Source organism: Scyliorhinus torazame, chromosome 3, assembly GCF_047496885.1.
Source record: "Scyliorhinus torazame isolate Kashiwa2021f chromosome 3, sScyTor2.1, whole genome shotgun sequence".
In the NCBI taxonomy this organism is placed as follows: domain Eukaryota; kingdom Metazoa; phylum Chordata; class Chondrichthyes; order Carcharhiniformes; family Scyliorhinidae; genus Scyliorhinus; species Scyliorhinus torazame.
This window is the reverse complement of record NC_092709.1, coordinates 20,514,344-20,586,432: the sequence shown is the minus strand read 5'-3', so window position 1 is coordinate 20,586,432 and position 72,089 is coordinate 20,514,344. Positions and strand designations below refer to the sequence as shown.

The following is a 72,089-nucleotide window of genomic DNA, read 5'->3' as shown; positions in this document are numbered from 1 at the left end:
TTGTATAAATTCGGCCATCCGACAAGAACATCACGGAGTGCACGGTTCTCACAGCCCATATTGTGAACAATCAGCATGCACCTCACTTCACTTGCCCTTGCTTTACGTGTGAATCATTTCCAGTCATACTGGTAGGAAAGAACCTATACAGACGGAAATCAGCAGAATGTGGCAACCCTGTACATCGGCAATGGTCAATAAACTATCTTCTGGGCCTCACTCAGAACACAGATGAGCTGCATGTGGCCCCGGGCCACAGGTTGCCCATCACTGGCATATATCTTCCATTCTGAGAAATGAACACGTAGCCTCATAATCCCACCTGATCCTTACGCTGTGCTTGCTGGGCCTACTTCTACAGAACTAAGGACACACACTATTGCCACGACATGCAATTGCAAGTCTCACCAGTAACTATAAAGAAACCTCACTTTATTCTGTGGCAAATTGAGCACCGTCCCACAAATGGATGTATGCCAGTCCATATAAAAATCTTTATTATTGTCACAAGTAGGCTAACATTAACACTGCAATGAAGTTACTGTGAAAAGCCCCTAGTCGCCACACTCCGGCGCCTGTTCAGGTACACAGAAGGAGAATTCAGAATGTCCAATTAATCTAACAAGCACGTCTATCGGGACTTGTGGGAGGAAACCGGAGCACTCGGAAGAAACCCAAGCAGACACGGGGAGAACGGACGGTGACCCAAGCGGGAATTGAACCTGTGATCCTGGCGCTGTGAAGCAAGAGTGCTAACCACTGTGTTACCGTGCTGCCCTATGAGCCTCTGTATTAAACTGGGCACCCACTCTAAAGGCCTAGTCAGTGTCATTGATTCTTCGAATACGTCAACAGCCCTATTGAAAATGGTGGCAGGCCACTGCAGCCAGAACAGAAATCCCCACTCCAGGGACAACCCAGCCGGACCATTTGCCCCCAAGCTGCGCCATAGTTAACCATAGGGCTCAAACCCCATCGTGTGACAAGAACATGCAAGCATGTTTGACTAATCGCTAGGCCAAGAGGTGTTTGAATTTCTGCTGGGGTCTCATGACCTTCTGTTGTAACTTCAGGGTAAGCTATGGGGAAATGTACACACACCAATTCTGCCGTTTCTTTGGGATTTCCACCAACTTCCTCCGCCGTTACAGTGAACGGTCAGGAGGACTGCCAGGGAGATTCCAGGAATAAATGTACAAATTATGGTAGTTTAGAAAGAACTATTGTTGGTATGAGTGAGTAAGTGCTTCTGCATTCAGATCGTGTTTCCCCTTTCAGTCATTTACTGAAGATCTTCACCCTTTTCAAATGAGGAGGAATTTGCATGTACTTAGTGCCTTTCACAACCTCAGGATGTGGCAAAGTTCATGAATTGCTTTTGAGGACACCTCCCACCTACCCACTTCCCAGGGCAACTAGGGAGGAGTCTTGCCAGATCTTGTCAGTGAGATCCACTGCCTGCTAACCACATAAGCACATTTGTGAGAGTGAAAAGGAAAGTTTCCCTGAGATAAATTGCCCTTAGTGTCCAAAATTGCCCTTAGTGTTGGGTGGGGTTGCTGGGTTGTGGGGATAGGGTGGAGGTGTTGATCTTGGGTAGGGTGCTCTTTCCAAGAGCCGGTGCAGACTCGATGGGCCGAATGGCCTCCTTCTGCACTGTAAATACTATGACAATCTATGATAAAGATGATGGGCTGGATTCACCGTTTTTGAAACAAAGTGCGGAGGAACCGTGGAGTTTTATGACAAAAAAATTGGCGCCCACCCTTCCCCGATCCTGCGGCCGGTAGGGGGCGAGCAGCCACGCTGAGTAAACCACCCGGCTCCCATGATAAAAACAGCTGGTGGAGAATGGCCGGCTCCATGGCCGTGCATGTGCATGCGCACAACGACGTCTGTGCGGTCGGGAACTCGGCCCTTCGGGGGCGGAGAATCGGGGGAGGGCCTTCAGGTGACGCACTAATGCCGTTCCAACGGCGTGCAGCGTGCGACGCGATGACGCCATTTCAGAGAGGGTGGAGGATACAAAACCTGCATCAAACAGGCGGCGTCCCCGAATTTGGCGTCAGAAGATATTCTCTGCCCGATCACCGATTACGAAATTGGTGTTGGGGAACGGAGAATCGCGCCTGATGTGGTGGAGGGGTGGAACAGGAAGATGTTCTTGGACTTTAAAGGAGGCAACAGACGTATCATAGAATAATAGAATTTACAGTGCAGAAGGAGGCCATTCAGCCCATCGAGTCTACACCAGCCCTTACAAAGAGCACCCCACTGAGGCGCACATCTTTACCCTATCCCCGTAACCCAGTAACCCCCATTTAACATTTTTTGGACACTAAGGGCAATTTATCATGGCCAATCCACCTAATCTGCACATCTTTGGACTGTGGGAGGAAACCGGAGCACCCGGAGGAAACCCACGCATACACGGGGGGAACGTGCAGACTCCGCACAGACAGTGACCCCAGCCGGGAATCGAACCTGCGACCCTGGAGCTGTGTAGCAACTGTGCTAACCACTATGCTACCGTGCTGCCCGTATTGTTGACAAATGTGAGGTTCTCCATTTTGGTAGGAGTAACAGCAAAAGGGATTATTATTTAAATGATAAAATATTAAAACATGCTGCTGTGCAGAGAGACCTGGGTGTGCTAGTGCATGAGTCGCAAAACGTTGGTTTACAGGTGCAACAGGTGATTAAGAAGGCAAATGGAATTTTGTCCTTCATTGCTAGAGGGATGGAGTTTAAGACGAGGGAGGTTATGCTGCAACTGTATAAGGTGTTGGTCAGGCCACACCTGGAGTATTGTGTTCAGTTTTGGTCTCCTTACCTGAGAAAGGACGTGCTGGCGCTGGAGGGTTTGCAGAGGAGGTTCACTAGGGTAATCCCAGAGCTGAAGGGGTTGGATTATGAGGAGAGGTTGAGTAGACTGGGACTGTACTCGCTGGAACTTAGAAGGATGTGGGGGGATCTTATAGAAACATATAAAATTATGAAGGGAATAGATAGGATAGATGTGGGCAGGTTGTTTCAACTGGTGGGTGAAAGCAGAACTCGGGGGCATAGCCTCAAAATAAGGGGAAGTAGATTTAGGACTGAGTTTGGGAGGAACTTCTTCACCCAAAGGGTTGTGAATCTATGGAATTCCCTGCCCAGTGAAGCAGTTGAGGCTCCTTCATTAAATGTTTTTAAGATAAAGGGAGATAGTCTTTTGAAGAATAAAGGGATTAAGGGTTATGGTGTTCGGGCCGGAAAGTGGAGCTGAGTCCACAAAAGATCAGCCATGATCTCATTGAATGGCGGAGCAGGCTCGAGGGGCCAGATTGTCTATAGAACATAGAACAGTACAGCACAGAACAGGCCGTTCGGCCCTCAATGTTGTGCCAAGCATTGAGCGAAACCAAGATCAAGCTATCCCACTCCCTGTCATTCTGGTGTGCTCCATGTGCCTATCCAATAACCGCTTGAAAGTTCCTAAAGTGTCCGACTCCATTATCACAGCAGGCTGTCCATTCCACACCCTAACCACTCTCTGAGTAAAGAACCTACCTCGGACATCCCTCCCATATCTCCCACCCTGAACCTTATAGTTATGCCCTCTTGTAACAGCTACATCCACCCGAGGAAATAGTCTCTGAACGTCCACTCTATCTATCTATCTACTCCTACTCACAGTTCTTATTATGTTATGTAACCATACCACAAGGTTCCACATTGTCATTGACATCAGAATGAAGAACTGACAAAGCAAAAAGGCCATGAACATGGATGGTAAAATAGCAGCCAATTTACATACAGTGGTAAATGTGCTCTTTACGTATGATGGTCACTCATTTAATGGTCCCTCCACTTTGGGCATGTGCATATGGCTGTAAGATGGTCATTGCTCACCCAAAATTCCTTGTTGAGCTCCAATAATTCCACTCCACTTGCTCCTTCTCCACTCTACCCTCACTGAGTTGATATCAATACTATGTTCATTTTAAAACTCTTCTTCATTCTTTTCTTGTACCTCAAGCTGTGGTGCTCCTTGGCCGGGATTCAATGAGCCCGCGCCGGGTTGGAGAATCGGCGGGGACGCGGGAAATTCCCGCCACGCCGTTACGACGCCGGGCCGCCAATTCACTGAAGAATCAGCGCCAATCACGCCTGCGCGGTCGCCGCGCTGCCGGTCGGGGGCCGCTGAAATGAGCCCTTGCGGTGATTCCCACGCTGGCGTTGAGATATAGCCTCAGAATCAGACAATCCAGCCCCTTACTGAGTTGTAACCTGGCAAGAATTTACGACTGATAGTTAGGATGCAAATAATGCTGGACATTGTGAGATTTCAATTATTATTGTGTATTTACAGCTCCAAAAGACACGCACGTCATAGTATCGAGCACCAAACTCCCCAAGCACTTAAGGCAAGGTGATATCACCATCACACGCTATCCGATAGAGATGAGCTATGATCCACTCACACTTGGTGAGACCTTTACTGATGACCAATTGCTACTGTTTGAACTTTCTGCTGAGCTGCTGTTTAAATTTTCCTGATGCGTTTGATGCTGTTTGTGAGAATCTGATACTTATGATATTTGGCCACTTCTTAACTGATACCAGACCATGTATTAGCTCATTCCCTGTGGTTTCGGAAAAAGTCACTTAAGTTCCGAGGAACAATAGTTTCCAGTTTTACCCTATGCAAAAAGAAGTAAAGCTTCACTAGAACATATGATTGCCTGTGATACATTGTCGGACCAGATATTATTTATGTAATGCAGTTAGAATTCACAAGCACTTCATGCATGAATGCGTGGCATGTAAAACGCAGCACTTAATGTTTGATTGGGTGACTTAAATTAGTACCTTGGAATCCAAAAAATCCAGAAGTAGAATGTAATCCGTTCGACACAAACCCTATTTGGCTTAATGAGCGACAGTCTGTAAATAGGGCCACCAAACCCCCCCAAGAGAACAGACACAAGGTACCTCCTGTATGCCATTAACTGATTTAAAACCTTGGACACGGTGGTAAATTGCTCTTTCGCCGCATGCTTTTAAATAGCCCATAAAAGACGGCAGTATTTTTTAATTGAGACACAGCTCAGATTCACCGACAAGGGCCAAAAATGAGGAATTCCATAAGACCGTTGTCCTGCGCGCTGTTAAAGCAGAACCAGCTTGTTCTCACCTTCTGCCAAAGAGTTATTAACGCATTCTCTTCGGTGACCCCAGGAGGTGATTAATGGGACAAACTTCAGAACATAATAATGCAAAGCCACTTATTAAATCCCTAGGGTGCATTATAGCTCAAAAAATCAGGGGGTGGAGGAATTCTTTGTGGCGATTGAGCAATACTGAGGCATTAGGACCAGCAGCAATTCCTACACAACTGACTTACAGCATTTCTACTTCACTGCATGGACCGGCAGAATGGTGGTAGCCAATATATGGAGACCATACCATGCTGCTGTCCCTGGTTTCTCTATCATTTTAGCAATGGGAGCATGGGAATTCATGTACAGAAAAATAAATTTTCATATGTGCCCAATTCTTTTGGTAAAACATTCAGTGTAGAATCATAGAAATTGCCGTACAGAATGAGGCCATCCAACCCGACAGAGGATTCGAGTACAGGAGCAGGGATGTCTTGCTGCAATTATACAGGGCCTTGGTGAGGCCACACCTGGAGTATTATGTGCATCTTTGGTCTCCTTATCTGAGGAAGGGTGTTCTTGCTATTGAGGGAGTGCAGCGAAGGTTTGCCAGACTGATTCCTGGGATGGTGGGACTGACGTACGAGGAGAGGTTGTGTCAGTTAGGATTATATTCGCTGGAGTTTAGAAGAATGAGGGGGGAACTCATTGAAACCTATAAAATTCTAACAGGACTACACAGGGTCGATGCAGGAAAGATGTTCCCGATGGTGGGTGTGTCCAGAACCAGGGGTCACAGTCTGAGGGTACGGAGTAGACCATTTAGGACAGCGATGAGGAGAATTTTCTTCACTCAGAGAGAGATCGGCCTGTGGAATTCCACAGAAAGTAGTTGAAGCCAAAACATTGCATGTTTTAAAGAAGGTATTGGGGCTAAAGGGATCAAAGGATATGGGGGGAAAGCGGGAACAGTGTACTGAGTTGGATGATCATAATGAATAGTGGAGCAGGCTTGAAGGGACAAATGGCCTCCTCCTGCTCCTATTTTTCAATGTTTCATGCCAATGCTAGAATTAGTGCTCAATTTGAGCCTGTGTTGAGACCATAGATTCCCTGCAGTGCAGAAGGAGGCCATTCAGCCCATTGAACCTGCAGTGGCCCTCTGAAACAGGATTCCGCCCAGGCCCATTTCAACGCACCATCCCCTCAATCCCACCTAGACATCATTGGACACTAAGGGGCAATGTAGCATTGCCAATCCACCTAACCTGCACACCTTTGGATTGTGGGTGGAAACTGGAGCACCCGGAGGAGCACCCAAGAACTTGCATACTCCACACAAACAGTCACCCTAGGCCGGAATCGAACCCACGTCCTGGCGATGTGAGGCACCAGTGCTAACCCACTGCGCCACCGTGCTGCCCTGGAGCTGGAAACTTAACACAAAACCATTTCAAAAGAATAAAGTGGATGCTTTCTTCTTACTTGCACAGTTATGTGCAACATAAATATCAGTTAAGTGCACTGTTTCTGAGCTGTAAATTCTTTATAGACAGTGAAACTGAGTGTGGGAAATGGGCAGAAAGGCATTCTATTTGGATTTAAATCATAGGTTTTCCTTGTTCCATTGCTCAATTGCGCAATGTGTGTGTGCCAGTGGCAAGGCGGCTGGCATTGATTGCCCACTTACATCTACATCTGAGCCAACTGAGAGGCCTGTTATAGGTCGTCACAGCAGGTATTTAGTAGACATTTCCTTCCTTGAAGCATATTAGTGAATCAGTTGAGCTTTCATGACAATCTGAAAGATTCACAGTCGCTTTTACAGTAATCAGGAGCGAAATTCTCCGGTATCGGCGCGATGTCCGCCGACTGGCGCCCAAAACGGCGCAAATCAGTCTGGCATCGCGCCGCCCCAAAGGTGCGGAAGGCTCTGCACCTTTGGGGGCCGAGCCCCAACCTTAAGGGGCTAGGCCCGCGCCAGACGAATTTCCGCCCCGCCAGCTGGCGGAAAAGATCTTTGGTGCCCCCCCAGCTGGCGCGGAAATAACATCTCCGGGCGGCGCATGCGCGGGAGCGTTAGCGGCCGCTGACGGCATTCCCGTGCATGCGCAGTGGAGGGAGTCTCTTCCGCCTCCGCCATGGTGGAGACCGTGGCGAAGGTGGAAGGAAAAGAGTGCCCCCACGCCACAGGCCCGCCCGCGGATCGGTGGGCCCCGATCGCGGGCCAGGCCACTGTGGGGGCACCCCCCGGGCCAGATCACCCCGCGCCCCCCCCCAGGACCCCAGAGCCCACCCGCGCCGCCTTGTCCCGCCGGTAAGGTAGGTGGTTTAATCTACGCCGGCGGGACAGGCATTTTAGCAGCGGGACTTCGGCCCATCCGGACCGGAGAATCGCGGGGGGGGGCCCCGCCAACCGGCGCGGCACGATTCCCGCCCCCGCCGAATATCCGGTGCCGGAGAATTTGGCAACCGGCGGGGGCGGGATTCACGCCAGCCCCCGGCGATTCTCCGACCCGGCGGGGAGTCGGAGAATCTCGCCCCAGAATCTTTCATTTTCAATTTTGAAAAGAGGTGAGAATTGAACTCATTCTCTGAAGCAGGATTTTTTTGGATGGCAGGGTTTCCTACCCAAGCAAGCAAAGAGTCAGTGGGGAATGTATCTCCTCTGATCAAGGCAACCCTGCAGCCGTTTAATTCTTGGAGTGGCTTAACTGGCTGGAGCACAGGAACATAGGAATTAGGGGCAGAGGTAGGCAATACAGCCAGAAGACATAGGAGCAGAATCAAGCCACTCGGCCCATCGAGTCTGTTCCGCCATCCCTTCGAGCCTGCTTTGCCATTCAACCAGATCATGGCTGATCTCTTCCTGGTCTCAAATCAACCTCCCCACCTGTTGTCCATATCCTTTTAACCTGTTTTTTAAAATCAGAAATATATCTGGCAGCACGGTAGCATCGTGGATAGCACAATTGCTTCACAGCTGCAGGGTCCCAGGTTCGATTCCGGCTTGGGTCACTGTCTGTGCGGAGTCTGCACATCCTCCCCGTGTGTGCGTGGGTTTCCTCCGGGTGCTCCGGTTTCCTCCCACAGTCCAAAGACGTGCAGGGTTAGGTGGATTGGCCATGCTAAATTGCCCTTAGTGTCCAAAAATTGTCCTTAGCGTTGGGTGGGGTTACTGGATTATGGGGATAGGGTGGAGGTGTTGACCTTGGGTAGGGTGCTCTTTCCAAGAGCTGGTGCAGACTCGATGGGCCGAATGGCCTCCTTCTGCACTGTAAATTCTATGATAATCTATGATATCCATCTCCTTCTTGAAACCATTTAATGACTCTGACTCCACCGCACTATGGGGCAGCGAGTTCCACAAATTCACCACCCTCTGCGAGTAGTTCCTCCTCATCTCAGTTCTAAATCTACCGCCTCTCAACCTATATCCGTGACCTCTTGTTCTAGATTCCTTACAAGGAGTAACATTTGGTCTACGTTTCCTTTATCAATCCCTTTTAATATTTGATACACCTCGATCAGATCCCCTCTCATCCTTCTAAACTCCAGCGGTTATAAGCCCAAACTGATCACTCTCTCCTCATTCATCAACTCTTTCATCCCCAGAATCAATCTGGTAAATCAACCAGGCTGCCCCTCACTCAGGAAGAATATGATTGGCTGGCAGCTCTGTAGACTCAACAGCGCCAGCTGCTGCAGTGGTCAGATTTGGGACTCCGTCACTGAATTCAGGACCAGTTAAGTGCGGGGTATCTCAGGACTGGAAGGGGAGGTAAAGCCTGGGTGGGGGTTCTGAGTGGGGAGAGAGGGGTGGCCATCTTGATGAAGATGACAGGATGGGGAAGGCGTATCTATGGGGGGGGGGGGGGGGGAGGAGGGAGGGTAGGGGTGGTGGGGGGAAAGCAGACGTTGGGGAAGGCTGCACGGTAGCACAGTGGTTAGCACTGTTGCTTCACAGCTCCAGGGTCCCAGGTTCGATACCCGGCTTGGGTCACTGTCTGCGCAGAGTCTGCACATTCTCCCTGTATCTCCGTGGGTTTCCTCCGGGTGCTCCGGTTTCCTCCCACAAGTCCCGAAAGATGTGCTGTTAGGTAATTTGGACATTCTGAATTCTCCCTCTGTGTACCCAAACAGGTGCTGGAATGTGGTGACTAGAGGCTTTTCACAGTAACTTCATATGCCTACTTGTGACAATAAAGATTATTACTATTATCATTACCCCCTGCCATCATTACCACCAGCAAAGCCACTGACACGAGACCATAAAATTCTGCCTCTGCATTATTATTCCAGGACTCCAGATTAGTAGTTGAGTGACATAAACACGATATAACCAGCTTCAATTTTTGAGGGAGATCAAAGCACTTCAAGGATCATTAGAATCATCTGAGTGGAAAGTTAGCATCTCGGTACTGTTTGTGAAGAAGCATCTAAATCCTACCTTCCAATGAAAGCAGCAATTACAATGTGCCAGCTATTAGTCCATCTCAATCTCCGCTGATCGCAATCTTGGTTGAAGCCAGGAGAGCGCAGATAGTCACCTGCTGTGACAGCGAAACCTGAAAATAAATTACAGAACAAAATACAGGTGTTTTCAATTACAATTCCAGTACCTCATGGGAAAATAAAGCTGCTTGAAGTCGGTCAATGTGCAGTTGCCTCTATAAACTGCAGAGGCTGCAAGAACTCAGTTCCTGTGTCACCTGACTACTAGTCGCAACAAGGGACATAACACAGTGAACACAATCCTTTGTCCAGGGAGACATTATAGCATAAAAGTAAAATTCTGCAGATGCTGGAAATCTGAAGTAAAAAAAGAAAGTGCTGGATAAACTCAGCAGGTTTGGCAGAACCTGTGGAGAGAGGAACAGAGTCAACATTTCCAGTCCAGTATGATTTTTCTTCAGGGTTAAAGAGAGTGAGGGGCAGCATGGTGGCGCAGTGGTTAGCATTGCTGCCTACAGCGCTGAGGACCCGGTTCGAATCCTGGCCCTGGGTCACTGTGGAGTTTGCACATTCTCCCCGTGTCTGTGTGGGTTTCACCCCCACAACCCAAAAGATGTGCAGGATAGCTGGATCGGCCACGCTAAATTGCCCTCTAATTGGAAAAAATAATTGGGTACTCTAAATGCGATGGATTTTATACTGTGGACTTGGGGCAGGTGGAGCAAAATAGAATTTTGGGATAGATGCGAGCTAGGAGAGATCGAACAAAGATGTTTTGGGCACACGACAAAGGAAGTTTAATGGTAACGCGAAGGACTAAAGAGGGTGCTGATAGTGACATTATAAGGGGCACGGTAGCATGGTGGTTAGCACTGTTGCTTCAGATCCGATTCCGAGCTTGGGTCACTGATGTGCGGAGTCTGCACGTTTTTCCCGTGTCTGCGTGGGTTGCCTCCGGATGCTCCGGTTTCCTCCCACAAGTCCCGAAAGACGTGCTGTCAGGTGAATTGGACATTCTGAATTCTCCCTCAGTGTACCCAAACAGGCGCCAGAATGTGGTGACTAGGGGATTTTCAAAGTAACTTCATTGCCTGCTTGCGACACGAATAGAGATTATTATTAGAATATGTTTTGTGTGGAAGTGTCCCAGTAATCAGCCACCTAATTCATAAGAGAGCGAGCATTATTAAGAAAGTCCCATGAAAGAATCCCTCAAGTTAAGCTGCATCTTTCACTATGTAATGTTTTCATTGCTATTCAATTCGACACAATGGTAAATGAATAGCATTCCTCGCTCGCAATCTGTATGACTGATGAAGTTAATATTTCCTGAGACGCATCATAGAATCATAAAATCGTAGAATCCCTACAGTGCAGAAGGAGTCCATTCGGCCCATCGGGTCTGAGCTGACCCTTTGAAAGACCACCCTACCGAGTCCCAATCCCCCACCCTTTCACAGTAACCCCCACTCAACCTTTGGATGTGTAGGGGCAATTTAGCATGGCCAATCCACCCACTCTGCACAGCTTTGGACTGTACCTTTGGATACGATCTTTGGATCATATTCTGTTATTTAGTATGGTCCAATAGAAATCTCAGGTGTGGCCACAGTGAACTGGTTTTAACCATGGGCACTAAATTTAACAAAAAACGTTTTACAGGCTGTTACTTTTACTTGGCGAGTAATGGAATGATCTGGGGGCTGACCCACAGGCTCACAGACATGGATACTCCTTCCGGGGACAGATCCACCTGTACACCAGCAAATAGTTTCACAGGCGGGAGTGTGTGATGGACTCCCGCTGGCTGCCAACCTTGAATTCAGCGCCACTCTCTCCTCGCCAACATTGGATGGAGTGGGATTCGGCTCTTGGCTTTTCAGCCTCAGACACAGGGGGCGGGATTCTCCGTTCCCCGACGCCGATTTCCTAATTGGCAATCCGGCGGATGATCCCTTCTTACGACTGAACCGGGGGTGGTGCCTGTTTTCGGATCCACCACCCCTTCCAAATCAGTGACATTGAGGAGTACGCCACACTCGTTGGGGCGGCCTCAGGACGTCACCTGAAGGCCCTCTCCCGATGCTCCGCCCCCGATGGGCCGAGATCCCGACGGCGCGGGACACGTGTGCTCTCAGTTTTCGTGAACCCGGCATGGTGGCTGCGGACTGTGTCCAGAATCGCCACAGTCGGGGGGGGGGGGGGGGGGGCATGCTGCTAGCCGGGGGGGGGCCACTATCTGGCAGGTCAGGTCCGCGTGCGGACGGCACCATGTTTTGCATTGAGCAGGTCGCTGCTGTGCAGATGCCGCGGCCACGGACCCGGCAATTCTCTGCCCGTTTATTTCGTAAAGGCCGTGTGTTTTACGGGGCACGGCTGCCAGCCCTTCACCGGTCGGAGGGTCGGTGCTGGTGCCTCGCCGATTTTTCATCGTAGAACTAGACACTTCCTCCGGACATAGCCTCAAAATCGGAGAATCCAGCCCCTGCAGTCTGCCACCAAAGCCAGAGTACATTAAGGTAAAATGGACTTCATGTGCACAGCAGCAAACATCCCCCGCAGTTTGATTAAAAAAAACACTCGTGCACTTTTATTCCCCCCCCCCCCCCCCCACTTATCATTTCACTGACATGTACGAAAAGGGTTAACGCTCATTTGCAGGTGCCAATGTGGGCATTGAGTGCGTCAGACCGTTGCCCATTTTCCTTACTAAACAGAAACGCAGTTATTCCCGACTTGCCTTCCCAATTTTGCACGAGGTGGGCCATGTTCTGGACAGCACACACCACCGCCAGACACAACAACGACAATACTGCCCATTCTAGAAATCTGACATCAAAACAAACAGAAAAACACTGGGACTATCCAGCAGGTCTGGCAGCATCTGTGCAGAGAGAGAGAGAAAGCAGAGTTCAGGTGGTGAAGGGAAGAGGGGAGGGAGTGGAAAAGGTGTATTTTATTGTCCGCCTCTCCCCTGCCTCCTCCCCGGGGTTGCGAGGCGGAGCGAACAACGTTCATCCAACACTCCCCAACAGAGCCGGGTTTCTTCCTCTGGTCGCCCCGCTCTGCTCCTTCCACCGTCAAAGATGTCTCTGGGGTTTTCACTCTTGTTTTTGGGGGGGCAGAGGGATGTTTTTCGGGGGGAGGGGGTGGCACTCAAACTCTGGGACCAGGGCTGGAGGAAATGCTGGCTGACCTTGGCAGTTTAAGATGAGAATAAAGAGGGAGAAGGTGATGTGAGAGAGACAGAGAGAGAGTGTGGAAATGACAAGTTTGTCAATATCGTTGATATTGATCAGCCCTCCCGGGACAATTCATTTCCCGTCCAGGCTCTACCTGCAGTCTTTGAAGGGATTGGAGTTGGCAGACCGTTAACAGGAAAGTTCAATTACAGTTTTAATCAAGCGCCCGACCACCGAAAGAGGCAAAGCCACAGAGCAGAGGACACACAGAGTGGGGAGTTCGGGGCTGGGCTCCCCCTCCCCACAGAGCAGAGGACACACAGAGTGGGGAGTTCGGGGCTGGGCTCCCCCTCCCCACAGAGCAGAGGACACACAGAGTGGGGAGTTCGGGGCCTCGCACCCCCTCCCCACAGAGCAGAGGACACACAGAGTGGGAAGTTCGGGGCTGGGCTCCCCCTCCCCACAGAGCAGAGGACACACAGAGTGGGGAGTTCGGGGCTGGGCTCCCCCTCCCCACAGAGCAGAGGACACACAGAATGGGGAGTTCGGGGCTGGGCTCCCCCTCCCCACAGAGCAGAGGACACACAGAATGGGGAGTTCGGGGCCTCGCACCCCCTCCCCACAGAACAGCACAGTGACAGCCGGAGGAGAAGATTATTATTAACCCGCAGTAAAGCGAGATCAATCTCCATCTCTCTCTCTCTCTCTCTCTCACACACACACAACAGGGATGGGGAGGCAGGCAGTTTGGGGAGGGTAGACCCGCCTTGATCCTGCCCCCCACCCCTCCCTCCTCTCCTGAACTGGGGAGGGAAATGGGTTTGTATAAATAGAGGGGCTGTGAGCAGGAGGGACAGCAGACGCCGCTCTCCGAAAGGGCGAACACTTTCAGACGAACTTCACTGAAGATTGTCACATATTCCCGAAATCAGCTGCACTGGAATATCCTCTAAATCCAACTGACTGAGCCCCCGCCCTGTCCAGTTTGTAGTTTAACGTTTTTAATTTTGAAGTCTGTAATTTTTATCCCCCCCCCCCCCCCCTCCTCTTTCTGTCCGGCTGAGGATGTCTCCCGCGGGCTGTTTTTTAATCTGGGCTGCCTTGCTCATTCTGAGCTCCCCGAGGACTCACAGCGCCAGGTCCAAAGTCAACTCCATCAAGCCGCCGGCGGGCGGGCAACTCGCCGACGCCATCCCCGCCAACCGGTCCGCCGGCAGCCAGCAGGGGAAGGTCAGCAGGAAGTACCCCATGGCCAAGCAGGTGAGTGAGAGAGACCCACTGGGGTTGTGGAGGGGGTCCCGTCAGGCTGTCCCCCCCCCCCCCCCCAACACACACACACTCTTCCTTTGGGGGTTTTGCTCTCGCCCCGCAGACAGGCCACCGGGGACCGGAGGGGGGGGGGAGGGGAGCTGAGATTGTGTCAGTGAAATGTTCCAGGGCTGGGAGTGGGGTCTGGTCTCCCCACCCTGTGGGTGGCAGCTACCCTGGGTGGGACCATCACCTCTAACAGGCAGGAGGAGACCGCATGTGACCCAGTCAAGGAAAAGTGTGAGGGGGATAGGATCCATAGAATCCCCACACTGCAGAAGGAGGCCATTCAGCCCATCGAGTCCGCACTGACCCCACTCTATCTAGCTCACCCCCACCTCCCACCCTATCCCCGAAACCTGGAGGGTGGCGCAGTGGTTGACCCGGGTTCAATTCCAGCATCGGGTGACTGTGGAGTTTGCACATTCTCCCCGTGTGTGCGTGGGTTTCCTCCGGGTGCTCAGGTTTCCTCCCACAGTCCAAAGATGTGCAGGTTAGGTGGATTGACTTTGATATGTTGCCCTTTAGTGTCCAAGGATGTGAAGGTTAGGTGGGGATGTGAGGCTATGGAGATAGGGCGGGGGAGGTAGGATGCTCTTTCAGAGGGTCGGTACAGACTCAATAGGCCGCGTGGCCTCTTTCTGCAGTGTAACAATTCGATGGCTCTATGGGAACCCAGGCAGACGCGGGGAAGGTGCAAACTCCCATCACATTTCTGATCTAGTGGCTGTCAGCTGGAGATTGCCAAAGGGCTGTGTCCCAGCAGAGTGAATGTGATGTTAAATTGAGGGAAACGCGTTCGGGGTTGTTTTGAACAGCAGCCGCCCGGTCAACGTCCTCTGCAATGAGGCCCTTCAGTGGCATTAACATGAAGTCAAAATGTTTGCGCACTTTGGAAGGTTGGGAATGGGGAGGGTGGGTTGAGCGACAGGGTTGGAATGAGGAAGGGATGGGACAGGAGTAGAGAGAGTGGAAAGTGGAAGATTGGGTTTGGCTTCCCGCGGTTCAGGAATGACAGGTTAATCCCATATGTCAACAACAGAAGGTTAGGCTTGATAGGCGCAGAGAGGAAAAGGGGGAATGAAGAGATAGGGAAGCAGGGCAGGCTTGTGTGTGTGTGTTTGTGGAGGTTAAACCCCAGGGACGGAGTGCTTGCGCTTAGCACTCAAACTCAGCCTCTGCAATGTTGCACAACGTTCCAAAGTTTTAATTTTGCCTTTTTGCAAGTTTCATTCATTCGGTAAATGTGAACGGAAAAGCTTTGAGATGAAGGGAGTTTTAGTAGCTGAAAAATTGTGTGAGGCTGGGGAGTTTACTGTGCAAGGCGGAGATATCATTTTCTGCAGCCCGGATGATTCTGCTGTTACTGACCTGTTAGGGTGATGTTACCCGGGTGAACCCAGCCTCTGCGCTTCTCAGTATTTATTCTTTTCGGTAAACTTTGGTGCTTTTTTCGATGTTAGCTGTGATTGCGGTGGGGGTGCGGCTTTGCTACTGAATCAGGAGGCTGGATGGAGGTTTAAGTCCTCCTTGCCCGATTTGATCATTACAACCTGGGCCGGCGTTTCAGTGATTTCGTAGATTCCCTGCAGTTCAGAAGGAGGCCATTCAGCCCATTGAGTTCTGCACCGACTCTCTGAAAGAGCACCCCACCTAGTCCCACTTGTCCACACTATCCCCACTTAACCTTCTGGACACTAAGGCGCAATTTAGCATGGCCAGTCCACCTCACCCGCACATCTTTGGACAGTGGGAGGAAACCGGAGCACCCAGAGGAAACCCACGCAGACACGGGGAGAACATGCAGACTCCGCACAGATAGTGACTCGAGGCTGGAATCGAACCTGGGGCTCTGAGGCAGCAGTGCTAACCACTGGTCCACCGTGCCGCCCAATGGCTGACGGAAGACTTGTGGATGAGAAGTTAAGTTTCAGGTGGACGTGAAGATTCAACGGCACCACTGAAAAAACGGCAGAGGAGCCCCCCTGCCCACCCCCCCACCCCTCAACCTCCCCCCGCCCCCCCTACCTCCCCCCGCCCCCCTCACCCCCCTGCCCCCCCACCCCCCAGCTCTGCCTTAAAAATATTCAGAGACTGCTTCCACTGCCTTTTGAGGAAAAGAGTTCCAGAGACTCTCACGCTCTGGGAGAACTAAATTTTCCTCATCTGTGTCCTAAATGAGTGGCCCCTTATTTTGGAACAGTGACCCCCTAATTCTATTATGTAATATTCCTCCCTCGCCCACCATCACTACAGCACATTGTCCGATTGTTAGCACGTCGCTGTTCGCAAGAGCTTGCCGCGTACAAATTGATTGCCAAGTTTCCAACATTACAACAGTGACCACATTTCAAAGTACGTAATTGGCTGTAATGTGCTTTGGAGGTGTCTAGAGGTTGTGAAAGTGGCTTGCGCAATACAAATCATTCTTTTTACTAACTTACCATATCTTTTCCTTCCTTCTTACTTGCATTACTTTGGTTGTGCAGTGTTTTTATGTGCAAGGGAAGGATGTCATTGCATTTCAATGATAAAAGTTTAACATTTTATCACTGCTAACTTTAGTGTTAACTTTGTTCGAGATTGTGCTGTCATGGAGTGCTGTTATTAATAAGGGCCCCAGGGTTCGTTTCCTCTTTCTTTGTTACTTTGACTGAAATTTAGAAATATTAGCCGCCTATTACTAAAAGTAAAATTGAACAAATTATTATGTAAAATTTTCTGATTTTGCCTTTGGTGTTAACAAGTAAACATCAAGTTCATCGCACTTTAATTGTGTTTTTTTAACTCGGATCAATCTAGAGCTTGATAGACTAAATCATAGGTTTCAAAACTGGGATCCTTGGCGAGATTCCTGTGGTCTTTGAGGTCTTCAGATTTCATCACCCGAGTTCAGTGGGTTTTTTTTTTCTGTGTTTGCTCACTTTCTAACGCATTCGTAAAAGTCATTGCTTCTGTGTTGTTTTGGGTAGAAAATGCTGTGCTTCAGATGTTAGCGTTGACGTGGGTCAGGAGTGAAGCAATATTTGTGGCGGGGGAACCATGGGGAATGTGCCCATTTCCTTTCTGGGAAAGTTTTGAAATGTACTGCCCTAGACACATGGTAAGCAGCAGGTTACCACCCAGGCAGCGATGATGAGATTTACCCCTAGGTGTCAGCTACAGGATTAGTGTCAGTCATGACTCAGTTGGTAGCACACTTGACTCGGATGCTGGTATGCCTGAATCTTTGAGAATACATGGCTTGCTGTGGAAGATAACTTTTAACTTGGAAGACAACTATCAATAGTTTGCATCTTTATCACATCATTAATGTGTAAAATATTGCAACAACAGTTTACGTGGGCATAATCAAACAACAAAATAAGCCACTGAACCAAAGAAGATATTTGGATCATTCATGGAGGACTTAAAAGAATCAGAAGGAATAGAAGTAGCAGGGGGCCATACAGACACTCGAGTTTGCCCTGCCATTGCAAAAACTCAAGACTGGATGGAAGTGATCATTGATATGGATTCAGTCAATCCCTCTCTCATGTCTTATAATGCAAAATACTACAAATAGGAATGAACATTCAATAAAGTGCAAACTCAGTGGTCAAGGGTGATCTGACTGTGACATTAATTGCTCTTTCTTGACTCCCCCACTTCCCATGTTACCCCCTGTTGCCATAGCCCTTTACTCCTTTGTTGATCAAAGTGCCAAAAGCTAGCCAAAAGCGATAGGCTTTAAGGAACATTTTGAAGGTGGGGAAAGGGATGGAAAGGCAGAGAGGTTTAGGGTGAGAACTCCAGGGATTGGATGGCTGTAAACATGCCTGGCACAAGTGGGGCAAAGGGAATGGGGAATGCACAGTGTTGTGGGATTGCAGAGTTATTTTTAGGAGGATTGCAAAGCTGGAGAAGCTTCCTGAGATCGGAGGGGGTGAGGCCATGGAGAGCTTGGAACATGAGGCCGAAATGATTATATTTGGCGTGTTGGTGGATCAGAAACCAATGTAACTCAGCAAGCACGGATGATGGTTGAACAGGACACAGTGTGGGTTAGGATACAGGCTGCAAAGCTTTGGCTAGCTGTAATTTATGGGAGGTGAAGGACAGGATACTGGTTTGGAGAGCTTTGGAATAGTCGAGTCTTATAATAACAAAAGCATTGATGAGGATTTCCAGCAGCAAATAGGCTGTAGTGAAGGTGGATGTAAGTGATCTTCGACATGGATACAGACCAGTTAATCCCTCTCTTGTATTGTAATGCAAAATACTACAAATAGAAATGGATATTCAATAAAGTGCAAAGTCAATAGTCAGAGAGGTTGTCCAAATAATGCACGGTATAGTAACGATTATAGTGTTGTGGTGGAAATCTTCCTACTAACTGCAGGAGACCTAGGGATAGCTTACAATAGTTTATTCATGATTCAAGCAAGGAGGGAACTACCCCAGATAAACCTCTGGAGGAGCCCCCTCCTCATATACAGCTCGTGGCGCGAAAACAATAATCACTAGAGAGCATTCTAATTCAACTCTCTCTCCCAAATCACAGATGCAGACTGCTTATACAGTTAGCCGATAGATTGTCATGACTCCCCTGGGCTAGTGTGTGGTCAATTTCAGCTCCACTTGACCCGGAGTCGCAACACAATGAAATTAAATGTTATTTTAAAGTTTAACATAAATAACCTTTTATTACTTAATAGTAATATAATTACACTGACAAAAATGTAACTGAATACCTAATAACACTTAACAAAACCACCACCCTCACTTTCCAACTTGGGCTACTATATATTGTATACACACACACACACACAAAGACAACATAGAGGGAAAGGGTGGTGGAGAGGGCAGAACAACTATGATGGAGTAAAAAGAATAAAAGATCTCTGCTGCTCTTTGATGGTTGTCAGTTAAAGTCTTTCAGGAGTTCAAGCTTTCACTTTGATGCTTCTTCCTTATAGTTTGAGATGGTTTTATCTGCCAAGGCTGTCTACTTTCCTTATGGATTCAAGATCATTTCAACAATATAGTAAAGATGTGCCAGGTTCCCACTGGTTTGAACAATAAAGCAGTCCTTTATTTGAGCAGAAAGAGAGAGAACTCCTTCTTCGTTCAAGGTCTAATCGCTTCAGATCAGCCATCTCAGAAGCTCAGAAGCATCCCACAGGAAACAATCACTGACTGTTGTCAGCCAGAACACTGTCCCTGGCCAACCCACAGGTTGCCAGCCAGCCAACAGAACCAACTTCCTCCAAAACTGGTTCTTAAGGTTCTCTCGTTCTCTTGGCGCCGACAAGTCTGTATTCTCCTCTCCAAAAACAAATCTTGGAACACACTGTCCTGACTACCAGGCTGCTTCAGCTTGAGTCCACTGCTTAAAGGTGCATTCCAATTATGAGTCCACAGACCAAAAATAATAAAACAAAACAAAAGAAATTGGAACAAGGGGAAGCCAAACGGGAGGACTCTGACAACACAGAACATTGTTTCAAAATTCCAATCTTGCTTAAGTAAGTTTATTATTAATCCTTCACCCAAAAGCTTGTCAGTAATCGCCTAGCCAGGAAACGTATGTTTTCTAACAAGTAAATAACCTTGCTTACAGGTTCTGTTGATATTAGGACCTTGAGGTAGGACAATTGACTCACATGCACTCTTTATTCTAATGCAGGGGTATTATAACTATTTCCCCTTTTACTAAATGTATTTATTCACCCTTAAAATAGCAGGAGATAAGGTTAAAGTTGCCACATAATTAATAAGCAAATTACTTTATGCTAAAAGGATGGTCGATCTGCATTTATAATATCCAATATTATAATGGAAAGTCACTACCGTATTCCATTAAAAAAGAGAAAGAACCTACATTTATTGGGCGGCACGGTAGCACAGTGGTTAGCACTGTTACTTCACAGCGCCAGGGTCCCAGCTTCGGTTCCTGCTTGGGTCACTGTCTGCGCAGAGTCTGCACGTTCTCCCCGTGTCTGCGTGGGTTTCCTCCGGGTGCTCCGGTTCCCTCCCACAAGTCCCGAAAGACGTGCTGTTGGGTGAATTGGACATTCTGAATTCTCCCTCTGTGTACCCGAACAAGCGTCTGAGTGTGGCGACTAGGGGCTTTTCACAGTGACTTCATTGCAGTGTTAATACAAGCCTACTTGTGACAATAATAAAGATTATCATTATTATATAGCACCTTTCACAATCTATGGCTGTCCCAAAGTGCTTACCACTAATGAAATACATTTTGAAGTGCTGTCATTGTTGGCATGTAGAAATATAATAGCCCATTTTCACACAATAATGTCTCATAAACAGCAATGAAATGGATGCCCAGATAATCTTTGTTGCTTGCCAGTTGAGGGATAAACATTGGCCAGGACATGAGGGAGGACACCAATGTTCTTTCTCAAATTGTGACAGGGGATCTTCTAAAAGGGCAGAGCGGACCATGTTTTAAAACCTCAACTGAAAGACATACCTTTGACAATGCAGCACTCCCTCAGTACGCCAATGAATGTTCTGCATCATGGGCCCAAGACTCTGGAGTGGAACCTGAACCAACAGCCTTCTGATTTAGAGGCAAGAGTCCTGAGCCTGCACTGGACTGACAACTGCTGTCAAAACCTCAGCCCTGGGAGTGAATAGATTTCTTATAAACCTCCAACACGTTCCATCTATTTATGATTGTAAGGCAATAGTTTTATTCTAATACGGCTCCTCAGGAAGATGTGCTGGAAATTACAGCACAGGAGTTTCACACAAAGGGTGTAGTACTGTACTGATAATACTGGACGAGTAATCCTGGACTATTATTCCAGAGGCCCAGGCTATTGCTCTGGCGACGACTATTTCGGATGCCACCATGGCAGCTGGTATTCCATTAATGAATAAAATATGAAATTAAAAGCTAATATTAGCAATGGTGACCGCAAAACTACCGACAGATGCTGGCCTTGCCAGTGATGTCCATATCCCATTAAAGCCCTGAACCAGTCTGTGTTATTTTCTAGCCTCCACACAGGCAATTTTCTGAATCCATTCTTTCTGCTCTGTTCTCACATTACTTTTATTTCATTTTTTTATTGGTCACCTACCTACCAAACATATTTTTAAATGGGGGAGAGAAAAACAGAAAATACGGGAATACTCAGCAGATCAGAAAGCATCTGTGGAGAGAGAAACAGGGTTACAGCTCCTGATCAATGATCTGTTGTCAGAACAGGTTCTGATGAAAGATCACTGACCTGAAAGGTTAACCCTGTTTCTCCATCCTCAGCCGCCGCCTGACCTGCTGAGTATTTGTCGCACTTTCTGTTTTTATTTAAGTATTTCGCTCTTATATTCTTAAATTATCTCTGCTTCAACCGTTAATTCCTTAACTGGATTCCAGAGTCCTGCAGTGCCCTCCATGTAAAGCAAAGTCTCTCAAGCTCTGCGTCCTTAATTGCCCATAACTTCAGAACTATAATCTTTTGTTCTAGACCCGTCAAGCACTGGAAACAGTCTGCCCCATCCTTTTGTAACATTTAACATATTTATCCAAGAGTGCTCAATCTTGGCTCGAGTGAAAACGGCCCCTGTGTTTCAAGCCTTTCATTTGATTTGTATTCCCCCACACTGAACAGCACCCGAGTGCTGTGCAGGATTTGTCCAATATGTACCAGCGATTGGTACCAAGTGGTTAAAAGTAATTGCCACCATATCAATCTTGACGCTACACTGCATGCACAAGTCAGCTGTTCTATACACACAATTCGACCTAACTCACTATTTCTTTTCAAGCACGCAACTCTCACTTGGCTGTGCATGATTTATGTTGCTCAGTTCAAACGATTGGCTAAGTCAAATGTTCTAGCACCGAACTTTTACTTTGAATGAGCAGGAGCTTCCTGTGCTTCATTTGAAGCTGATAACTCGTGAATGACTTTACAAGTTAAAAAAAATGTTGGAAACCTTTTTTTTTCTCTTGCGCAGTCCCAGGACATGGTGGTTTGATGTGATGATGTTGCGGTTCATTGGGAGTTGAGTGGTACCCTGGGACCTTTCCATTTTCCCGTAGTTCTGTGAAAGGGGCTGTGGCGGTGAGGAAAGAGCACTGATGGAAGAAGCCAGGATAAAAGTGAAAAGATAGACTGCATGGGACAGACTTGGAGAGGGATAGATTGAAGAAGGGATCGACTTGGGAGGGAGTAATTTGGTTAATAGGAGTGAAGTGAATGAGCGGCCAGTGAGTGTCTGGGACAGATGTAGTTCCAAATGGTTTGAAAGTGGAATTGATGGTAAACCCCCAAACCGAACGGTGAGTCCTGTCCAACTCATAGACGGAGGGGTCCTCCTCCTCCCCCATCAACTTGGAGAACAACTCCGCAAAATACTCCGTCGGCCTCCGGCCCTCCAGCCCCTCAGCCAGTCCCACGATCCTTGAATTCTGCCTGTTCTCCACGTCCTCCACATTGGCCCTCTGCCCTCCGTTAAACTCCACCACCCTCCACAGCTCCTCACCATCAAAGTGAACTGGTCACTGTGCTGTGATAGTGACTCCTCCACTCCCTTCAACACCTCCACTTGCTCCCGCACCTCCATCGCCGTCTTTGCCAGAGTCTTGTTCATCGGGGCAAGAATCTCAGCCACCCACTCCTTGAGCGAGGCCTTCATCTCCTTCTGAGGATGCTTGTCAAAGTGCTGAGAAAACAAGTGCTCAAACTCCCTCGCCATCAACTCTGCCAGCTTATCCACGGTAATGGGCCTGGCCCCACTCGACAAGCCTGCACCCTCCATTTTTCCTCCCACTGGACTCCCCTCTGAACTTGCCGGTGAACTTTCGCTCACCTGAAGTCCCGGGATTGATGGCAAACTAATGTTAAATTAATAACCAGTGTTATAAACGGCAACGCGACTGAGAGAATGTGACTTAAAATTCTTGTTTCAATTTCAGTATGAAATGAGTGAGATAAGAGACAGACAGAGCAACAAAGAAGACTAAAAAAGCTCATAAAAACTGGAAGTGATATGATATAAGGAGGGAAGCCTAAACATCTGAAAGGCCTTCACTTTCAGAGCTGCCTCGGGCGGGTGTAAAGGTAGGGCAGAACACCATCAGTGATCTTGTATTCCTTGAGCTGGAGCTGGAATTCAGCAGATCTATATGAGTAAGGATTCCCAATCTGACCAGTGCTCCTCTACCCAAGGCCCTCCTGTTCCACTCCCCATTCAATAGAATCCCAAAGCGGCAGATGGGAGTCACTTCTCCACCTCATAGGGGTTGATGGATCACAACTTCTGTTCTCCAGCAATAACCTTATTCCCGTGTCTTGTACAGGATAGGACTTGTGCCAGACAGTCCATGTTCGTGCATTTCATACACAGCACTCCACACGGTTTGCAAATATATTACTTTTTAACGTGTGGGAGGGTGAGCATTGCATCCACAATGGTTTCCTCCGGGTGCTCCGGTTTCCTCCCACAGTCCAAAGATGTGCGGGTTAGGTGGATTGGCCATGCTAAATTGCCCATAGTGTCCAAAATTGCCCTTAGTGTTGGGTGGGGTTACTGGGTTATGGGGATAGGGTGGAGGTGTAGACCTTGGGTAGGGTGCTCTTTCCAAGAGCCGGTGCAGACTTGATGGGCCGAATGGCCTCCTTCTGCACTGTAAATTCTATGAATTGTCCAACATTGTTCAGGTGTAGGATTCTAATAAGCAAGCTACCTGGCTCCATTCTATAGAATTCTTAAAAATAATATAACACTAATTTTAGTGCAGCATGGCAGCAGAGTGGTTAGCACTGCTGCTTCACAACGCCAGAGTCCCAGGTTCGATTCCCGGCTTGGGTCACTGTCGATGCGGAGTCTGCACTTTGTTCCCGTGCCTGCGTGGGTTTCCTCCCGGCGCTCCGGATTCCTCCCGGTTTCCACCAGGGGCTGGTTTAGCACAGGGCTAAATCGCAGGCTTTGAAAGCAGACCAAGGCAGGCCAGCAGCACGGTTCAATTCCCGTACCAGCCTCCCCGAACAGGCGCCGGAATGCGTCGACTAGGGGCTTTTCACAGTAACTTCATTTGAAGCCTACTTGTGACAATAAGCGATTTTCATTGCATTTCATTTCCCACAAGTCCCGAAAGACGTGCTTGTTAGGTGAATTTGACATTCTGAATTCTCTCGCAATGTACCCGAACAGGCGTTGGAGTTTGGCGACTAGGGGGTTTTCACAGTAACTTCATTGCAGTGTTAATGTAAGCCTACTTGTGACAATAATAAAGATTATTATATAATTTTCCAGGAATTCTTATCCTTTCCTAAGGGGATAATTCACTGGCGCCCTGCCATTCCTTATCCATGTGACTGCAATTTGTGCATGAGACTATTCAGCTGCCTGGGGCCCCCTTTCCTATCCTTACCTACTTCCATTGGGGTTCAATGCAATAGTAATCAGGAGCTGATTTTATCCTGATGTATACAAGCATTTAAGTCAATTGTAGACTCAACTATTTCCATTCTGGCTGAAATAGGTTTTCCCAGTGAAGATTAAGGATTGAAGTTGAGATGTATCTGGACAAAAAGCTGTTACTCACTGAATATGTTTCCTCAGCAATGAGGGGAGCTCCTAAGCTTAATACTAAAGTATTTGTACCCAATTGAAATAACAAGTTACACAGATCAGACCCACAATACCTGTTACTTAATTGCAGAACCACCAAAAATCCGTCATGTAAAATTTGATTTTCCATGTTAAAGCATTCTTATGGAGATCAAGAGCATGGACCATCTCTTGCGAGAACAGTAACTTGCATTCATTTCGGTCTTTAACTCAAGAATTTGAATTTATATGGCGCCTTCCACAACCTCAGGATATCCCAAACTGTTGTTACAGATAATGAAGCACTCATCACGTGCAGTCTTGGCTGTACAGTAAGAAGTCTTACAACCACAGGTTTGTTTCAAATCACTAGCTTTCGGAGCACAGCTCCTTCTTCAGGTGAAAGTTGGACTTTAACCTGGTGCTGTGAGACTTCTTACCATGCTCCACCCAGTCCAACGCCGGCATCTCCACATCCTGAAGGAAGTATAGCAGCCAATTTTTACACAGCAATGAGATAAATGATCAGATAATCTGTTTTAGTGAGGTTGATTGAGGGATGGATTGGTCAGGACACCAGCAAAAAGCCAAATAGCATCACTGGATCTCTTAGGAGAGAGACTTGAACATGTAGCTCAAGGTGAGAGAGCGAACACTGAGCCGAGACTGACTCCTCGGTAGAGAAACATCCCACGTGCTTCGGAGAGGTGTAAAGACAATCATCCAAAGTCACTTGGGTATACCGTAGAAGCTAGAGTTGTAGAGCCGAGAATGTTAGGAGATTTGATAAGAGGCATTTGATAATGTAGAGATGGATTCTCTGATTCCCCAGCCCCGTCAGTCTGCAGTTTGCTGACGGTGCTCTTCCCGCCGCTTGTCAATGGGATTTCCCATTGATGCGACCATCAATTCACAGTGAGTGGAAGTGACCTGTGGCTTTAATCGACTAGAACAGTGCCTGGCTGCGACTTCTCTGCTAGTGAGAGTCGCCTACAGGGCAGCTGCTCTTTATACCTCCCCTCAAGGGGGCGGAGCCAGGGGCAGAGCCCACAAAGGCACCAACACAATACATTCCGTGTAGTACAGTACAATGGTCCATAGGTGGAGCCCACATGGGCAACAGCATGATACAATGTGATACACAATGTGATACAGTGGTGAATGGTTGGTACAATACGTTCACCACACCCATTGAAGCTGCCCACGCTACCGGGAAACCCGTGGGTGCGGGTGCGCTGCCAGCGGGAACAGAGAATCCCAGTGGCCGGAAAATTCCGGCATAGTGTTTGGATAAATAGATTGTTTTCCATGGCTGAAGAGTGAAAAACCAAAGGGCAAAAATTTAAGGTGATTGGCAAAAGAACCGGAAGCGACATGAGCAAAAACCTTAGACAATAGTTAGGATGTGGCCATAGGCAGTAGCCTTTAAAGGGGAATTGGATAAATACTTGGATAAAAATGCAAGGATATAGGGCATGAGTGTGGACAGCTCTTTGAAAGAGCTGACACAGGCATGATGGGCTGCGTAGCCTCCTTCAGTTCTTTACTCTTTTATGGTTCTAAGGAAAGATTAAGGGGGTGGGGGGGAACCAAAATTTTAGTCAAAGAGATGGAATTAATGAAGGGTCTTAAAGGAGGTGAGGTATGTGCTGATGAGGACGGATACCAATGATGGGGCGGCACGGTGGCGCAGTGGTTAGCACTGCTACCTCATGGCGCCGAGGTCCCGGGTTCGACCCAGGCCCCGGGTCACTGTCCGTGTGGAGTTTGCACAGTCTCCCCGTTCTCGCCCCCGCAACCCAAAGATGTGCAGGATAGGTGGCTTGGCCGTGTTAAATTGCCCCTTAATTAGGGAAAAAATAATTGGGTGCTCTAAATTAATTTTTTAGCAAAGTATACCAATGATACGATATTCCACAGTCATTTTAAAGCCCAGCATCAACCATCCAAAGTTTTCCACAAATATCATCAGTTGTAACTCCTGGAATATAGAAACTGATGTAATAGAATGGAAAATGAAAATGGGGAAAAAAATGATTCCTGACCAGGGTTATGAGTTCAAATCTCACCATAGCAAATTAAACTCAATAAATTGTGCAATTTGTGGGTTGGCATCAGGAAAGAATGGCCATGGAAAGCTGCCAAATTGTTGTTCAAAACCCAACCGGTTTACCAGCGTCCTCCAGGGAGGGAACATACCACCCACTACCCTGTCTGGTCTGTGAGTGACTCCAGTCCAACACCACTTGGCTGGCTCATAGTGCCTTCAGGATAATTAGGGGTGGACAGAAAAATAGCATTGTGCCAGAGTACCCCACATTACAAGCAACAATGAAAAACAAGAACGAGCGATTGCATGACAGCAACTGGTGTTTATATAAAGCCTTGAACATTCAAAAGCATCCCAAACATTGGTAAAGGAAATTTGAACGTGAACCAAAGAAAGATGAGTAGACACAGCCAAAATCTTCAGTTAAATGTAGGATTTATGGGTGGGGCAGCACGATGGCACAGTGGTTAGCACTGCTGTCTCACAGCACCAGGGAACCAGGTTCCATTCTGGCCTCGGGTGACTGTGTGGAGTTCGCACGTTCTCCCCGTGTCTGTGTGGGTTTCCTCCGGATGCTCCGGTTTCCTCCCACAGTCCAAAGATGTGCAGGTTAGATGGATTGGCCATGATAAATTGCCCCTCAAGTGTCCAAAACATTAGGTGGGGTTACGGGGATAGGGTGGGGTAATGGGCCTGGATAGAATGCTCTTTCAGAGGGTCAGTGCAGACTCGATGAGCCAAATGGCCACCTTCTTCTGCACTGCCGGGATTCTATGATTTCTATGATTTAAGGAGGATCTTAAAGGAGAAGAGGGGGGGCAGCGAGGTGAAGAGGTTTAGGGAGGGAATTCCAGAGAATGGTGGTTGAAGACTCAGTCACTAATGGAAAGCAGAAGATCAGGAGGGAAAGATTCTTCTGATAACCGAACAGGATTTTTTAAAAAATGCTCTTGGGCGGCACAGTGACGCAATGGTTAGCACTGCTGCCTACGGCGCTGAGGAGCCGGGTTCGATCCTGGCCCCGGGTCACGGTCCCTGTGGAGTTTACACATTCTCTCCGTGTCTGCGTGGGTTTAAACCCCCTCAACCCAAAGATGTGCAGGTTAGGTGGATTGGACACGCTAAATTGCCCCTTAATTGGAAAAAAGTGATTGGGTACTCTTAAATTTTTTTAAAATGCTCATCATCAATCCATGTTTTTCATTAATAATACTGATCTCGCACTCTCCACGTATTGATAGGGACAACTTTCGTCTAGCCCGCTCAGGCTATGAATTTCCCAGCATTACACGCATTCGCTCGAGTGCAGTGTCGGCCTTGATCTGTACGAATGAAGATGGAATAGGTCTAAAGGGCTGGGCGACCTGTACTTGCTCTTCTTTTCCATCACAAGTGGACAATGTGCTTTCCATTTTCCTGTGCAAAGCAGCACAGAGCTTCTCAGAATTCCACGTTGTGCGCAAATTTAATTTATCTTTAGCTTGCCCTCTGACCTTCTCCTCTCGTCTTCTGAAGCCACTCCCTGATTGTGAGGGTACAGCTTCATGGGTGATGCTGTTGCCTGGTAACTTGCCGAGTCAATCGATCTTCACGTTTGCACCGTGGGCACGAGCAGACTGCTTGCTAGCAGGTCAGCAGCAGCTAAATCTGGTCCTTGCAAATATTTCCACAGCTACATTTCTCATCTGAAGCCAGTGGCTGGGAACCTGTTGAGTAGGAAAGCCAGAAAGAGTGATTTTGTCCTTCCTGGTTCAGCTGTTGAGGCAAGTAAATCACAGTCCAGCCCAATGAGGAATTAACTTATGGAACCATCACGCTTAGCTTGCCTCGGTTTCATATTTCAGCCAATCTACAGATCTTTAAGTAAATGTTATTGTGTTGGGGGCAGTGATGGTTCCAAGTGATGGGGCATAGGTTTACGTTCTGTTCCTCTTCACCTCACCTATTCAACCATTCAATTGTGGGAAGAAATCCAATGCAGGCCATGCACTTGCCATAGAGGAGCTAGAAAATCATTCCTAAAGCATTCGGACACCACAACATGTGGCTGGCATAACGTTGCATTGGCAGTGGGGTGGGATCAGGTAAGCTGACTGCCCACTCTCTCAGCACTACTCGAAATGTGCCCTCGGGAGATGAGTAAGGGTGTGGGAGGGGTAGGAGGAGGGTGTGGGAGGGGTAGGAGGGGGGGGGGGGTGGTTTTGTAAACTCCAGAACGTAAACTTGTTGAACGTGATATAATGTATAAACTTCTCAAAGGGAAGCAAGCTTTATCAAAGCGCTGGTCAACACAGCTGAGCACGATACCACTTTAGATTATTGGGATAGAACACAGCTAATGAAAGACACTTTTTACACGTGGCACAGTTTGTCATGAATGGGAATTCGATCTCATTGAAATTAACAAGGGGATTGTGAATAAGAAACTTGGTCTTGCATGGATCGCATTGTTTCCTTGCAAGCTAATCAGTAGATCGACCTAAACAGGAAAATAACTTTCAATAGCAGCCCTGAGATACCTCACTATCAAAGCTTCAGTCCACAGTTCACTATTTCTATTGTAGTCTTCTTCTGAACTCTGAATACTTATTGCTGAGTACTATGAAATACATTGAAAAACCGCCCAGACAACTCTAACATAATTGAGGTTATTCAGTAGGTGGGGAATAATCCGAATGCTTTAGAACGTCCAGAGCTTATGAACATCAGAACTAATCTTGGTTAACTTATATTTTATGATACTTCCAAGTTTAAAAAGAAATTTGTAAATCATATCACTCTGGTTGACTTTAGAAAGAGAAAAAAACTTGCATTTATTCAGTGCCTTTCACATCCCACAGCACTTCACTCAACTTTTGAAATATCGTCACGGTTGTAATGTAGCAGCTACAACAAGGTCCCAGAAATAATGGCACCAGTTGAGCATTCATCAGTCGGTGTACTGTTAGCCAGTGCATCAGTTAAAACTCCCTTTTTCTTCTTCAAAGAGTGTCGGAAAACTTTTATATCCACCCGAAACAGTGGCCTCAGTTTTACATCCTATTTGCTTAATAACACCTCTGATGGTGCAAGTGTTAGCCTGGTATATGTGTTCAAAGTCTTTAGCAAGGGGCTTGAAGCCTTTCAACTTCGAGACAGAGGTGCAACCACTGAACCAAGCTCAATGCTATTGATAGCCAATGGGTAGAATTTCTCCCCTGCAGCACCTGAGTTACACAGTCCTTAATGCATTGGAAAGGTTCAATGCATTTTTCAGTGTATCTACAGGAGATTCACTGCACAGCCTCTGTACAAAGAATAACAGGTACACAGGAGTGATTACAAAATGATTATCTAATCATGAATGGGGAAAAAAATGATTTATGATTGCCCTTTGAATCTTTTAACCAGAATACAATATTATAGTCATTAATCATTTTTTATAACAAACTAACTAATCTCTGGTGTCATTGCTCAGGGGCAATCTAGGTTCTGGAACATGGTTTAATTGCTAAAATGGAGCCCTATTAATTTAACCTAGTTTGTCCCTTTACGGCCATTGCTTGCCGATTATGTCTGTAAGTGGGCTAAGTGGAAACATCCTTGAGACAATTGGACTCTAACGTTGAAGGACATTTCTTCAGATTGAGGTTGTCAGTAAATTCCTTAACCTGGCCTCTTCACAAGGATATCGGAGTTTGAAAGACTAGGAGAAAATGACTCTTTTTTTTTTTAATGACTTTTTGAAACGATTTACTTTCTGAAGCGCAATATTTAAAATGACACAGGCACAACGCAAGATATTTCATGTGAATTGGCATTGGGACAGAAAATCTTGGGATGTCCTACTCCGCCATTCCCCCCCCACCCCCCCGGGTGCCTGGATGGCACTGCTCAGATGGCATCGGCACTGCCAGGGTGCCAGGCTGGTAGTGCCAAGGCACCCAGGTGCCAGGTTACCCGTACCAGAGTTTGGGCCCGAGGGGCCTTGCCCAAAAGAGGTGGGGTGAGGGAGGGGTCTCAAGGACCCCGGCAGAGGTATATAGGGTGAAGTGGGGGGCTCTTGAGCCATGGAGGGGACGCAGAAGGGGGTCAAATGATCGGGGCTACCTTGAAGAATGGCGCCCCAACCCATGAGCAGTCTTCCTGCGCTGGCGAGCTGAGCTCGTCAATGCAGGAAATGACTTAAAGAGTGGCCGTGACGAGTAGGTCCTCACCGTGGCCAAAAGAAACGGCAAAATGCCGTTGATTAGCGAGGCCAAGAAACATCCTGCTAAACACGCCATTCAGCGGACTTTTACTTGAGTCCGCTGAATCGTCCCTCATAACTGTGCTAGATTGAAGATCCACATTCCCCAGGGCTACAGTGGAAATACCTGCTGATTCCTCCATTTGGTGCACACCCGGTCTTTTTGATTCTTGTCAAATTTTCTTCCCTTTCCATTGCACTCCTATGCCTGCCGTCACCCCTGCCCTGCCTCACTCTGTCCCAACCCCTCACTGCCGGGCCATGTGGACATTCAGGGCCATTTTTTCCTGGTGGCATTATTCTGCTTTCTAAAAACGCCACTGAAATAGGGGTCTCTCTGTTGGGGGGGTCTCTTTTGGGGGTCTGATGGGGCCTTCTTTGATGGGGGTCTCTGTTGGGGGCCTGATGTGGTCTCTCTGCCGGGCGTCTCTGCTGGGGGTGTCTCTGTTGGGGGGTATAAAGTGGGGGCTGGGGGTGCGCAGGATATTCCTTGTGAGGGGGGACCAGAGCCCCCCGATGGACTTTAGGAGGCATCTACGGTACCTACTTACCACCTTGACCCAGACGGGGTCTACCATCTCAGGGCTACACTTGAAAGTACTTGCACCAATCCCCACTCGCATGAATCCTGGTGAAGAAGGTTGGAGCATCACAGGGGCCTAGAGAATTGGGCTACCATCCTGTTAATCGGGTGAGAATAGTTTCAAATGATCCAGTTGCAACCTCCCACCGGCATGGGGTGTGTTGCTCCATGCCAGCGGGGAACCGGTGTGTCAGAACAGGCACCAATCCCGTTTTTAATCCGGCACTCGAGTCTCTGTCGGATCGGGAACCCTGCTGTGGGCGGCAGAGAATCCACCCCCAGATCACCATTTCTTCACTGTCGCTGGGTCAAAACCCTGGAACCCCCTTTCTAACAGCGCTGTGGATGGCTGCAGTTCAAGAAGGCAGCTCAGTAGCAAGGCTAATGAGGAATGGGCAATAAATGATGGCCTTGCCAGCAACCCTCACATCCCACAAACAAATAAAGCTAAGTAAATTCAAGTTCAGACTTATGTTGAACATTACATCCAACACTTTTGATGTAAAATCTAATGGGGTTAAAGTTAAAAGAACAAACATGCTCTGGAAATGCCAAATGAATGGTTAAACATGTATTTCTTTAGACAACTATTAGAGCTCCCATAACATTGCACAATGGGAGATCAGCAGTATGTAGGCATTGGGGGGAGATGGTGGTGCAGTGGTGATGTCACTGGACTGGCAATCCTGAGCCCCCAGGGGTCAGTTAGCTGGGTGGCCGGTTCGTGACGAGGAGTGATGCCATCAGTGTGGGTTCAATTCCCCCACCGGCTGAGGTTATTCATTAATTCTCTCAACCTTGCCCTCATCTAAGGAGTGGGACCCTCAGATTAAAATCACCACCAGTCTGCACCCCCTCGCGCCAAAGGAGGCGAGCAGCCTATGGCCCTCAGGGACTTTGGTGACTTTCAATCCTGAGCCCCACAGGCTAATATGCTGGGGAACATGGGTTCAAATCTCTGCTCGGCAGCAGTTTGAATTTAAATTCAATCAATAAATCTGGAATATAAAACTAATCTCAGTAATTGTGACCATGAAACTATCATCAGGTGTTGTAAGAAAGCAGTCTAGGCCGGGATCCTCCCCAAGCGGCGGGCGAGCCTTACCGGCACCAAAGAGCGGTGTGAACCACTCTGGCGTCGGGCCGTCCGGAAGTTGCGGAATCCTCCACGCTAGGCCGGCGCTGGAGTGGTTGGCGCCGCGCCAACTGTCGCCGAAGGGCCTCCACCAGCCGGCGCGAGTTGGCGCATGCGCGGGAGCGCCAGCGTGTTCTGGCGCATGCGCAGAACCGCTGGCGTGATCCCAGCGTATGCGCAAGGGGTTTCTTCTCCGCGCCGGCCATGGCGGAGCTTTACAGAGGCCGGCGTGGAGGGAAAGAGTGCCCCCACGGCACAGGCCCGCCCGCAGATCGGTGGGCCCCGATCGTGGGCCAGGTCACCGCCCCCCTCCCACCCCCCCGGGGCCGGATCCCCCCGCCCCCCCCCCCCCCCCCCCCCCGAGGACTTCGCAGGCCGCCTTCAGAGCCAGGTCCCGCCGGTATGGACCTTGTGCATTTCACGCCGGCGGGACTGGCCGAAAACAGGCGGCCGCTCGGCCCATCGGGGCCCGGAGAATCGCCGGGGGGGGGGGGAGGGGGGGCGCTGAGAACGGCCCCCGACCGGCGCGACATGATCCCCGCCTCCTCCAAAAAACCAGCACCGGAGAATTCGGCAGCTGGTGTCGGAGCGGCCGGGCGGGATTCACGCTGCCCCCCGGCGATTCTCCAACCCGGCGGGGGTGGGGGGGGGGGGGGGGGGGGGTCGGAGAATCCCGCCCCTGGTGTCTTTTAGGGAGGGAAATCTGGCCTCCATATAACGCCTGATCAACACCAGCATGGTTGACTCCTAACTGTATTTTGAAATTGCTGAGCAAGCCACTCCATTGAAGGGCAGTGATGGGGAATAAATGCTGGCCTTGCCAATGATGCCCTCATCCCATGATACAATTCTTAAAAAGTCTTCAGGTGGTGGGGGGGGGCGGAGGGATTAGAGGTTGGGAATGATTGGTCCAGACAGCAGAGAGCAATTGGGCTTCAGATTTCGAAGTAATATTTTGAAGTAATGTTTTGAAATCTTTCCATAGTTTAATATCTCTGTCCACATTTACAAAGTCAATTTTCTCCACAGCCTATTGCCCAAGATCACTAATATAGGTGATTTGGCCATGTATCTCAGTACTCTTGTGGTATCGTTCTGTGCGTAATGGGTGGCCACATTTCCTATTGTGTAAAAGTGACAATTAAGAAGTACTTGCCTTTTAAAAAAATAAATTTAGAGTACCCAATTATTGTTTTTCCAATTAAGGGGCAATTTAGCGTGGCCAATCCACCTACACTGCACATCTTTTTGGGTTGTGGGAGTGAGGCACACACAGACACGGGGAGAATGTGCAAACTCCAAGTTAAGAAGTACTTAATTGAAAGTAAAAGGCTTTGCAACGTCCTGAGTTCATTGTTCCATTACCAAGTTCTTTTACTACCTTGTGTCAACTCATCGCCTTGTAATTACATCTTCCCACCAGTGATGGTGCTGCAGAGCTTCCACTGAGGAACGGGTCTGAAGAGTGCAGTTTTCAGAAGAAAGTCGACGCATTTTTAATATATTGTAATAGATATTTTGTGAACTTGTAATTATTCTTTCACAGTAAAGGAGCACTTGAGTCCTCCGCTTCTGGCTCACCTTACACAAAGGTGCTCTCGTTGTAGGTGCAGCATCTTTAACCAGGCCTTTGCCCCGCTACAGAGACTACTTGTACCTGTCTGCCACGGCCCTCCCAGCTATACTGCGGCAACATTTATTATCTCCCTTTTCTCTCTGCTCTCTCTCTCACACCCAGCAGCAAGCAAAGTCTCTGGTGGTTACTGTGAAGTGGAGGGGACTTTGTTTGAGGGGGCACGATACTGTGACTGAGATAAGAAGAGGATATCTGTGTGAAAATGATTTCAGACAAAGCTAGCTTTCAGAGGCACTCGATAATGTGAGGTAGCTCCCTGAGTACAACCAACCTTTAGAACCAAAAGCACATTTAAACCTGATACTTATCTTCCTTCAGGGGACAAGTGCATTTTACATAACCGTTCCTTCCCCCTTCCCCACCCTGACACCTTCCCCTCCATCTGAAGTGTTTGTCTCACACCAACCGAGTGCATGGTAAAAAAATATATACATTGTGACTATTTTTATCCATTTCAGAATCAAGCATGCAGCAGTGATAAAGAGTGTGGGCCCAGTGGTTACTGCCACCATTCACACCACCAAGGTTACCCGTCTTGCCTATCCTGCAGGAGGAGGAAGAAACGTTGCCATAGAGACTCGATGTGTTGCCCAGGGAACTACTGCAGTAATGGTACATTGGCTTTTATTTCTCTGGAACATGGGCCTTGTAGAATGAAAGCAGAATTTAAACTTGGGGCGGGGGGTTGTTAGTGGGTGTTAGTTTCAACCTAACATGCTATGTGGGCAATTAAATATTAAACTGGTCAGTGGGGGGTATTAAATGCCCCCCCCCCCCCACCACCCCCCACCCCCACTGACCACTTGCGCTGTCACCTGTGGCACAGATGTAGCACTCTTACTGCTGAGGCAGACGGTTGAGGGTTCAACCTCCACTTAAGAGACTTGAGTGTATAATCCAGGCCAGCACTTCAGTGCAATACAGAGGGAGTGCCGCACTGCTGGAAGTGCTTTGGTTTTGGATGAGGTGTTAAACAGAGGTACCCACTTGCCCCCACTTGTAGATGCGAAGATCCCACAGCGCCAATCAAAGAAAAGCAGAGCATTTATCTCTGTTACCTTGGCCAATATTTATCCCTAAATCAATGTAGCTAACACAGACTGCCTGATCATTATTTCATAATTTTTTCTGGGGCCTTGCTGTGCAAACTGGCTGTCTGGGAAAGGAAGGGAAATGCTGGGAGGAAAAAGTGGGTGTAGCCATAAACGGTTGCAGGTTCATTGCAGAATCAGGAGGAGCATTCATGCTCCCACTGGCTCACATTCGATTTACAAAACCCATCTTTTTGATGGTAGCTTCGAGCAACCTCTTAAGGGTCACTGCTTAGGCTGCATGCAGACCTGGTAATCATGACCTGCTGCATTCAGAGTAAGCCAGTATTATGTTTCAAACCTAAAACAGGCTCTATGCCCTTTGTTGGCACGTTCAAGGAAGTCACCTGCATAGCACCTGAACCAATGTGACGTAGGAAGGCTTTCCTCACTGTTTGCAAAAGGGAGGTTTGCCTCATATATTGAATAATTTTGTGGTTGTTTCTTGCCTGCAAAATAGGCATGATGAGCTTGACTCTCACCATTATAATATTCTGGATAGCCTGTTACAAACATTACAATACATGTCTGCAGACATATGGGCTGGATTCTCCGTTGCAAATCTGCCCTGCTAACGCTGCTAGCGACAATGGAGAATTTGGCATTCGCTGTTGGTAGAATTATATACTCCTGCCACTTGTCAATGGGAATTTCCATTGAAGCCACCTCACGCCGCCGGGAAGCCCACGGGCGGGGGTGCGCTACCGGTGGGAACAGAGAATCCCGTTGCCGGCAAATGGCCGGAGAATTCCGGCCATAAAGTAAGGTGAATGTAAGGTCGCCATAGGTAGTCCCAGATGACCAGTGTCTGCTTTCCCCTTTTAGAACATAGAACATTACAGCGCAGTAAAGGCCCTTCGGCCCTCGATGTTGCGCCGACCTGTGAAACCACTCTAAAGCCCATCTACACTATTCCCTTATCGTCCATATGTCTATCCAATGACCATTTGAATGCCCTTAGTGTTGGCGAGTCCACTACTGTTGCAGGCAGGGCATTCCACGCCCTTACTACTCTGACATCTGTCCTATATCTATCTCCCCTCAATTTAAAGCTATGTCCCCTCATGCGAGACATTATCATCCGAGGAAAAAGGCTCTCACTGTCCACCCTATCTAATCCTCTGATCATCTTGTATGCCTCAATTAAGTCACCTCTTAACCTTCTTCTCTCTAACGCAAACAGCCTCAAGTCCCTCAGCCTTTCCTCATAAGATCTTCCCTCCATACCAGGCAACATTCTGGTAAATCTCCTTTGCACCCTTTCTAATGCTTCCACATCCTTCCGATAATGCGGCGACCAGAATTGCAGGCAATACTCCAAATGCGGCCGCACCAGAGTTTTGTACAGCTGCAACATGACCTCATGGCTCCGAAACTCAATCCTTCTACCAATAAAAGCTAACACACCGTACGCCTTCTTAACAACCCTCTCAACCTGGGTGGCAACTTTCAGGGATCTATGTACATGGACACCGAGATCTCTCTGCTCATCCACGCTGCCAAGAATCTTATCATTAGCCCAGTACTCTGTCTTCCTGTTATTCCTTCTGCATTAAACTCCATTTGCCACCTCTCAGCCCAGTGCTGCAGCTTATCTATGTCCCTCTGTAACTTGTAACATCCTTCCACACTGTCCACAACTCCACCGACTTTAGTGTCATCTGCAAATGTACTCACCCATCCTTCTACGCCCTCCTCCAGGTCATTTATAAAAATGACAAACAGCAGTGGCCCCAAAACAGATCCTTGTGGTACACCACTAGTAACTGGACTCCAGTCAGAACATTTCCCATCAACCACCACCCTTTGTCTTCTTCCAGCTAGCCAATTTCTGGTCCAAACTGCTCAATCACCCTGAATTAGGGGGAGAGCTGGTGATTCAACCTGAGGGCCAGCCCACCTAGGTGACGGGCAAGGTTGAGAAGGTGGAGCCTTCATGAATAACCAAACCATAAAGTATTAAACTGCAAGACCAGCATCAAAGAGATTTTTAAAAATAGATTTTTATAGTGTGAGGCAACGAGAACACAAGATCCCTGGATTGACTCGTTGAAGACTTGCTTCGGGAAAGGACAAATGGCACGTCTGCCTCAGTATAAAGAATATTAATTTCAGTGCAGCAGACCATCTAAATATTTCTCAGTTGCGCCCATTTCCAAAATCCACACTGTTCATAGGTAATTTGTTTGTTAGCATATACCGGTTCATTCCGGGAAAGGTGTGAGTTGAGACACCAGTATAACTTTCGCATGAGGAAAGGCACCAATTTATAAGGGTAATTAGAAGCAGTAATTCTATGATTCCCCATTCCGAGCGGTGAAAAGAGTTTGAAGCGCTATTGGCTGACAGCGCAAGGGCTGGCGGTCACCCACCTTGTTCAACGGAGCAGTAACGGGTATGTTCGCCTGGTAGCCAAACATGTCGGCGACTCGACAAAGGAGTGCGCAGAACGGTCCGAACACTTCCTGGCACTTTTTAAGAATAATTTGGTCGGAAACCACACTTCCCAAAGGACACCACATGAATTTGTTTTGAAGTGTCAGGCACTGCAGAAATTAACCACTTGAAATTTGTGACTTCTGAAGGTACCTGCCTTCGGGCATCAGTTTATGGTGAATGGATATTCAGCTGGCACTGTGGTGCCGAGGTAGGGGCCGCTCAGGAAATTGTGACTGGGGCGATTTTGTTCCTTTATTGTCAACAGAAAGCTGCTGGATACTATCCAAGTTTGTGATTTTTCTGTTGTCACTGATGACTTCACTCTTTACCGAATGGGGAGCACTTCATCCAAAAGACTAACATTGAATCAAACCACCGCAGGCGGATAGAAGGAGGATTAATTCATTGAATCCAGTGCCCAACAGAGAAGTTGTGTTCGAAGCAAGCACCTCAATGAGCCAGTGTTTTACCGTTACTGTCCTGCCTCCAATCCAACCCACACTCCTTCGACTTCGAAAGCCTGTTAGGAGCTGAAGATTCTATGAAGAATCACTCATTATGAAGACAAACAGACTGTTACCCTCAGCAGGATGGGGGCCCAGCCAATACCTTTGTCAGGACATGGATTATGATGTTGACCATCCATTTTCAAACCATGACAGCAGCATTATCAACTCAACTAAAAGCTTCCTGCCTCCCGAATCATATCTGATCCGTGTAAACAATTGAGAGAAACAGTCAGAAAAGCAGGTTGAACAAATACTGAAAACCCAGCCTCTTCAACTTTGGTGTTCCACAATGCCTACTCCATTTAAATGGGAATATCCTAACACTGGAAGTCACAGGGAAAAGTGATTTATTCTTGGACTGATTGCAGTTCAAAGACCAGTCAACTTAATGAGGCAGGTCTGATCCAATGTCAAAGGGCAGTCTCTACAACACAGCACAAACATAGTCTGGCTGTCTCTTGGGATGGCAGCACAAGGGTACTTAAGGCTGCCAAGGACACAGGAGCTTCTGGAATCTTCCCTCAATATTCTGTACCAAACCCATTAGGTGTGTGCAGAATACCAGTATAGGAACAGTAGACCATTCAGCCCTTCAGACCTGTTCAGCTAGTCAATTAGATGATAGCTGATTTGTACCACCTGTGTTTGTTCCATATTCCTCGATTATGCCAAATTAAAATCTATCAGCCTCAATCTTGAACATTTAAACCCTTTGCGTGGCCTTTTGGGGAACAGAATTCCAGATTTCTACCACACTTTGCGTTAAAATTGTTGACCAGGTTCTGAGTGGTCTGGTTCTAATTTTAAGATAATGTCCACTTTTTATGGACTCCTTGACTAGAGGAAAGAGTTCTTCGTATCAGTCCGATTGAATCCCTTTACTTCACTGTACACACAAATTTCGATTTTTAATTCCCTTACTGACATTTTAACAAGCTAAGGTTAAGGCCAGACCTGGTTTTCTGTATCGCAATAAGTCCTGCTTTACTCATGCTATCAGATACACCATAGTCCATATGTCTATCCTTCCAGTTTTTGATTAGGGAGACGGAATTATAAAAAGGCAGCCAAAATCTCTCTTGGTAATTAGCTGCCCTCTTTCACCCTGCAGTTAGAGTTTTTACTGGTTCCTCTTTCCACACCCATCCCTGTGACTTGTACTCTCTGATTAACTGGCCCTCATTGCACGCAAGGCGCCATCTCCAGCGGCTTCTGTTAAGGTATCGAACCTTGCTCAGGAAAACACCTGCCTATTTGAAAGTTTGTTGCATTTTAGTGTTTAAAGAATTGTACTGTGTATTTTCTCCTGTTGAGGTATTAGCCTCTTGGCCTGGTTGTTATCATAGAATCCCTGCAGTGTGGAAACAAGTTACTCAGCCCACTGAATCCACATCAGCCCTCCGCAGAAGCACCCCACCCAGGCCCACTCCCCAGCCCTAACCCCACAACCCCGACCTAACCTGCGCATCTCAGGACACTAAAGGGAATTTTTTTAGCGTGGCCAATCCACCTGACTTGCACATCTTTGGACTGTGGGAGGAAACCTGAGCACTCGGAGGAAACCCACGCACACACGGGGAGAACGTGCAAACTCCACACAGACAGTCACCCGTGGTCTGAATTGAACTAGGGTGCCTGGTGCTATGAGGCAGCAGTGCTAACCACTGTGCCGTGCCACCCTGCCCCCTCGCTGTTGTAAATGAGAATTAGTTCTCAATTTATTTACCTGGCTAAATAAAGATGAGATAAATAAAATCAATTTGATTCCATCCCCAACCTTCTAAATCAAAGGGAACAACTAAATTCTGCAGTAGAAGAGTGTTCAGCAGAGCAAGGATTAAAGTGGGATTGAGGAAACCGGGCGCATAGTGATACACAGTCACATCGTGATAGACTGTGTATAGTGGAGTCTGGAAGGAGCCAAAACCCATGCAGGGCTGTACCTTGGAGATGTATATCGTTATGTGTTGCCAATAAATGGTTTACATTCAACCGTACAAGCCTCCAGACCTCTTAATGAGACACCAAACAACTTTACAAAAAGTTACGGCATGGTAGCATAGTGGTTAGCACTGTTGCTTCACAGCGCCAGGGTCTCGGGTTCGATTCCCGCTTGGGTCACTGTCTGTGCGGAGTCTGCACGTTCTCCCCGTGTCTGTGTGGGTTTCCTCCGGGTGCTCCGGTTTCCTCCCACATGTCCCGAAAGACGTGCTGTTAGGTGAATTCGACATTCTGAATTCTCCCTCTGTGTACCCGAACAGGCGCCGGAATGTGGCAACTAGGGGATTTTCACAGTAACTTCATTGCAGTGTTAATGTAAGCCTACTTATGACACTAATAAAGATGATAAATTATAAGATTATAAATTATAAATTATATCCAACATTTTCTGATAATTCAACCCTTTAAGCCCCAGTATCAACAGTGAAGCTCCCCACTCTGCCTCTTCAACCCGTGAAACTTTCTCCTAGGTGTGTTCTTTCACAGAGTTTAAGTGATCTATCACGTTGATTACCACACCATTGTTGTTGACACATTGTCTAAGCAGTGGAAAAACTGTGTTCTGCAAATTGTTAACCTAATGAAATCTTTCGAGATCGTCTATGTCCATGCAAACCACCAGGTTTTGATTCTGTAATTCGCCTGTATTTGATACAGCTGCTGCCTCTAGTTCCACCTTGCTGTTGTTTGCCTAACACAGAAAAGAAACAAAGTGGAAACATGCCTCAAGTTAAGCAATATCATTATCAATCAAATAACAGTTATAACATTATGATAATTGGTAACACTTTGGTTCAGCTGCAAACTGTAACTCATTCCTAAGTAGTGGATGGGTTTTGACTAGAACTTGACATGTTATTTTAACCTTTGCACGTCATTCTTTCTTCATGTTAGCGTACTTGCCTCTGAGTCAGGGGGTCAAGCCCCATTGAGTGATGGGACATACATGAGGGGTCCACTTGAGATCAGAGACGATCCTGAGGCTGTAAATATAAACAGATGAAGGAAGACCTTGATTGAAACAATCAGAAACAAGAGTTGAAAGCCCTGCTGAGGCTTTGCAAGAAAGCGAATAAACCGTAGCCTTGAAGTACTGAAATAGGTTGCATTGGGCATAGAGAAGATTTAAGATCTTTCAACTACGGCCCTACGAGAAGAGTCAAGGTCATGTATACTGAAGGCATGCGATCTGAAGGAGGCTGATGAATGTTGAAAAAATAATTGGATGATGAGAGGACAGGATGATTCATGTGGGGCAGCAATAATATCCAAAAGAGAACAGGAGCCAGGGGAAATTCCTGAGTGCATTAAAAGAAAATGAGCCAGAGGATGAATTACTAAATGATAGCGCAGATGAAGCAGTTAGAGCAGAAACTAGTACTAGTACAATATAACTTTGAGAGTCCAGTGACATGGGTGACATGGTAAATTAATCACGAAAGTGCTGAGGAGTAGAGTACCATAGACTGGTGCGGCATCCATGAAGATCACCAATGGATGAACGTCAATGAAGATCACCGATGGATGAAGATCACCGATGGATGAACGTACCCACATTGAGTGCAATAATCATGAATTGGAACAGTTGCAGATCGGACAAGGTGGGTGTCTTCTCCAATTGATTGCTTTGAACACCACAATGGCCCCTTTTACTTTTCGCTCACATCTCCTCCCATCCCCCCAGAGTTAACATCAACTCAAGGTAACTGGAACGGCAACACATCTGATTCCAGGTTTGTCGAAGTCCGCCTAATTCGCACCAGATTGGAATACAGTTTCGCGATTCAGCGCAAATCCCTACACCTGGTTCAGGGTTCTCTGCATTGAGCTCAGATTGCCCAGAAACTAAAATCTACAGAAAGAGATTTATTGAGAAGATGAAAAAGAAATAGCTTCAGGCAAGGGGCTTCAGGATTGTTGGACGTTAAATATACCTTGAAGAAGTTTGGAAGCATATTAAAGTTTATTAGCATTTACTGACAGTTTCTTCTTGTCTGCACTGTGTAATATGTCAACGAATAACTTGTAAAAGAGAATTGCAGTGGAATTGGGAGTGCAAAACCTGCCATAGTAAATCAACAGTTTGCTTTACACCCTATCTCCTGCTGAATTCAGTGGGGATAGAAAATGGAGTGGGTTGTGGAACAGCCTCATTGTTATTTGTTTTAATGCTATCTCCTGAGACTAGTTCCCCCTCCAATGAGCTTGTTCGCAGACGATTTTAGAAGCTGCTCTTCAGCTTGACGTTTAATTTGTTCCTTTAATGGATTTGGGAAATCTTGATAGAACATTGAATACCTATAAGCCCTTCCAATCCATTGCAGCGGCACCCGTACCCACATTGAGTGCAAGACTCATGGACGGCATGGTAGCACAGTGGTTAGCACCGTTGCTTCACAGCTCCAGGAATCCCCAGGTTCGATTCCCGGCTTGGGTGATTGTCTGTGCGGAGTCTGCACGTTCTCCCCGTGTCTGCGTGGGTTTCCTCCGGGTGCTCCGGTTTCCTCCCACAGTCCAAAGATGTGCAGGTTAGGTGGGTTGTCCAAAAAGGGGTTACTGGGTTACGGGGGCAGGATGGAGGTGTGGGCTGAAGTAGGGTGCTCTTTCCAAGGGTCGGCGCAGACTCGATGGGCCGAGTGATTTTGTGCTCAGGAAAATCATTTAAAATTGTAGACATTCTGATACAAAATGAGACCATTTGGCCCATCGATCAGTTCCAGAGCTGAATCTTTAACCGGCATTCTCTACTCCGAGTTCCATTGAGCTGCCCTGAGTTGAACATCTGTCTGTCTTTTTATTCACAGCACTATTTCAGCAATGGTAAATTAAACAGAAGTTATTCATATGCTTTATTAAAGGGAAATGTAGTGAGTGTGGCAATCTTTTATTTTGAACTCAAGAACACATCGATGTGAGCATGAACCTGATAGCGTTAACCCACATAAAGCTGTGTTTTCGGAAGTAAATCCTTTTGGAGCAAGATCATAAAATAATGTACTTTACAACAACAATGAGCCTTTAAAAGATCAGACATTCTCAGAGAGTGGTAATTACTTTGTAATTGATGCAATGCCTTGGTCTATACTATTTAAGTGGAAAGAGTGATTGCAGAACTCGGTGGTACAGAGGGATCTGGGTGTCCTGGTACATCGATCACAAAAGGTTAGTATGCAGGTGCAGCAAGTGATAAGGCAGGTGGAATGTTGTTGTTTATTGCAAGGAAATGGAGTATAAAAGTGGAGAAGTTTTACTGCAGCTGTGCAGGGCATTGACCACATCTGGAATTCAGTGTACAGTTTTGGTCTCCTTATTTGGAAAAGGATATAATTGCTTCAGAAGCTGTTCAGATAAGGATCACTTGATTCATTCTCAGGATGAAGGAATTATCCCATAAGGGAAGGTGGGACAGGTTGGGCCTATATCCATTGGAGTTTAGAAGAAAGAGAGGTGATCTTATTGAAACAGGTAAGGCCCTGAGGGGGCTTGACATGGTGGATACGGAGAGGATGTTTCCTCTGGAGACTAGAACTAGGGGACACAGCTTAAAGATATGAGGCCACCCTTTTAAAATGGGGACGAGAATATTGGGCGGGAATCTCTGACCGCCGGGTCGGAGAATCCCCGAGGGGCGGCGCTAATCCCGCCCCGCCGCCGGCTGACGAATTCTCATTGTCAGCGCCACGCCCCCCCCGGCAATTCTCCGGGCCCCGATGGGTCGAGCGGCCGCCCGTTTTCGGCCAGTCCCGCCGGTGTGAAATAGACATGGTCCATCATGGCAGGACCTGGCTTGTAGGCCAGCTAGGTGAGGGGGGGGGGGGGGGGCGTGGGGGGGATCCAGCCCCAGGAGGGCCCCTACAGTGGCCTGGCCCCGCGATCGGGGCCCACTGATCTGCGGGCAGGCCTGTGCCCAGGGGGCATTCTTTTCTTCTGCGCCGGCCACTGTAGGGCTCCGCCACGGCCGGCGCGGATAAGAACCCCCCTGCGCATGCACAGGAACACGCTGGCCGGTCTGCGCATGCATGGAACCACACCGGCGGTTCTGCGCATGCGCCAACTCGCGCCGGCCCTTTGGCGCCAGTTGGCGCAGCACCAACACCTCCGGCGCCGGCCTAGCCCCCGGAAGTGCGGAGGATTCCGCATCTTCTGGTCGGCCAGACGCCGGAGTGGTTCGCGCCCCTCTTGGCGTCGGCGTCGGGCCATCCGGCCAGTTGTGGGAGAATCCCGCACATTTTCTCTCAGAGGGTCATTAGTTTGTGGAATTGTGGAATTCTATTCTTCAGAGAGCAGCGGTGGCTGGGTCAGTGAACCTATTCATGGCAGAGTTGGGACAGATTTTTGATAAACAAAGGAGTCAAGGTTTACGGATTGCAGGCAGGAAATTGGAGTTGGGGCAACGATAATCATATCAGCCGTGATCTTTTGAACGGCAGAGCAGGCTGAAAGGGCCGAATGGCCTACCTCTGCTCATAAATCCAAAGTTCTTCTGTTCCTATGTGATACAATCAGATTGAGAAGCTAACTCCGATCTCAGCCCAAGCACATATGGAAGAGATTGTCGTATGAGGAACGGTTGAGGACCCTGGGTCTGTACTCTTTAGAGTTTAGAAGGATGAGGGGGGATCTTATTGAAACTTACAGGATACTGCGAAGCCTGGATAGAATGGATGTGGAGAGGATGTTTCCACTTGAGGGAAAAACTAGAAGCAGAGGACACCATCTCAGATCAAAGGGACGATCCTTTAAAACAGAGATGAGGAGGAATTTCTTCAGCCAGAGGGTGGTGAATCAGTGGAACTCTTTGCCCCAGAAGGCTGTGGAGGCCAAATCACTAAGTGTCTTTAAGACAGAGTGTGGTGAATGTATTACGGCAACCATTCGCCACTGTATTACATGACATTACATTGTACTATGTTGATGCCCTTGTGGGCTCCACCTATGGACCATTGTATTACATTACGTTGCATTGTATCATGTTGGTGCACTTGTGGGCTCCGCCCCTGGCTCTGCCCCCTCGGGGAGGTATATAGATCTGCTGCCCTGTAGGCGGCACTCAGTGCAGAGCAGTCACAGGCAGGCACAGTTCTAGCTGATTAAAACCACTGTTCACGTCAACTCTCCGTCTCGTGTGAATCGATGGTCGCATCACAGAGACAGATAGGTTCTTGATTAATAAGGGGATCAGGGGTTATGGGGAGAAGGCAGGAGAATGGGGATGAGAAAAATATCAGCCATGATAGAATGGCGGAGCAGACTCAATGGGCCGAGTGGCCTAATTCAGCTCCCATATCTTATGGTCTAATTGTTAAAGCTACTGAAGTAACATATATTTGATGATGAACCTCATTACTGTTCAGACCAGTATATTGTGCAATGTGTAAGATTCAAGAGTGTGCTCTGAAATATGTCAGCTTCTGACTCCCACATACTTCCCCGTTCTAATCATGGTGTGGAAAAAGTTTCACCGTTGCTGGAACCAGACTACGAAACGTAACGCAAGAACTTGCATCGGGCTAGTGCTCGACACGCGAGCTCAAAGCCTTTACTGACAATGAAGTACATTGGAAGTGTAACCATTATTGTAATGTCAGAAATGTGACAGCCAATTTGCACACTGCAGGATTCCACCATGAACAACGTGAACTGTTTCAGTGAGATTGTTTGCAGAATAAATGTTGGTCAGGACTCCAGGGAGAACTCCTCTTCCGTTCTTCAAAGTCTTCCCCCCCCCCCCATCAAAAAAAAAACTTTGTTCATAAAATTTATAAAAGTACATTGCAAAACATTTTGACTTGAAAATTACAGACAGTGGAATAGAATTCAACTTGTCTCTGTGCAGCATGTAAGCTTCATCACAGTAATTGTCCATTGAAAAACTAGCACTCCCTCAATGCTGCACTGTAGTGTCGACTCAGATTGTGTTCATATAGTCCAGGACCAGAATTGGAGCTTACACTCCTCTGACTTTGAAGTGAATGCACAACAAGTCTGACGTTGGGACTGGGTTAGCACAGTGGGCTAAACAGCTGGCTGGTGATGAAGAACAAGACCAGCAGCGCAGGTTCAATTCCCGTACCAGCCTCCCTGAACAGGCGCTGTAATGTGGCGACGAGGGGCTTTTCACAGTAACTTCATTGAAGCCTACTTGTGACAATAAGCGATTAGTATTATTATAAGTGACACCACAGAAGAAACCTCATTTCCTTTTTGCAACCACAGGCATACAGTTACATGGAGGCATTCACGAATGAATGCACACCTATACAGACTCACCAGCACCTGCACACGGATACAAACTTCACCCACTGACTCCTCCATCCTTAGCCACCCTCACATGGACTGCAGCGGGTTGAAGAAGGCGGTTCGCCACCACCTTCTCAAGGGCAATTAGGGATGGGCAACACATGCTGGGGCTGGCCAGCGATGCCCACATCCCGTAAAAATGAATTTTAAAAATAAGCCGACTACACTGTTCCAATGAAACTCCATTGCAGTTCGAGGAACAGCACCTCTACTTTTAATGAGGCATTTTGTGCAGCCTCCCAGACTCAACACCACGGTCAGCAGCTTCAGATCGGAACCTTTCCTGTTGAGCCTGAATTTCACACCGACTCGCTAGCAGGGTTTTAGGTACAGGGGTGGGGGGTGTGGGAGTGGGGGGGGGGGGTGGGGGGGGGGGGGAAATTGAAGGACCAGGCTTCCCCCCCCCCAAAAAATATCTTGTGGCTGATGGGCCTTCCTCACTCCCATGGCCTCGCCACCAACAGCTTCTTCGCTGTTTCCCCACCCCCCCCCCCCCCCCTCCCGTCCCACCCACCCCCAGGTCTTCCTTACCCTCCCCACCCGAGAGCCTCTTAAACTTGGCTTGTTCTCTGATCCTGTGACATGGGCTCAGGCATCTTCCTGTAGTTCCTTTTCAGTCCACTGCAGCTCTTGTCACTGCAGGGGTAGGAGGACCTCTGGTCAGTCAGATTGGCCGGCAGCTCTCTAAGGGGGTACTTCCTCCTGAGTGAGAGGCGGAAATCCCGCCAGAACCAATTGATGCTCATTTGACCGTGAAATGGCTGCAGTGCTTGGGGTTAACTGGGACGTCTTACTTCCCCACCAACTCTTCGGATGGCTGGATGGGAAACCCTGCCATCCAAAATATTCAAGCCCTGGGTTTTCAAGCGGCAGCTATAGCCATCCCCATTGACAGCTCCTCTAGATGCGTCTTTTGTTTTGTTACTTCTCCCATTTCCATCTCCCTTTGCCTTGAACTATTAGCCCTTTGTCATTTACTCTATCCTGCACCTTTCACCCTATCACAGACCTTACCTTTCGTTCTTTCCTCTCCTCCACCCTTGTCACTGCAGCATGGCAGCACAGTGGTTAGCACTGTGGCTTCACAGCGCCAGGTTCCCAGGTTCGATTCCCCGCTGGGTCACTGTCTGTGGGAGTCTGCATGTTCTCCCCGTGTCTGCGTGGGTTTCCTCCGGGTGCTCCGGTTTCCTTCCACAGTCCAAAGATGTGCAGGTTAGGTGGATTGTCCATGCAAAATTGCCCTTGGTGTCCACAAAGGTTAGGAGGGGTTATTGGGTTACTAGGATGGGGTGGAGGTGAGGGCTTAAGTGGGTCGGTGCAGACTTGGTGGGCCGAATGGCCTCCTATTGCACTGTTCTATGCTCACCCATTCGCAGCCTCTTGCTCAAAAACTGTTAAGTTTGTAACTTTTTCCAGTTCTGAAAATAGACCATTGACCTGAAACATTGGGTTAAATGTCGGCATATTTTAAGGTGGGGCTGGATGGGAGGTGGGGGCCTATAGAACAGAATGGGTGGCCTGCCCACTGCTGACCTGTCTCCCATGCACCGGGTAAGGTGTCACCCACCATTAGGTCTATTAAGGCGCTTAACTGGCCAATTAATGGCCACCTCGGGCCTTATTCCACCTGACGCCCACGCAATAATTAGTCTGGCTGGGGAAGGCGGTGACAAGGTGGGTAGCCCCGTGTCTTTCATTGAATGGGCTGTTGGTGGACAGGAAGGGATGTGGGTTACCTTCTGTCAGGGGCCCCCTGTGTCCATTGGGGGCACCCCATCTCCCCCAGATTGAACCCCCTTCTCGCCTTATCCCTTCACTCCAACCCCCCACTCCCCTCCCCATTTGCTGAGGTCTGCCTGGCAGGCCAAATGAAAAATCCCCGACTTACCTGAAGCTGGGGACCAATTGGTTTTCTTCTCCCTGGGACCCGTTTGCATTTCCAGCAATGGCCACAGCTCACTCCTGGTGCTGCCGAGGTGACAGAGCTGCTGACCAATCAGACGGGCTGCCTGCTCTGGAGGGGAGAGGTTCCTCCCAGATGGGGTTGGAAGTCCTACCCTGAACCAATTAAGGCCCCCGGCGGGGCAGCTGGCTTTCTGGTTGACAAAGTTCCAGCGGACCTTTCGATCGAGATAATCTGTCCTTAAAATCCACCCAATTAATTCTAGTTCTCCGACCTGCTGAGTATTACCAGCATTTTCTGTTTTTATTTCAGGTTTTCAACAACCACATTATGGTATTTTGTTTTTGTGTAATTATTCACATATACAAACATGCCAAAGTACTTGTAAACCCACATACAGATGCATGTGCACGTACCTATACAGACAGATACACTGCAGCATTAATGATGTATCATTGCTCTTGGCAGGGATGGGGAATTAAATATTCTATTCAGGATGCAGGTGAAAAAGCAATGAGTCATTTCCATGCAAATGATAACATTATGGCATGTGTAAAGTGACAACTGAAAGCTCTATCTTGTGCCAGCAATGCTGCCCTAACTATGACCTGACCCAATGGATTAATTGCGGTTGATCTTTAACGGTGAGTGCGAAACGTGTGCCAATCCTGATTTAGTAGCTGCCATTGTTGTTTTTTTTGCCTCAGGTATCTGCGTACCACTTCTTGAAGGTACCAGCCGCCGAACCCCATCTGGGGACATACAAGAACACACTAAGAAGGGAACCCACCATGGATCCAAAGGCACGTACTGGCAGATTGTGGGCAACACCCAATCTAAACCATCACATGAGAAAGGTTAGTGGGGGCATTATTATTTCCCAGTGGAACCTGCCTCGGATCCTAGCAGCCATTGCTAGATGATGAGGAGTGAGAATTGCTCCAGGCAGACCTGGCCCCCATCAACCAGTTGCACTTACTGCAGACAGGGTAAAACCTGGGGCTAAAATCAGGTCTGGATGATATGATACCACTGACGGCAATGCAAGTGCCAGCTGAAACTTTGAGAAGTTCATTGCAGGGAGGAAGGGTCGAAGTTTCTGATAACATTTTTCACGTGCCTATTTATTGCTGCCCACCATGGTGCATGGCGTTCACAACAGGGACTTCTGGAGGGCAGTAGCAATGCCTGAGGGTGAACCAAACCAAAGTTAATTGTGGGTTTCGCAATGCTTTTCAGTCGATCAAAACCCCCTTTTTCACCAAACCCCATAATCTATATTTGGCAGGTCACTCTGTGCAGCACGAATATAGCTGCCACTCTCCCACTGCTCGGTAAAGTTGCAGCTGTCACAAACTGGGCTATTGCTGGCTCCCATGAATGACAATGACTGAAATAGTTATTGGCAGGAGCAAGGAGGCTTGTCTTCATTATGTGCTTGTTAAAACTCCAGTGGACCGTCAGAAGAGGCCACGTGCTCTCCCAATGCAGTCAGATGTTTTCACAAATCAGAAGAATTCAGAAGGGAAGCTTCTGTTTTGCAAACGGTGTTTAAAGAAAAATTCAATTACCTTCCTGGTTGCCATGAAATTGTGCAAACAAAATGCTTTATCAGCCATGGCTGATCTTTTCCTAAAGAGTTTGAAGGAATACTATCATGCAAAATACTGATAGAGAAGCTGAATGGCATAATTCGAGAGTAATGGTAGCAATGATCAGAAATCTTGGGCGGGATTCTCTGACCACCCGGCGGGTCGGAGAATCGCCGGGGGGCAGCGTGAATCCCGCCCCGCCGCCCCAATGCCGGCTGCCAAATTCTCCAGCGCCGGGGTTTGGTCAGCGGCCGCTGGCAGTGCCCCCCCCGGCGATTCTCTGCCCCGCAATGGGCCGAGCGGCCGCCCGTTTTCGGCCGGTCCCGCCGCCGTGAATCAAACCAGGTCCGTACCGGCGGGACCTGGCTCTACGGGCGGCCGGCAGAATCCTCGGTCAATGGAAATGCCAGCTAGTTGAGACCGTGGGCGGGATTCTCCGGTCCTGCAGCCGCGTGTTTCTCGCCGGCGCGCCGTTCGATGGCGGCGGGATTTTCTACTTCCGCCACTTTCCTATTGAAGCCACCCCAAGTTGCCGGGAAACCCAGGGGTGGGGGCGTGCTGCCAGCGGGAGCAGAAAATCCCAAAGGCCAGAGAATTCCAGCCCTTGGCATAACTCACTCAAATAGATTATGGCATTATCTGAAGCCCTTATTTAGATCTTCCAATCACCTTCTTGTATCCATTAAATAATTTACATAACCAGAAGGTGGCCATATTAAGGTCTTGCTGTTGGTTAATTAACTTTATAAATGTAAATTTGGGAGTTAACAGGTTAATCAAGTCTTTGTTAGTTGCTTTGCACTCTCTCAATTTAAAGTGTCATTGCACCCTCTTACGCTGCACGCCCCGGCTGCTGGTATACCTTTTCATTAGGTTCCATCCATCATCCATCAAGATTCTCCTGGAATCTCCGGGAGTTAAAGATTAATCTTGAGGACACTGCGGCAAGCAGCCTGAGAGGAATATCGCTGGGGCGTGAAAATAGTTTGGTTTTCTTGACCACTTTTGTTTGTAAATCTAAAAATATTGGAATTGGGAAGGGAATATGCTAAGTAAGTTTTTTTTCCAAGGTGGCGCCTGACTATGGCGACTCTCTGCGAGCTCACTCCCCCAGACCCTTTTCTTTTATCTCTTATCACCGTTCTGACCTACTAAAACTATTTTCCACTTCCTATATAATTACTTGGCCCCTTGTTCCGCACTGTAACCAATCACTGTTTGTCAATGTTCTCTGTTGATTATTCTTTTTGTCTACTGTGTACGTACTGTGTACGTTCCCTTGGCTGCAGAAAAATACTTTTCACTGTACTTCGGTACATGTGACAATAAATCAAATTAAATCAAATCAAAGCGGGAAAGGAGTCCATGTTACAAAATGTCCAGGAATATATCCAATCAGAGTTGGCAACTCCACTCTTCATAAGTCTGATTGCCTAAGGACTAGGCCCCATTTCCCTCCACTTTCTCCAATAAGATGGGGTGGGGTTTTCCAGATGTTCCTGCTGGCGGGATCTTCCAGTCCCTCTGATGGTGAACTCCCCACTGTGGGTTCTCTGGCAACAAAGGGTGCAAACAACGGGAAACCCCGTTGACAGCAGCGGGACCGGACGATCCCTCTGCCGGCTACTGGTGGACTGGCTGTGCCGCCACGATACATGCCACGGAGGGAGGTACGGAATATTCCGCCCATGGTTTAGATCACTGTGCAGGAAGTTAGGAATATGAACACGAGCAGCGATCATAAGGGTAGCAATGCGCGGGACACGGGGATGGGGGGGGCAGGGGGGGCAGAGTGGGCCTTGGTACAGTGCTCTTTCAGAGGGTCAGTGCAGACTCGATGGGCCGAATGGCCTCCTTCTGCATGGTAGGGATTCTATAATCCTATGGAAAAAGACAAGGAGCAACCCAGAGTAAAACTGCTAAATTCAATTTCACTGTCCCAGGTAAATTGGAATATGAGATTGCCAGGCAAGACTGTGTAAGGGAACAATGGGCTGCCTTTAAAGGAGAGATACTGTAATTCAGGGAGAGTCGAGACACTTTCCCACAAGGGGGCAAAGTAGGACAACCAAAGCCAAAGCTCCCTAGATACCAAAAGAGATTAGAGTGTGACGAAGCAAAAAACGATGGATGCCAGATTGACCTACATCGATCTGAGAGTGTGGCTGAATGTAGAAAGTTCAGAGGGGAAGTTAAAAAGGCAATAAAGGACATAGAGAGAGAGAGAGAGAGAGAGAGGATGATACGAAACTGGCAGCTGGCATCAAAAGGAATTCAAAGTCTTTTATTGGCACAAAAGTTGTTAAAAAATGGTAATGAGAAGTGGGGTGGGGCCAATAAAGGATCCTCGTGTGGAGGCAGCAGGCATAGCTGCGGTATTAAATAACGTGCAGCTGTCTTTGGCAGGGATGAAGATGTGGCCCAAGCCACAGTGAAAGCGGAAGCTATTTGAGACCGGATTGGCTGAGAGGACAGCGTATTGGGCAGGCTAGCTGTACGGATCAAATGCATCCGATGATACCGAGGGAAATAAAGATGGAAGTTGTGGGAGCACTGACTATAATCTTTCAATCTGCTTTCGAGACAGTAATGGTGCTCGAGGACTGGAGAATTACAAATGGTGTGGCATTGTTCAGAAAGGGGTGTAAGACTGAACCAAGCAACTACAGGTCAGTCAGTTTAGCTGGCGGTGGGCAAGCTTTTTGAAACGATAATTCAGAACAAAATTAACCATAATTTGGATAAGGGTGGATTCATTAAGGAAAATCAGCACAGATTGGTTGAAGCCAAAACCCTGTTTATCTAGCTTGAGTGACTTTCTTGATGGGCTAACTGAGAGGGTTGATGGGCATAATGCAATTGATTGGACATGGACATGAACTTTGGACACGGACGTCCAAACGGTGCGTGATAAAGTGCCGCCTAATAGACAATGAACAAAGTTGAAGGGACAGTGCCAGTATGGATGCAGAGTGTGATAAGCAATGGTTATTTGGGATTGGAGGAAGGTTTAGAGTGGCGCTCCCAAGGGTCATGGACCAGGACCACTGCTTACCTTGATGTATATTAATAGCCTAGACTAGGGGGGGGGGCACAATTCCAAACTGCGCAGGTGACACAAAACGTAGCAGTATTGCGAACTTGTGAGGTGGATACTGATAGACTTCAAGCAGACATAGGCTTGTGGAATGGGCGGACGCGCAACAGATCAAATTTAATGAAGAAAAATGCGAAGTGATGCATTTTGGTAGGAAGACCAAGGAGAGGCAGCATATACAATAAAGGATATACTTCTGAAGAGGGAGCAGGAACAGAGGGACCCAGGAGTATATGTGCACAAATCACTGAAGGTGGCAGAGCAGGTTGGGAAAATGGTCAAAATGGCAGATGGGATCCCAGGCTTTACAAATAGAGGCACCGAGTACAAAAGCAAGGACGTTATGATGTACCTTTATAATACTCTGACACAGCCTCAACTGGAGGATTGGGCCAGTTGTTTGCACAACCTTTTAGGAAGGGCGTGAAGACATTTAGAGAGCGTGCAGGAAAGATTTATGAGAATGATTTTTTTTTTAAAAATGTATTTTATTACAAACATGTATCAAAACAGGTTACAGCAAATAAACACTCTGGGAAACATACTTCCCGGCAATCAACTATACAGTCTGTACAGATTTTTTCCCTTTTACACCCTCCCCCCCCCCAACCCCCACACTCCCGCAACGAACAGCTCCTCAAACATGGTCACAAACATCCCCCACCTTTCCTCAAACCCCTCTGCAGAGTCCCTTAACTCATACTTTATCTTCTCCAACCGCAGGAAGTCATACAGGTCACCCAATCAAACTGTTACCCCCAGTGGCGATGCCAAACCCACTCCAGTAAAATTCGCCGCCGTGCAATCAGAGAGGCGAAGGCCATGACATCGGCCTTCCTCCTCTCCATGAGCTCCAGCTTCTCTGAAACCCCAAATATCGCCACCAAAGGGTCCGGGTCCACTCCCTCCTCCACTATCCTGGCTAAGACCGTGAAAACTCCTGCCCAGCGTCTTCCCAATTTTTTGTTGGCCCCCGCCCACATCTCTCCCACTCATCTGCTATCCCCTGAAAGAACCCACTCATTCTACGAGAATGATTCCCAGAGACGAGGGAATTTGGTTACCTGGACAATCTGGGGCTGCTCTCCTCGGGGAACAGAAGGTTGAGAGCAGATTTGATAGAGGTGTTCAACATCATAAGGAATGTGTACAGAGTAGGTGGAGAGAAATTATTTCCATCGGCAGAAGGATCGGGAAGGCGAGGACACTGAATTAAGCTGAATGGTAAAAGGACTAACGACATGTGGAAAAACGCAGCGAGTGATTAGGTTCTGAAATACATCCCCGAGAGCATGGTGCAGGCGGATTCAATCCTAACTTTCAAAAGGAAACTGAAGAGAAGTAATTTTAGGGCTATGGGGAAAGGGCAGGGGAGTGGAACTAGCTGATTTGCTCTGTCGGAGAGCTGGCACATGCCTCATGGGTTGAATGGCATTCTGCTGCGCCGTAATCGTTCTATGATTCTATGAATCTACGTTCTGTCCAACTTGGCACCGCTGGTCTCGTAAATGTAGGTTATCTCTGAGGGAGTTTGCTCATTCTTAAAAGATTTATTTTGACATAAACATGTCAGCGTCTAATTGTCTGTTATAGGGTAGATTTATGTTTTCAGATGGAACCATGACAAAACTGCTTGCACAACTAGGGACTTGTCAGCTTATGGGGATTCGATGTGGAACATAGTAAGGTTCATATAAAAAACAATTGAGAACTTGTCTAGATTATTCAGAACAGGCCAGCCTTTCCTTCAAACACTCATAAAAATGTTACTTGGCAGGTGGCGTTGCCAGATGCTCAGAGGCAGTGAAGATCAATAAATTAGGCATTTGCAAGGAGAAAGCTCAAAGCAAAGCATTTCGCCTTCACTTTCAGCAGTGAAAACCTCTCACCTATTGGGGAATCAATCAGTTAGATTGCCCCTTGCCCCCCCCCCCCCCCCCCCCCCCCCCCCCCCCCCCCCCCCCCCCCCCACCGCCCCCCGCCACCCTGGTGGAAAGCTACACTTCAGGTCATTGAAAGGGGCAACACAGGTGGAGAAGGTAGTCAAGAAGGCATACGGCATGCTTGCCTTCATTGGACGGGGCATTGAGTATAAGAATTGGCAAGTCATGTTGCAGCTGTATAGAACCTTAGTTAGGCCACACTTGGAGTATAGTGTTCAATTCTGGTCGCCACACTACCAGAAGGATGTGGAGGCTTTAGAGAGGGTGCAGAAGAGATTTACCAGAATGTTGCCTGGTATGGAGGGCATAAGCTATGAGGAGCGATTGAATAAACTCGGTTTGTTCTCTCTGGAACGAAGGAGGTTGAGGGGCGACCTGATAGAGGTCTACAAAATTATGAGGGGCATAGACAGAGTGGATAGTCAGAGGCTTTTCCCCAGGGTAGAGGGGTCAATTACTAGGGGGCATAGGTTTAAGGTGAGAGGGGCAAGGTTTAGAGTAGATGTACGAGGCAAGTTTTTTACGCAGAGGGTAGTGGGTGCCTGGAACTCGCTACCGGAGGAGGTAGTGGAAGCAGGGACGATAGGGACATTTAAGGGGCATCTTGACAAATATATGAATAGGATGGGAATAGAAGGATACGGACCCAGGAAGTGTAGAAGATTGTAGTTTAGTCGGGCAGTATGGTCGGCGCGGGCTTGGAGGGCCGAAGGGCCTGTTCCTGTGCTGTACATTTCTTTGTTCTTTGTTTGTTTGTCAGGCAGAAAGTTTCCCAAACCTAACCTCTCAAGTATCTCCTCCACTCTGTTGCCCACAGTAATGGTGGCCATGTCTTCAAACGCCTCGTCCCTAAGCTCTGGAATTCCCTCCCTAAACCTCGTGACCCCTCCCCCGCCTTCCCATTCTTTGACCAATATTTGGGCCACCCCCTCCCCTGCCGACATCTCCCCCTGCAGCTCGGTGTTGATTCATGCGACCCGCAATGCACCTCGAGGGATTTGCGTCCAATGTTTTGAGGCCCTATATAAAGGCAAGTTTGTTGTCCTTCTTGTTGCACAGGTCACGAAGGGGACTCCTGTTTACGCTCCTCAGACTGCGCCGAAGGATTTTGTTGCGCTCGCCACTTTTGGACCAAGATCTGCAAGCCAGTTCTTCGCCAAGGGGAAGTGTGTACAAAGCAGAAGAGGAAGGGTTCACATGGCTTGGAACTTTTCCAGCGGTGTGACTGTTCAAAAGGGTTTGCCTGTAAAATCTGGAAAGAGGCCAAATCGAGGCTGCACATCTGCCAGAAAATCTGAGTGCACTGGCATTCCAGCAGAGACAATGAAACAAGCTGCTTCGTAGGGGCATATTGTGTAAATAATACAGGATTTCTTAAAATGACATTTCTTCCACAAGAGCTCGTTAACGCTGACTGCAAAAGTACACAGAGGACCAGGTCTGGAGACAACGGCATATCCATTCTGAGCATTATGTGATAGGTCAGCACTTCTGAATGAATTGAAGGCAGTTTCTAAATTCAGTGGGAAGTGTTGCGCTGCAGCCTTTGATTCTTCCTTCTCGATTTATAATGTCTTGAAAAAAATGTAATCTTGGGGTGGAAGCATCGCTGGTGTTTACTGCCCGTCCATAGGTGCCCCGTGACATGGTGCCCGCATGCCTTTTGGAACTGCTGCACTCAGTGGGGTGAAGGTGCTTCCACGTGAGGTAGGGGGTGTCAGATTTGTGATCCACATATTAGAATAAAAAATGTCTCTGCAGGAATCTTACCACACAGGGAGAGGCCATTCAAGCCCATCGGATTCAATGCTAGCATTTTGGAGCAATTTCCTCTTGTGACACAGGCAAGGCCGCATACATTGACCATCGCGGGTTGCCTCTGAGAAGATGGTGGTGTATCTTCTTCCTGGGCCACTGTAGTCCCTTTGATTTGAGCCTCGAATTTAATTTTCCTTTCAAACTGCGGAAGGGCAGTCGCTAATTAATTATTTCGCCCCTGAACTTTAACTGCACGACAGAGGAGTCCATCTAGCAGATCCACACAATAACTGTCGATGTTACACGTTTAGCACATCCTGCTTGTAATTCAGTGATTTTCTCACAACAATGGCTATATATACACCAGTCCCTGAAGATGAAACTTAAATTACATTTCAGTTGTGTGTTACAGAACAGATAAACTCAATTCTGTGGAACCTAGGAACAGGATTGGAATCATAGAATCATATAATTTACAGTGCAGTAGGAGGCCATTCGGCCCATCGAGTCTGCACCGGCTCTTTGCAAAGAGCACCATATGCAAGCCCACACCTCCACCCTATCCCCATAACCCAGTAACCCCACCCAACACTAGGGGCAATTTTGGACACTAAGGGCAATTTAGCGTGGCCAATCCACCTAACCTGCACATTTCTGGACAGTGGGAGGAAACCAGAGCACCCGGAGGAAACCCACGCACACACGGGGAGAACGTGCAGACTCCGCACAGACAGTGACCCAAGCCCGAAATCGAGGAGGCCATTCAGCATCTTCGTGCTCTCTCCACCAGTCAATTAGACATTGGTTGATTTGTATCTCAACTTTATTTTCCCACCATTCCCATTCAGTGGCCTGGCACCCGGCAACTGCTCACCAAATGAATTTGGAAACATCTCAACAGTTAGCAGTGCTGCCACTGTTTGAATACATTTAGAAGAGACCACGTGCTAAATTAATTCAATTGGAAAGAAATATTTACATACCATTGGCAGAATGAAAGTCAAAAGGTGCAAATGCCACATCAAATTAATCACTAACTAGGTTGTAGGAGTCACTTGAGGTAACTTTGAACTATGTAATCAGTTTAACTAAATGGGCTAAACATGTCGATCAAATTGCTTTCAACCCATCATACAATTTATATATTTTCATAGAAGAAGGCCATTCAGCCCATCGAGTCTGCACCGACCCTCTGAAAGAGCCCTCTATCTAGGCCCACTGCCTCGCACTATCTCCGTAACCGCGTGCATTGATCATGGCCAATCCACCAAACCTGCACATCTTTGGGCTATGGGAGGAAACCGGAAAACCCGGAGGAAACCCACAGAGACTCTGGGAGAACGTGCAAACTGCAAACAGTCACCCAAGGCCGGAATCGAACCGGGGTCCCTGTGCTGTGAGGTAGCAGTGTGCCACCGTGTCGCCAAATCGTAAAACACTTATAAAAAAGAAAGTAATTGTAGTACCCTCAATAACGACGCGAGAGTGTGGAATGGTAAATGAAGGCTTTAATAAGCAGAGAACTAGCCAGCTACAGAGACGTGTGCTTACTGAGTGCCGCCTACAGGGCGTCACCTTATATACGGCTTCCTGGTGGGCGAAGCTGGAGGCGGAGCCCCCCAGGGTTCCAAACCCGGTCTTAAAGGGGCATCACCTACATGGTGTTAAGGGTACAGTAACCATTCACCATAGTCATTGATAAGCGAGATCCCCGTGAGGAGTGTAAAATGACGGTGCTTTTAATTGACGGTGCAGTAAATCTGTCATTAGTTTATGAAATATACATAAAACAGGCTAAGAACAATTAATGGTGGGGTGGAGGGTAGATAGTGGCAGATTCCGGGAAAGGATCTGATGAAATGGGCAGACCTTTGGGAAAATTAAGTTTAATACAGAGAAGTGTGAAATGATGAGTTCTGGAATGTAGACTGGGAAGAGGCAATATAAACCAAATGATACAATTTAAAAAACCGAAACCTAAAGGTCCAGAGGCAGAAACACCTTGAAGATGTCAGGACACATTGACAAGGCTGTTGAAAACAAAAATGGGATCCTTGGCTTCATAAGTAGAAGCAAAGAGTAAAAAAGCAAGGAAATGATGCTGGATCTATATTAATCGCTGATTATGTCTCGGGGGAATTATATCTAATTCTGGGCATCGCATGTAAAGAAGTATGGCGAAACTTGGAGAGGGTGCAGAAGAGATTGAGTAAAATGGTGCTAGGGATGGATGACTTCAGCCGTGTGATGAGACTAGAGAAACTGCAAGTGTTCTCCATAACGCAGCGAAGGCAAAGGGATGATTTACTAAATATAAGGTAGTTTCGATAGGGAGAAGCTAGTTCCACTGACAGGAGGGTCAACCAGAGGACACAGATTTGAGGAATTGACCATGGAGGAGACGAGGAGGAATCATTTCACACAGCTAGTTGTCACGTCCAAGAAGGCCCTGTCTGAAGGAGTGGTGGAAGCAGATGCAATAATAACTTTCAGAAGGGAATTGGATACAAAATTGGAAGGAAAATGTTGCAGGGACACGAAGAAAGAGCAGGGGAGGTCGGAATAGTTGGATAGTTCTTTCAAAGCTCCAGCACGATGGACCAAAAGTCCTCCTTCTTTGCTGCATATTCCTATAACAACGCCATTACTGACAACACTTATCAAGTTTCCCATTCATACCTCTTGTACACCGTAGTGAAGGGTTCAACTAGCACATGGGGCAGAAGTTCAAAATTCAATAGAAGGGGAGTCAAGTGAAGATTTTTCGTCTAAGACATCCAAATTAATTTCCTCTTGTGACACCATGTTTACCTGGAGGCAGAAGGAGGAGTTATGACCAGGGAGATAAGCATAGTTGATCTATCAAAAGGCCTCATCACCTTTACTGTTCCGATACATTCGAGATGATTTCAGTGCCTTCCAATTCAACCGAGCAGCACCATAATTTCCAATCAATTCATATCGATACCGTGGTGATCTCGACTTAATGGATTTAAACTGGCAAATGGGGTACAAGCAGCATAATGTAAAAAATAACCAAGCTGGTGAAATTGGTTTTGTCCAGTAACGCGAACTGGGGTCCGAGGAAGTTGGGCGTTTACTATGCACAACTCCGAATTTTCTTTTGCATAATTGGACACGGTGTAAAAATCGAGCTGTCAGTTCACTGGAAACCCGGGTTACCTCACTTTGATGAAGGCCAACTTCACACCCCGCCCCCGCAACCAACCAAAGTTAAAAGAGTGACAATTTTCCATCTCAGTACATATCACGACAGATTTCAGGAATTTGTGCCAATCTTCCATTAAAATTATTGGCCGCAGGATCACAAGCTCAGGATCCACCTGTGTAAAGTGTGCACTGCTAGCATGTGCTGGGAATAAAATGTCTCCCCTAACGGTGTTCAAGGTGTGATCAGATAACTGAGTTGGGCTTTGCAGGTGCAGCTACACATGTGCGTCTATTAATGCTTAATCTAGCCAGCGGGCAGGAAGCCGTGCTGAAGCAATAGGTGGAATTGTCACGGTGCCTACAGTTACAGACATTGCGTGAGGAGCTTAGAACCAGATTTACAAAAGAAAGAATAGGCAGGCGTGGATCGTGATGCACAATCAAAAAAGAGTATCATTTAAAAAAAAAATTATTTGCACATCAGTTGTGATAGAAATGCACACCAGATACGTTATCAAAGGAGGGAAGAAATGAATCATACCACAAAATCTTTTAGTGGTGGCTACATCGTTTAATTGTAAATTTGTACAGGAGTTTATGTACAGTATTGTAAGCCAACTTGGGATCTTCTTGAAGAAATAAAATCGAGCCAGTTCCTTTCTTGACAGTGAATGCGTGAGTCAGGCCTACTGGTGGTGGTAATGCATGTTTATAACATGATTTTATTTTTTCCTTTTAAGAGTTCCCTGCAAATACCAAAATATATTGTTAATATGCAGACACCTTGAGGGTTTAAAGCACATTTAAGACACAATGAAGTATGTATTATTGGTGAATGACGCTTATCGCAAAAGCTGTAACATAGGTAAGATTATTTTAGTTTTCCCTCCTCGCCTGCCCCAGCAACACATATAATAGTGAATATGGAAGAATAAATAGTGAAATAATATTGGAGATCGTTATATAGAGAGTAATGTAAGTGTTTACCAGAAAATCATCTCACTAAAGGAGCTCAGATGGTGTGTTACTCGCTGGATCTTTGCTGTTGATTTTTTATCTTCGTCTGTATCCACCGGTGAGATTATTTTCATTGTAATCACTTCACCAGTTCCTTCTTAATAGCTACATCAGCACTGCTGATGCCATAATTGACTAACTTTGCTAACAGAGCAAGTCAGTCTGCAAGTAGATCACTGGGAAATGGCACTGCGCAGATAGACACAGAGCAGCAGATGGCCCAGGTTGGAATGGTGGGTGCCTGTGTTTCCAAGTTGGTTTGGGATGTATATGCACACAAGAGACACCAGCAAGGTCCAAGCCCACAAGGGGACATGGAGCTACTGGTGCTTCACCCAGTGACTGCGTTATTTGGAATAATATATACAAGGTACTACTCCCTCTTGCCTCAATTGTGAAGCAACTTTGGTCCATTACCAGTGAGGAGAATTTAGGAAATAATCCACAACACTTTGTTATCACTAATGTTACCGGTGACAAAGATGTCGAATCACACATGAATAAATAGTCAAATGTTTACACAAGCAAAAAACTTTCAGAGAGAGTAGAACTGGGGAATGAAGTACCAGGTATATGTTACGTACCAGTATCGCTTAGTTCTTTCGTTAGTTTGTTTTATAGTCACAATTAATGCTGGTTTGTTGAGTAAAGTCAAATGAAAATAGATGTTTAAAAAGTCACCATTATAATCATTCAGAGCATCTCTGTTACAGTTTTGCACTTGCTTTCCAAAGCAGTCACTACAGGTTTCAGAGAATTGAGACACATCCCAATATCTTACCCAAGAACCAAATTCCGTCATTAAAGATATTGAAGTACCAAACTGATTTAATCAAACCATCTTACTGCGGAATTCCAACGGACATGTCAGGGTTGCTTTTATGAGCTGTTAATATCATTCAACTGGAATTGATTATATTCAATTATTGTATGTTCAAAATTTTAGGACGAATAAAGATTTTTTTTGTATAGTACTGTTTTTACATGTATTCAGAATGATTTATTTTACATATGGCAATTCATAATTTTTTTAAATAAAGCAAATCATGATTGTTCATCAGCCGTGCTTTGTGCCTGTGACTTTGCTGTTGTGCATTTTTTTTAGTTGCTATGAAAAAGAAGCGTTATACTTTAGCGAATGGGTTCAGCTAGTGAGCACATTACGTTGTGTAGTTACAAAGGAAGACAGGCTAAATGGGATGAATTTTATGTGCTGCCGGTGGTCGCGTATCTCCCGGGTGAGACTAGGAGGCCGAAGTGTGACCATTGCAGTAAAGTGGGACACATTCATTCAGCATGTTGGAAGTTGCAAGGGAAGCCCATGGGACTTGTTGAGGTTCATAAGGAGGATTCTGAAAAGTGAGTGGAGACTGTAGCTCTAGCAAGTATGAGGAGACCTGAGGTAAACACTGCTGCGGGAGCAGGTGTTGTGAATGAGGTAGATGAGAGACAAGCAGGATTTTTGTCGAAGGGGAAGATCACCCCATTTTCATCCAATGATGTAGCCAACCCCATAATTATTTTAAGGGGCACAGATGCTATGCAAGCTCTTTTATTGGGGAGGAATTTGATTTTCTCTTCAGAGAGTTCAATGAAAGCTAAGGGACTGGATTCTCTGTCCGTGTGATCCTCCATTTTGCCGACAGCACACTCATGCCCGCAGATTTCCCGATGGCATGGGGTGCCCACAAAGGAAAACCCCATTGGTCGGCCGGCAGTACGGATATCCCGCTGCTGGCTGGGGAGCGCAGCACCAGAAAACAGGGGCGAGATTCTCCGACCCCCCCGCCGGGTCGGAGAATCGCCGGGGGCTGGCGTGAATCCCGCTCCCGCTGGTTGCCGAAGTCTCCGGCACCGGATAGTCGGCGGGGGTGGGAATCGCGCCGGTTGGCGGGCCCCCCCCGCGCGATTCTCCGGCCCGGATGGGCCGAAGTCCCGCCGCTAAAATGCCTGTCCCGCCGGCGTAGATTAAACCACCTACCTTACCGGCGGGACAAGGTGGCGCGGGCGGGCTCCGGGGTCCTGGGGGGGGGCGCGGGGCGATCTGGCCCTGGGGGGGGTGCCCCCACGGGGGGTGCCCCCACGGTGGCCTGGCCCGCAATCGGGGCCCACCGATTCGCGGGCGGGCATGTGCCGTGGGGGCACTCTTTCCCTTCCGCCTTCGCCACGGTCTCCACCATGGCGGAGGCAGAAGAGACTCCCTCCACTGCGCATGCGCGGGGATGTCGTCAGCGGCCGCTAACGCTCCCGCACATGCGCCGCCCGGAGATGTCATTTCCGCGCCAGCTGGCGGGGCACCCAAGGCCTTTTCCGCCAGCTGGCAGGGCGGAAATTCGTCCGGCGCCGACCTAGCCCCTTAAGGTTGGGGCTCGGCCCCCAAAGATGCGGAGCATTCCGCACCTTTGGGGCGGCGCGATGCCCGACTGATTTGCGCCGTTTTGGGCGCCAGTCGGCGGACATCGCGCCGTTTCCGGAGAATTTCGCCCCAGGTGTGGCGGGACGGAGAATCCTGCCCAAGGTGTCAGCGAATGAGATAAGTGGAGATTTCCCAGTTCCCTTGTGTAAAGTACAATTGGAGTGTGACTTCTAATCAGCTTCGGAGTGGCAAAGATGTAGATGGAGCAGACTTACTTCTGGGGAATGATTTGGCGGGAGTGAAGGTTGTAACTGCACCCATGATTACAGAGAGTCGGAGGGACGATAAGGAGACAGAACAGTTAAGGAACAATTTCCAGATATATTTCCATCATGTGTGGTGACCAGGGCAATGGCTAAACAAAGTTCACCACCAGAGATTGAAATCACACCACCATTGGGTGGCAGAACAGCCAAAACTATCCTGGAGGATGAGGATAATTCCGAGGAAGTGTTCAGACCTCAGAAGTGAAGGGAACTGTTTTCTTTCTCTGCTATCTGCCGCCTGCTGTCTGCAGGTGGAAGCTGAAGATCTTTTTAAGTGTATCAAAACCAGCAGCTTGATGCTCTTCAGGGGCTGAAGTAAAAGGACTGATCTATTGTTTGAAAGCAGTGAGTGTCTATCATGTCCTTTACTGTGAATCTGAAATGATGTTGAGTCTGTCGGGAAGGTAAACAACCTTGCCTGAGAAGATCATGTCAAGCCTGGAAGAGAAGAAGCACCAAACCGGAAGCCTGAAAATCAGAGACACTTGTGCGCGATCTACTGGCCTCAATGTATCTGAACAGGAGCGCAACACGACCAGTAGATGCCGGAGAGGCCTCCGGGAGGGTTCCCAACAGCCAGGACGCCTGGGATCTATCTGTTACCCGGCATCTACCGGCCTCCCCAGTGAGACCCACTTGGACGTCGTTCCGCACTGGTCCACACAAACGTGGACCAGTCGGAATGGTACCCGGGGTCTTCCTGGCCATCGGAGGTCTCCTGGTGGTCAGAGACAGGGCAGGGTGGCCACCCTGGTCCTCTCCCATGGATACCTTGGCACTGCACCCTGCACCTTGGCATTGCCACCTTGCACTGCAAAGCTGGCAGGAACATTTCCAGGGTGCCATGGTGGCAGTGCCAGAGTGACATGGCCAAGGGTCAGGGCCTAAGGGGGGCTATGCCCATGAGAGGGTGGAGGGAAGACATGAAGGGTAGGGATTGCAGGATGGGTATAGAGGGGCTTCCGGAAGGATGGGTGGGATGAAGGGTGGGGGTTCAGGAAGGGCAGGGGTCGAAAGAGAGTGCGGGATGGCCTGAAAAGGGGAAGTCCTCAGCTCTCCCATAGTGGAGTGCCATCACTTAGGGCAGTGGGGGGTAGCGCACATGTGTGTGTGTGGGTGGGGGGGGGTGACATTGCCTGTGGGTGCGGGGTGTGGTAGACCCTCAAGCCCACTTAGACATCAGGGCACCCTTTCAAAATGATGGCCCAATCTCTGAGGGGCCGGTCTGGCCAGTGAGTTCGGCTTCCCAGTGATGAAAATAATAAGTGTGGGCTTGACTGGGGAGAAACTACCCAGGGCCCAGAAAAGTGACTACGTGTGGTTAGATAGCGGTGGGGATCTCGCTGACAGAACCAGGGAGAAACTCCCAGCAAAACCCACCACAAATGACACTCAGCGCTCTGCCTGAATGGGAACAGAGTCCCATAGCGCGCGTGATTCTGCACTGTACTGCACTGCACTGTAAATTCTATGATAATCTATGATAATTAGCCGACTGTCTCTCAGCGCTCGAGTACTTGGAGCACCGAGAAAGACCACGCCATCAAATGGCCATTCCGGTAGATTGGGGCCTCAGTGGGGAATGTGTGGCTGAGGCCAACCTTAGTCACATTTTCTGCACTGAGGACTTCGACTCGTTGGAACTCTTCAGTGCAGAAGGAGATCTCGACCTTTGGACATGACCCCCAAACCCTAGGTCAAGTGTTGCGACTCTAAGTCAAGTGGGGCTGGACTTGACTGTGCTCTAGCCCAAGGTGCTGCAACAGTGCAGCACGTAAAATGGGATGGGGGCTCATCCTGCCACCTTTCTGCCCACCCTAGAGTTCATCCCCATACTCTAGCGAGGGGGGGGGGGGGGGGGGGGGCGTGGGGACAGGTGCCAAAATCAGCAGCCCACCTGCCATATTTAAATGGCCAAGTAAAGGTCAATTAGGCTCATTATGAAGCATACTGTGTGTGATAATATGCTGCCCACACCATATGTGTCTGGTACGGGCAGCAGGGCAGGAGCTGCATGGCCCAATGTTTAACCGGTTCTAGGGGAGGGAGAAAGTGGCGATCGGATCGCTCTTTGGGGACTGCTTTTGCCAATCATGGAGTGGCTTCCCTTCAACTGAAGCCCAATTTCACTGCTACCCGCTCCCAAACCCACCCTCTCCTCATCACTGCCCCCATCCCAACACGACCCCCAAACCTCCTCTCCAACCCCCCCCCCCCGCCCCGCCCCGCCCGCTCCAACTCATTATAAGGAGGTCATCCTACACCCACACAGGGCACACCCCAACCCAATCACCACTGTGTAAACAAATGCTAGCTTGGCAGCACCATCCTGGCACCACCACATGGGCACCAGCAGTGTCAGGGTGCAACACTGCCCAGAGGGCATGCACCTGGCAGCCTCCAATCACCTGGGAAACTCTCATAAGTGCTGTTCTGTCTGGTCCCCATTTTTGAGAGCAGTACCTAACAGCGCTCACCCAAGGTCTCCAAGGCAAGGGGTTAGATCCCACGCCTTGGTTGGTTCTTGGGAATGCATATTAGAGTGAGACTAGCTGTCTCACTCTAATATGCAGATTTGCCAGAAAATGATCCTGCCCACATGGGCGGGATTCATATCGCACCGACTCACGAGATCACGTACGACCTTGCAAGGAATGGTGAGCTGGGTAGATCCCGGAAGTGGGATCTCCCAGCATCTACTGGTCTTGTTGCACCGCGCCATGCTGCTTCTCGGGCGCAACGTGACTGGTAGACTCTGCCCTTACTTGCTCCGGGGATCCTCAGTCTTTGGCTCTTCAATTCAGCTGCAGTCCCGGCAGCAACCACTGAGACCTTCTTATTGGCTGGCAGCTGCAGAGGGCAGGACCTCCCCCCAGAGTCCCATTGGTTACTAAGCCCCAGGCCACGGTGTGGCTGTGGGGTTGTTCAGTCTGGTGTCAGTTGGCTTCACACTAACGTGGTTTCCAATAGGGGAGGCGGGGCGGTACAATCCCACCCCATATGATTCAGCCCAACGAGTGGGCCAAACTTTGGCTGATAGAGTTTAATGTGCCGGCAACAAAAGAACAAAATTAAGCTCAGTACCATTCAGAAAAGGCCTCAGGATGTCCAATTTATACAACTTTGGGATTTTTAATGCTCTCCCTCTGAAGAGAGGGAGAATCCTCCCCTTATCAGGCCTTGGCAGCATGTTGGGAACTTTGCATGCACTTGAAGTTGAATAAAGCTCCCATCTGCTTTATGTGGATGTTACAAAAGCACAACTTGAAAAGTGCAATGGGGTTGGGATTAAGCGGCAATCCTATTAACACATTTAGTGGTTCATTACACCCCACCTAAATCCAAAGACCGGACCTACAAGGCACAAAAATCATCCCCCAACGTGTTCTATGAACTGGAACCTGTGTCTTTACTTGCTAGCTTGTGTAGATTAATTTGGCCCAGATCTTACACCTAAACCCAAATCACAATGAATCATAAATGGAAAACTCACTTTTTGCATTCTCCCACCATCTCTGAAGCAGAAAACTAAATCTCCCCTGTGAGCAGACCATTTCATACAGGCTAAATTGTTTAGTCAGATTTATTTATGGATATAACTCCATACTGAAGAAAGAGACATACTACGAGAACAAAAGCAGTAAAAGTGAAATCTGCCCACGAAAGGTTAATGTACATTTTTCAGAAAGCTTCTACTTGCCGTCTCTTTTTAGCAGTTCCTTGATTGCATTGGTAAACTGCATAAAAAACTTCACTGAGGCTCTTTTTGGGTCCCAGCAAATATAAACTATCAGGCAAATAAATAACTGGAAGCATTGAGAAGTTCCTGGATTAAAGGATGTTTTTTCTTTTGATGTAGAAACTCAACTGTTAGGGATTATCAATTTGATTGAATTAGCCATCAAAGCAATAATGGTGACAATGACACCAATCCTAAATCTAAAGACTTAGCAATCATAGAACACAAAGCCATCTGTACCTAGTGGATGTTTCCAAATCATTGCCATCTGTCAAGCTTCATGCTAATACCTTTAAACTGGCTCTTTATCCATTTCAGGGAATCCTTTTATCAGATATCTGTTTACCTAGTTGCAGTGAGTGTTGTCTCCCATTTTGTAACAATCTAAAAGGTCGAGCCAGTTAAAGATCGTGGGAAATATCAATTTCTGCTTCTGTCACAGCTAGGTTACAGGCCAATCGCTGGGTGTGAACGCAATTCTCTAAAAGCCACAAATTGCTACAGCGAACTCTCTCTTCTCGGCCCCTGGCATTTTCGTGACAGCAGTGTGAAGTTTTTAAAGTTCCCACTTGTGAAATGATGGAACCGAGATTCCTCTCTATGATATACACGGAGAAATCTTTGCCCCCTCTCCCAAAAAGGTCCTAATTTCCTTGGTGTAACGTCTCTGATAGACAAAGGAAGCGGTTGGAATGGAACCTGATTATGGTTGTTCCTCGTGGATCTAGCACCATTGCCGTTTTAAGGACCTCAGCCAGTACATCGTATCTGTGTAAGGTTTTTATTAGATAATCCAAAACGTGATCCTGTTGTCCTTTTCTCTCCCTATCTGTTCTTTAAAGATCGATCCCCAAAAGAGGCAATTTTCTCTACCATAACCACTTCCTGCATTGTACAATTCCGTAATTTAGCAACCCTCTGTGCAAAGAAATGAATTTTTCTACCCACCGAGATTTGCAGAACATTTAGCAGCAGAAATATAAGCATTGTTCATATATATTTGAGAAAAGACCTTGTATTTGTACAGCACCCTTCTGACGTCGGAAACGCAGCAGCCATTTTGTGCAGAGCAAGATCCCATCATAAGCGATAGGACACATTACTGCTTGAGCTGTTTTTTGCTGGGATCGGCTGAGGAAGGTCTGTTGGCCAGGAGAAGGCTCCTTTTCCTCGACCAGTATAGTCACGGGATCTTTTATGTTCGCCTGAAAGAGAAGATTGGCACGGTGTCTCACTCAGGCGACCGTCGACCATGCAGCACTCCCGCAGTACTGCACTGGAGGCTCAGTCTGGATTTTAAGTCCAAGATCCAAGAGCTTGACTCGGGCAACAAACTGAACTTGCAAGGCCCTCACATGTTCTGCACGAGCTAAGATCTGCTCCCAAAAAAAAGACCTCCCAAAAAAAGGCATTTATAAAGATCAGAATGCATTATCATACTATCTCGAGTGCTCATCTGATCTCAGGTGCTCATGCAGTTAGTTCAATGCTTCTTTTAATAGCCCCGTAGAATAATCTTTATTATTGTCACAAGTAGGCTTACATTAACACTGCAATGAAGTCACTGTGAAAATCCCCAAGGACTAGCAGTGAAAATAACAGACCTTGTTCATGCAAGTTACTCATTAAAAATGCTCATTGCAGTCAAAAGCATTTTTCAAATATTATGGACTACACATTTATAAAATGTTCTTGAGCCTGGTGTACCTTGGTGAGAAGGGGTGAGCGAGGGTGGGAATGAAAGGCCCGTTCTGAGGGATAGAATGTTGACTGGGACTGGGAAACACCAAGGGGGCGATTCTCCCAAATGGAGCCCAAGTGTTCGCGCCATTGTGAACGCCGTCACGTTTCACGACGGCGCAAAACGGGCACGGGGACGTCCAATTCTGTCCCCCACAGGGGGCCAGAACGGCGCTAGAGTGGTTCACGCCGCTCCAGCCTCCCTTCCCGGCGCCAAATGGGCACCATGCTAACCATGCGCGGGGGACTTCTTTAGCGCACCGGCCCCGACTCAACATGGTGTCGGTGTTCAGGGGCCGGCCGCGCAGGAAAGTAGGCCCAGACACAGAGAGGCCAGCCCGCCGATCAGTGGGCCCCAATCGCGGGCCAGACCCCATCGGAGGCACCCCTGGGGGCGGAGCCCCCCCCCCACAGGCCGCCCCCTGACCCTTTGCGCTAAGTTCCCGCCAGGAGCGACCAGGGGTGAACGGCGCCGGCGGGACTCTGTCGTATCCGCGCAGCCGCTCGGCCCATCCGGGCCGGAGAATCAGCGGCCCCGCCGATTCCAGCGGCTGGTGCCACGCCGAATGCGTCGCTGCAAATGGCGCCGATTCTCCGCACCACAGAGAATCGCGCGCAGGCGTCGGGGCGTCATGGCGCGGTTGCGGCGATTCTCCGGCCCGGCGAGGGGCTCGGAGAATTGCCCCCAGTTTTGCCGTGGTTGCCACCTCTTGTAAGATGGAAATGGTCTCCAGCCATCTCCCAGAACTGACTCAGCGAATTGTATTAATTCCGACCCTCTGGCAAATGGAGATGATCCTTTTACAAGAATGTTGGAAGAATGAGGTAAGCAGCGGGATTCTCCGAAATTGGCGCGATGGCCCGATGCCGGCGTCAAAACCGGCGCAAACCACTCCAGCGTTAACAGCCCCGAAAGTGCGGAATTATCCACACTTCCAGGGGCTAGAAGGACAGCGGAGGGGTTGGCGGTGCACCAGCTGGCGGCGAAGGGACTACGCGAGTCCGCGCATGCGCCAAAGGGACGGCATGATCCCATGCATGCGCGGAACCGCCTGCATGTTCTGGCGCATGCGCGGGGGCTCTCTCCTCCACACCGGTCATGGCGGAGCCGGCGCAGAAGGAAGGAGTGCCCCCATGGCACTGGCCCACCCGCAGATCCCTCCGCGCCCCCCCCCCCCCCTCCCCCCGAGGACCGCCCCCGCCGACTACATTCCAGGTCCCACTGTGTGGGATCATGTCTAATCTACGCCGGCGGGACTGGCCGCTTGGCCCATCGGGGCCCGGAGAATTGCCAGGGGCAGCGGCCCCTGACCACCGTGGCTTGAACCCCTGCCCGAAAACCGGCGCAGGAGAATACGGCAGCCGGTGGGGGGGCGGCGTGGCGGGATTCGCGTTGCCCCCCGGGGATTCTCCGACCCGGCCCGGGGGGTGGAGGGGGGGGGGTCGGAGAATCCCGCCCAAGATCTCGAAAGAAAGGCTGAACAGGTTGGGTCCACTATCAAGTGAAAGTGAAGGCTCAGGGATGACCTGGTGGAGGTAGGTGTAGTGAGGATGTTTCCAATAGTGGGAGAGATAAAAAAAGAGACGCCATGAATATAAAACTGTCTCTGATAAATCCGACGAGAAAGTCAGGAGAAACGTCTTCACTCAGAGAGTGGCGAGAAGTGGAATGTGCTACCACTTGGATGGGTTGAGGTGAATAGCGTTGACGTCTTTATGGGGAAGCTAGATAAATACATGAGGGGGAAAGAAATAGAAAGGCACATTGATAAAATTAAAGGATGTAAGATGGGAGTGGACCCTAAGCATCAGCATGGATGAGGTAGGCCGAAAAGCCTGACTCAATGCTGTAAACTTTATGCCATTTCACACCGTATAGCTGCAGCTTTATGATGTGGGTGTAGTCAGTAGTGTCTCTCCCAGGTGGTCATCTCATGGCCCTTTGGGGCATCCATAATGCTTTAAAGGGATGAAGCCAGCCTGATTGGGGGGGGGGGGGGGGCTAGTACAGGGGTTCCGTGATTTTCCACAACAGAGCCTTCCCCAATTCACAAAGATAGTGTTCCAAGCATCAGCAATTTAACGGCAAAGAAATGTTAAATAAGTTGAGCTTGCTGTTTAGGATAGTGGTGGGGGTGCGGTGGCATTCTGAGGGAGCGATTGAAGTGACCCAATTGAGGCTTTCACTTCGCAATGAAACCCCGTCTGGTACGAATATTCAGCTCAAAATGGGAGTATCTCCAGGACCAAGTTACTGGTCCCTGGAGCACTAACGTGTCAACGAATTGACAGTGAATGCATTTAAATCAGAATTCTCTGGCTCCCATTACATGGAGCAGGAAGTGGAATGATGTAAATTGAAGTGCGGTGATGTAGCCAGCAGACATTGCACTTGCTGTTTTATCCTGCTGCTTTCTGAGTCTTGTCGTCTGGACTGGACACATTGGAATAATTAATCATTGAAGCCAGTGATCTGCCTCAGAAAATCATCATTATTAACAGCAAGCATTTTATCATCTCCAGGGACACACACGATTTTGTCCCCGAGTAGTGCGTGCAGTGTTCAATTTTCCTGTGTTGAGTTATCTGAAGCTGGTAACTGAGCTCTGCTCCTGGTGCAGAGCCTGGGTGTTACTCAGGGAAAAGTAAACAAACTTGGGAAAGAATGGGAAGCCAGAGCTGAAGGGTGGAGGAGACAATTTAACGCGCTGGGAATGAAACCCATTCGACACATCGGGGGGTGATTTTCAGCCGGCAATCACCATCAGAGAGAACGTCAAAGTGGCGGAAAATCCGGAGTGAATCGGGCTTCCTGAT

At 48.2% G+C, this 72,089-nt stretch overlaps 1 protein-coding gene across 1 annotated transcript; it reads left to right on the top strand.

Moving 5' to 3' along the window:
* Positions 1–13,643: 13,643 nt before the first annotated feature.
* Positions 13,644–62,166, top strand: dkk2 (dickkopf WNT signaling pathway inhibitor 2). Its single transcript, XM_072495376.1, has 4 exons — positions 13,644–14,041; positions 34,749–34,902; positions 49,241–49,390; positions 56,225–62,166. The coding sequence occupies exons 1-4, from the start codon at positions 13,847–13,849 to the stop codon at positions 56,461–56,463; spliced, it is 738 nt and encodes a 245-aa protein (XP_072351477.1). The 5' UTR covers positions 13,644–13,846; the 3' UTR covers positions 56,464–62,166.
* The last annotated feature ends 9,923 nt before the right edge of the window (positions 62,167–72,089 follow it).

Excerpts from the sequence above, each read along its gene's own strand:
- dkk2 (XM_072495376.1), top strand. The coding sequence starts at position 13,847 with ATGTCTCCCGCGGGCTGTTTTTTAATCTGGGCTGCCTTGCTCATTCTG. Across the intron at positions 34,903-49,240 it reads AGGGAACTACTGCAGTAATG|GTATCTGCGTACCACTTCTT; the intron begins GTACATTGGCTT and ends TTTTTGCCTCAG. Across the intron at positions 49,391-56,224 it reads TAAACCATCACATGAGAAAG|GTCACGAAGGGGACTCCTGT; the intron begins GTTAGTGGGGGC and ends CTTGTTGCACAG.